Source organism: Myotis daubentonii, chromosome X, assembly GCF_963259705.1.
Source record: "Myotis daubentonii chromosome X, mMyoDau2.1, whole genome shotgun sequence".
Taxonomy (NCBI): Eukaryota; Metazoa; Chordata; class Mammalia; order Chiroptera; family Vespertilionidae; genus Myotis; species Myotis daubentonii.
Genome location: NC_081861.1, coordinates 104,843,835 through 104,915,923, shown reverse-complemented (window position 1 = coordinate 104,915,923; position 72,089 = coordinate 104,843,835). Strand labels below are relative to the sequence as shown.

The following is a 72,089-nucleotide window of genomic DNA, read 5'->3' as shown; positions in this document are numbered from 1 at the left end:
AGTGAGCAGAGTCAGCAGCTAGCCACCCCACCTCCTCAATAGGGGAGACACAGGTCTTGTTACCTCATCAGCAGAGAGTACACAGTCTGCCCCAACCCCTCTGTGAGAAGAGCCACTCAGCAGCTCTGCCTCTTCTGCATGAGAGTGCTCAGCCTAACCCAACCCCTCTGTGAGCATAGTGACCAGCCAGCCCTGCCTCCTCCATCGGAAGGAGAGTGCTCAGCCTGCCCCAAACCCTCTGTGAGCATAGTGACATGCCTTCCCCACCATACAGGTGAGTGATGCACCTGGCCTGACCCCTGTGCCAGAAGAGCAGCACCCGGCCAGGCCCACTAACTGTACTAGGAGAGCAGTGCCCAACCTGACCCTCCTCACTCAACAGCAGAGCACCTGGCCCATTCCACCATCCTGAAAAGGGCATAGCTTGGACACAGGCACCTGCTTCCCCAAACCAGTATGCTTGAAACAGTTCACTTGGACTACTGGCCCCACAGCCTTGATGTGGTGTGCTCAGCCCTGCCACTGTGACCAAATGCCCACTGATGCATGGACCTGTCATTCTGACCAACTGTGTCTTCCCAGTGCCCATGGACAAATAGCCCACTGCCTGACACTGCCCAGTAGATGTGATGCCCCTAGGATGCACAGACCTGCCACAGAAACTGTATGCTCCTAACCCAGTGCTACCAGAAGATCAGATGCACCACTGTGATCCAAGGGGAACAAGTCACCTCTAAACACATGGACCTGCCACTGTGAACCCACCTGCCTCACCTGGCTCCCCAGACTTCTAGACTGCAAAAGGGGGAAAACAAAAAACAATCCCCAAATGAAAGGAAAGGAGGAATCACCTGCAAAGTAAATAAATGATATGGAGGCAAGTAATTTGTCAGATTAAAGAATTCAAAGTAATGATTATAAAAATACTCAAACATCTGAGTGAGAATTACAAGCAACTCAATGACAATTATATGGAGCTGAAGAAGAAATACACCAACATGGATACGAATCAAGAGGAAATTAAGAATGACATAGCTGTAATAAAGAATACCCTGGAAGGATTCAACAGTAGATTAGAAGAAGCTGAGGACTGAATCAGCAAGTTAGAAGACAAGGTAAGGAAAAAAACTCAAGCAGAGCAGCAATGGGAAAAAAAATTAAAAAGCAGGAGAATCTAAAGGAGCTTTGGGACCTGAAACGAAACAACATCTTCATAATAGGGGTACCAGAAGGAGAGGAAATTGAGCAAGAAACAGAAGACTTATTTGAAGAAATAATGACAGAAAACTTCCCTGATGTTGGGAAGAAAAATGTCACATGAGTCCAAGAAGCACAGAGAGTCCCAATCAAGAAGAACCCCAAAAGACCCACACCAAGACACATCATAATTCAAATGGCAAACATTAAAGACAAAGGAAGAATCTTAAAGGCTGCCAGAGAGAGACAGAAAGTTGCCTACAAGGGAACTCCCATTAGACTAATAAGTGATATCTCAACAGAAACACATCAAGCCAGAAGGGAGTGGCATGAAGTATATAAAATAATGAAAAGTAAGGGACTGAATCGAGACTACTCTATCTAGCGAGGCTAGCATTCAAAATTGAAGGTGAAATTAGGAGCTTCACAGACAAAATAAAGCTAATAAAGTCTATTTTGTAGACAATATAATTATAGTAGGAACTTTATTACCACCAAAGCAGCAATGCAAAAAATGCTAAAGGAATTATTGTAAGAAGAAATAGAAAGAGAGGGAGGAACACAGGCATAAAGAATAAAACTGGCAGCAAACAAGTACCTATTCTATAAAATAAAAGGCTAATATGCAAATTGTCCCCTCGACCAGGAGTTCAACCTGGAGTTCAACTGGGTGTTAGACTAGGAGGTGGGGCCAGCTGGCCAACCACCCGTGGCCCCTCTCCTGGCCGGCCCTGCCACTGATCGCCCCCCCCCAATTGAGGGGCACAGCCAGCCTGCCAACCACCCGCAACCCCTCCCCCAGGCTGACCTGGCCCAATTGGCCCCTCAGTGTGGGCCAGCCAGACCCTACCCATGCATGATTTCATGCACCTGGCTTCTAGTTAATAATAACCTTAAATATAAATGAGTTAAATGATCCAATAAAAAGATATAGGGTAGCTGAATAGATAAGAAAACGTGAACCATATATTTGCTGTCTACAAGAGAGCCATCTCAGAACAAAAGACTAAGAGGATGAAAGTGAACGGATGGGGAAAAATTTCCATGCAAATGGGAATGAAAAAAAAAAGCTGGAGTGCCAATACTCATAAATAACAAAATAGACTTCAAAATTAAGGCCATTACAACAGACAATGAAGGCCATTTCATAATACTAAAATGATCAATACAACAAGGGGATATAACCTTGTTAAACATATATGCACCCAATATAGGAACACCCAAATACATTAAAAAACAAACAAACAAACAAAAAATACTTCTGGAGGATTTAAAGGGAGAGATCAACAGCAATATAATTATAGTAGGGAACTTTAACATCCCACTGACATCACTGGATAGATAATCTAGAGAAAAAATCAACAAGGAAACAGTGATCCTAAATGACCTACTAGATCAAATAGATTTAATAGACATTTGTAGAACATTTCACCCCAATGATACAGAATATATATTCTTCTCAAGTGCACATGAGACATTCTCAAAGATAGACCACATATTAGGGCACAAGTAAGTTTCTACATATTCAGGAGGATTGAAATAATATCAAGCATTTTCTCAGTGGCATGAAACCAGAGATCAACTACAATAAAAACATCCCAAAACATTCAAATACATGGAGGCTATATAGCATGTTATCTAATCTAATAAAAGACAAACATGGTAATTAACTGTATCTCCAACACACTTCCCATTGGCTAATCAGGGAGATATGCAAATTAACTGCCATCCAAGATGGCGGCCGGAAGCCAGACAGCTGAAGCGAACAGGAGGCTTGCTTGCTCCAGTGATGGAGGAAGCCAAGGTTCCCCGCCTGCCGCAGCCCAGCTCTGAGCTGCACTCTAAGAAACAATGTTGCAATTATAGAAGCCAAACAAACCCAAATACCGGCTTTCAGCAGTTGAGGCCTCAAGCTGGAGCTGGCCTCAGAGCTAAAGCCCTCTCTCAGCTCCAGTGACAGCCATAAAAGGTAAATAAATCCCAGAATAAAAAAAAAAAGAGAGAAGTTGGGAGCTTCAGTCTCCCGCCAGCCTGAAAACGGCCCTCAGCCCCTCACCCAGACTGGCCAGGCACCCCAGTAGGGACCTCCACCCTGAAGGGGGTGTGACCAGCTGCAAACAGCCATCATCCCCTCACCCAGGCTGGCCAGGCACCCAAGCGGGACCCCCACCCTGATCCGGGACACCCTTCTGGGCAAACCAGCCAGCCCCCATCCATGCACCAGGCCTCTATCCTATATAGTAAAAGGGTGATATGCAAACTGACCCTAACAGCAGAAAGACTGGGAATGACTGGTCACTATGACACACACTGACCTCCAGGGGGCAGATGCTCAATGCAGGAGCTGCCCTCTGGTGGTCAGGGGGCTCTCACATGGGAGGAGCTCTGCTCAGCCACAAGCAAGGCTGATTGCTGCCAGTACAGAGGTGGTGGTGGGAGTCTCTCCTGCCTCCTCAGCAGTGCTAAGGATGTCTGACTGCAGTTTAGGCCTCCTCCCCGCTGGCAAATGGACATCACCTGAGGGCTGCCGGGCTGCCAGAGGGATGTCTGATTGCCATCTTAGGCCCAATCCCCCGGGGAGCAGGCCTAAGCCAGCAGGTGGTCATCCCCTGAGGGGTCCCAGACTGCGAGAGGGTACAGGCCGGGCTGAGGGACCTCCCCACCCGGAGTGCACAAATTTTTGTGCACCAGGCCTCTAGCCTATATTAATAAAAGAGTATTATGCTAATTAGGCCAGGAGACCTTCCAGACGACCATCCGGACGTCCTTCCTGACAAAGCCACAGCACCTGCAAGAGCGAGGACCAGTGGTGCGGGAGAGGTGGCAGCCACAGGAGGAAGGCAGCTCTCACAGGGGCCCCAGAAGCTAAAGGAAGGTTGCCAAGGGAGCGGAGGAAGGCGGCGCCACAACCCCTTTTGCAGAGGCAGTGGAAGAGGGGTCTGTGCTGTCCAGGTCCCAGTGCTGCCCTTCCACAGAGGCAGTCACAGAGCAGCAGCGCGGCAGGGGCCTGGCGTCATGCCTGCACAAAGGCTGGACAGGGTGAGACCTGCTATGCCTCAACCTCTCACAGCCCCTCCCACAGCCAGCTTGGCCCCAGATCGCTCTCACCTAAGAAACTAGGGTGGAGGGCCTGCAGCTACGCCCAGATTTAGGCAGCCAGGGGCAGCCTGGCCCACCCTTGACCCTGCTCCAGGCATCTCCCGGCACCCCAGGGTCAGGGTGGGTGGGCGTCTTGCTCTGCTGGGGGTCCCCAAGGGCCCTGTGGACCCTTCCATCACCCCCCATCTCCACCACAATTCGTAGAGCTCCGGGACCCACAGGAAGGAAGTGAGCAACCTGTCGGTGCTGTAGAAGGGCATGTGGCAGCAGGTTTCGGTGACACCTGGGATGCCTCCTAGCCACTAATGCTTGAGTCTGTTCTGGACCTAGGGCAGCGCTCTCCCCATGAGCAACTTGGAACCTGCCAGTGTCTAACTGCCAGTATCTGGGAGGTGGGAGTGCATCTACCGTCCACCAAAAGGTAGGACCATGGAGCCGTTCACAGTTTCATTGCAAGTGCGGGTCCCTGGCTGAAGGAGTGGAGGCCAGACCAAAACAAAACAACAGAGAGACCTTGCCCACTTGGGCGGGTGCAGCTGCAGTCCATGTGGCCTGGGCAGTGTAGATCCTAAGAAAGAAGAACAAAATAGGAGTGATCTCAATACCACATATCGAGGTGTATTACAAAGCCACTATTCTCAAAACTGCCTGGTATTGGCACAAAAACAGACATATGGACCAATGGAATAGAACAGAGATCCCAGAAGTGGACCACGCCATTATCCTCAATTAATATTTGACAAAGGAGGCAAGAGCATACAATGGATCAAGACAGTCTTCAATAAACGATGCTGGGCACTAACTAGTTTGGCTCAGTAGATAGAGCATCAGCCTGCGGACTGAAAGGTCCCAGGTTCGATTCCAGTCAAAGGCACGTACCTTGGTTGTGGGCACATACCCAGTAAGAGGTGCGCAGGAGGCAGCTGATCGATGTTTCTCTCCCATCAATGTTTCGAACTCTCTATCCCTCTCCCTTCATCTCTGTAAAAAATCAATAAAATATATTTTTAAAAAATAAATGATGTGGGAACATTGGTCAGTTATATGCAAAAAATGAAACTAGATCACCAACATACACCATACACAAAAACAAACTCAAAATGGCAAACGGACTTAAATGTAAGATGGGAAACCATAAAAATCTTAGAACACTCCATAGGCAACAAAATATCAGACATATGTTGTAGGAATATCTTTACTTATATAGCTCCTAGGGCAATGGAGATTAAGGAGAAAATAAACAAATGGAACTACATCAAAATAAAAAGCTTCTGCAGAGCAAAAGAAACCATCAACCAAAAAACAAGACAGCCCACTGCATGGGAGAACATATTTGCTAATGATATTTCAGATAAGGGTTTAATCTCCAACATTTACAGATAACTCATACAACTTAACAAAAGGAAGATAAACAATCCAGTCAAAAAATGGGCAAAGACCTAAATAGACACTTTTCAAAAAAGGACATACAGAAGGCCTAGACTAGAGACGTATGAAAAGATGCTCAAAGTCACTATTCAGCCGAGAGATGCAAATCAAAACAACAATGAGGTACCGTCTCACACCTGTCAGAATGGCTATCATCAAGAAATCAACAAATGAAAAGTGCTGTCGAGGATACAGAGAAAAAGGAACCCTTGTGTACTGCTAATGGGAGTGCAGACTGGTGCAGCCACTGTGAAGAACAGTATGGAGTTACCTCAAAAAAATTAAAAATGGGAGGAGAAACCAAGATGGCGGCATAGGTGAACACCAGAAATTGCTGCCTCCCACAACAAATTCAAAAATATAACTAAAAGACAAAACGGACATCATCCAGAACTACAGGAAGGCTGGCTGAATGGAAATTCTACAACTAGAAAGAAAGATAAAAGCACACTGAGATTTAGAGGAGGTGCGCGACAAGGGGTGGCAACTGAGGACGCGGCTGTCTTTTTTAATCAGGAGGGAGTCACAGGCCCCTGACTGCTCTGAACTCCAGTTCTGGGAAGTCTCGGGGGTCCCGGACTCATACGGGGAGAAACTGGACTGTCTGGCAGCAGGCAGAACTCGGAACTTGAGGGCGGCTTTCTCTCAGAAGTGCTTGCAGCGATTACCGGGACAGAGACTAGGGGGCCTCTTAGGGTAGGGCTGAGGATCAGCCATAGCTGTTTGCTCAGCCCTGTTGATTCCCTAAGACACCACCCCACCCAAGCTGCGGTAGAGGCTTTTCCATATGAATATCCTGGCCCTTTGCAATCTGAAAATTACCCAACAAACTGTAGTTGGGCCAGACAGACCCAGAACTTCCAAGTGAAGGCCCAAGGCCCCACAGCAGCTTGCATTGCTTTGCAGCTGGGCCCCATCTGGGCACCTCCAAACCCCAAACAAGGAAGGGGAATCTAGAGATCTCGTCATAGCTCCTGCTGGGTAGCCTCAGGCAGAGGCTAAATTAGCACCTCCTTAGATCCAAGAGCCAGTGTGCCCAGTGGTCAGAGTGGGACCATCCAGATTACAACTCCTCAGATCCATAAGGGACACAGTCAGGGGGCAGACTCAGCACCAAAGCCCCACTAAAGCAAGTCTTGCCTCATAAAAGTGTCTTTAGCACAGAAGTTCTCCCACTGTAGACACAGCTGATTCTCACAGCCAATTGGCCTGGAGGTCAATTAAGCCCAGTGATACCTACAACAATCAAGGCTTAATTACAAGACTGTGCACAAAGCCCACAAAGGGCTGCACCAAGAGTGTCCCACTCAGGTAATTGGGGAGGCTGAGCCAATGGGCCCTATAGGACACCTAGCACACAAAGCCACTCTACCAACACAGGGAAGCATAAAAAATGAGGAGACAAAGAAACAGGTCACAAATGACAGAAATGGAGGAAAGAAAACTACTGGATATAGAGTTCAAAACCACACTTTTAAGGTTTTTCAAGAATTTTCTAGAAACGGCCAATAAATTTAGTGAGACCCTGAAGGATATGAAAAAAGGCCAACTAGAAATTAAGCATACACTGACTGAAATAAAGAATAATATACAGAGATCCAACAGCAGACAAGAGGATCCCTGGCACCCCTATAATTCATACGTTGGTATGCTTGAAGTTGTCCCAGAGGCTCCTTACAGGACTATCTTCATATTTTTGGATTCTTTTTTCTTTTTGCTTTTCTGGTTAGGTATTTTTTGCTTCTTCGTATTTCAAATCTTTGACTTGATTCTTGGGATCCTCTTGTCTGCTGTTGGATCTCTGTATATTATTCTTTATTTCAGTCAGTGTATGCTTAATTTCTAGTTGGCCTTTTTTCATATCCTCCAGGGTCTCACTAAATTTATTGGCCGTTTCTAGAAAATTCTTGAGTAACCTTATAACCGTGGTTTTGAACTCTATATCCAGTAGTTTGCTTTTCTCCATTTCTGTCATTTGCGATCTGTTTCTTTGTCTCTGCATTTTTTATGCTTCCCTGTGTTGATAGAGTGGCTTTCTGTGCTAGGTGTCCTATAGGGCCCAGTGGCTCAACGTCCCCAATTACCTGAGTGGGACACTCTTGGTGCAGCCCTTTGTGGGCTTTGTGCACAGTCTTGTAATTAAGCCTTGATTGTTGTAGGTATCACTGGGCTTAATTGACCTCCAGAGGCCAATTGGCTGTGAGAATCAGCTGTGTCTACAGTGGGAGAACTTCTGTGCTGAAGACACCCTTCTGGGGCAAGACTTGCTTCAGTGGGGCTTTGGTGCTCACTGAGTCTGCCCCCTGAGTGTGTCCCTTATGGATCTGAGGAGTTGTAATCTGGGTGGTCTAAATCTGACCATTGGGTACACTGGCTCTTGGTTCTAAGGACATGGTAATTTAGCCTCTTCCTGAGGCTACCCAGCAGGAGCTATGAAGAGATCTCTAGATTCCCCTTCCTTGTTTGGGGTTTAGAGGTGCACAGATGAGGCGGCCAGCACAGGCACGGCGATCACACCGTCTTGGGAAACAGAGCTGCTTGAGACTAGGATCCTGGCCTCAGCACCACCCAGTCTGATCTCAGATGCATACCAGGACCCTGCAGCCACTGGGGACAGAGACTTGTGACCACAGCTACAGACCTGCGGACACCAAAAGTTCAGAAACCCCCTCGGCAGATCCATGAGTAACAGAGCCCATCCCCCACTTCCCCGCAGGCTTGTGGGCAGCGCCAGAGTAACTAACTGATAGTCCCACCCCTTGCCAGGGCCTCAGCACTCCAGGAACTTTAGCCTGGAAGTGCGCGAGCACCTTGGAACTGATACCACGTAGGGCCGGGTTCAGGAGTCCTGGGCTGGGAGCAAGCGAGCAAACCCCAGGAACTGATTCTATGCGCATTGCCGGCTTCTGAGCCCTGGGCTGGGAGCAATCGTGCGAACACCGGGAATTTGTCCCGTGTATCACAGGCCCAGGGACCCCGATTCTCTGGGCAGGAGGCAGCACCAAGCACCAGTGACTTGACTGTGTTTCTTTTCACCTGCACCTGAGATCCTGATTTCCTGTGCATTCATACTAAGAGCCAGTGACTCCAATTCCTGGTGCAAGGGCACACAGGGACCCTGATTCTCAAGGCAAGGTCGCGCGAAGCAACACAGACTCTGATACTGGATTCTGGGGAACTCTGACTCCTGGCGCACGCTAGGGGGCTCTGGTTTTCAACACGCTTCAGGGGGGTTTCTGTTTCAGCACAGTGCAGGCAGGGTCCCTGATTCTAAGGGCACGTACAAGGCCACATTGAGCGCTGGCAACACTGACTCTGAGCGAGCCTGGTTCCCACCAACCCACCACAACCACACATCTTAGTGTCAGAGCTCTTCAGTGACACTAGGGTGGTGGGAGGCTCCCACTGCACACGCCCAGGCCCACCCAACTCGGTGTTTGAACCATCTGGAGATAATCAGAATGAAGAGACGACACAACACCCAGAGGAAAGAAAATGAGGATTCACCAAGAAAGGACATTAATGAAGTGGAAGCATGCAACATGACAGAAAAAGAATTCAGAATAATGGTTGTACAATTCATTCACTGGATGGATGAGAAAATCAATAACCTATGCAAGAATCAAGAAGAAATGAAAAGTGATATAGCTACAATCAAAAACACGATGGAAAGTTTCAACAGCAGACTAGAAGAAGCAGAGGACCGAATTAGTGAATTAGAAGATAAGGCAGAGAAACAAGCTCAATCTGAACAGCAACTGGAGAAAAAAATAAAAAGCAGGAGGAGAGTCTAAGGGAGCTTTGGGATAACATGAAATGAAGTAACATATGCATTAATAGGGCTGCAAGAAGGACAAGAAGAGCAGCAAGGATTAGAAAATCTATTTGAAGAAATAATGTCAGAAAACTTCCCAGATATGGGGAAGAAAAAAGTTACACAAGTACAGAGAGTCCCAGGCAAGATGAACCCCAAAAGACCCACACCAAGACACGTCATAATAATGATGGCAAATGTACAAGACAAAGACAGAATCTTAAAGGCTGCAAGAGAGAAACAGAGAGTTACCTACAAAGGATCCCCCATCAGATTATCAAATGATTTCTTAACAGAAACACATCAGGCCAGAAAAGAATGGACAGAAATTTACAAAGTGATGCATAGCAAAGGACTGAATCCAAGAATACTCTATCCAGCAAGGCTATCATTCAAAATTGAAGGGGAAATAAGAAGCTTCACAGACACAAAAAGGCTAAGGGAGTTTATCAGCACCAAGCCAGCAATGCAAGAAATGCTAAAGGGACTGGTGTAAAAAGAAGAACTAAAAAGCCCAGAAAGAAAACAGCCACAAAAAAAAAATAGAAATGGCTACAAACAAGTACCTTTCAATAATAACTTTAAACGTAAATGGACTAAATGGTCCAATCAAAAGACATCGAGTGGCTGAATGGATAAAAAAAACATGACGCGTATATTTGCTGTCTATAAGAGACCCACCTCATTAGAAGGGAATCACACAGACTGAAAGTGAAAGGATGGAAAAATATCTTTCAGGCAAATGGAAATGAAAAAAAAGCTGGGGTAGCAATACTTATATCAGACAAAATAGACCTCAAAGTGAAGGCCATAACAAGAGATAAGGAAGGCCACTTCATAATACTAAAGGGATCAATACAACAAGAGGATATAACATATATGCACCCAATGCAGGAGCACCCACATACATAAGAAAACTCCTGGAAGATATCAGGGGAGAGATCGACAACAATACAATCATAGTAGGGGACTTTAATACACCACTGACATCACTGGATAAATCCGCTAGACAAAAACTCAGCAAAGAAACAGCAATCCTAAATCACTCACTAGATCAGATGGACTTAATTGACATCTTCAGAATACTTCACCCTAAAGCCACAAAATGTACGTTCTTCTCAAGTGCACATGGGACATCTTCAAAAATAGACCTCATATTGGGTCACAAACAAAGTCTCCCCAAATTCAAGAAGATTGAAATCATACCAAGCATCTTCTCAGACCACAAGGCCATAATATTAGAAATAAACTACAACAAAAACAACTCAAAATACTCAAACACTTGGATGCTGAATAGCACGTAATTAAATATTGATTGGGTTACCAATGAGATCAAAGAAGAAATTAAAAACATCCTGGAAACTAATGACAATGAAAACACAACAATCCAAAACCTTTGGGACACAATGAAAGCAGTCCTGAGAGGGAAGTTTATAGCTCTACAGGCCTATCTCAACAAACAAGAAAAAATGGTAGTAAATCATCTAAATCTACAGCTCAAAGAATTAGAGAGCAACAAGAAAAGCCCAGAGTCAGCTGAAGGAAGGAGATAATAAAGATTAGAGCAGAAACAAATGACATAGAGACAAAAAAAAACAATACAGAAAATCAATGAAACCAAGAGCTGGTTCTTTGAAAGGATAAACAAGATTGACAAACCTCTAGCCAGACTCACCAAGAAGCAGAGAGAGAGGACCCAAATAAACAAAATCAGAAACGATAGAGGCGAAATAACAACAGACCCCACAGAAATACAAATGATTGTTAAAAAAATACTATGGACAGCTCTACTCCAACAAACTAGACAACCTGGAGGAAATGGACAAATTCCTAGAAAAATACAACATTCCAAAACTCAATCAGGAAGAATCTAAAAATCTCAACAGGCCAATAACTATGGAAGAAATTGAAGCAGTCATCAAAAAGCTTCCATCAAACAAAAGCCCAGGACCAGACGGCTTCACAGGGGAGTTTTACCAAACATTCAAGGAAGAACTAAAACCTATCCTCCTCAGACTACTACAAAAAATTCAAGAGGAAGGAACACTTCCAAGCTCATTCTATGAAGCCAGCATCACCCTAATACCAAAAAAAGGTAAAGACAACACAATGAAAGAGAATTACAGGCCAATATCCCTCATGAACATAGATGCCAAAATCCTCAACAAAATCTTAGCAAATCAGATCCAGCAGTACATCAGAAAGATCATACACCATGACCAAGTTGGATTTATCCCAGGGATGCAAGGATGGTACAATATCCGCAAATCAATAAACGTGATACATCACATAAACAAATTGAAAGAAAAAAACCACATAGTCATATCAATTGATGTAGAGGTGCACAGATGAGGCCCATCTGTGAAGCAATGCAGGCTGCTGTGAGGCCTTGGGCCTTCTTTTGGATGTTCTGGGTTTTTCTTACCCAGCTGCAGTTTGTTAGGTAATTTTAAATCTCAAAGGGCCAGCCCATTCATATGCAAAAGCCTCTGCTGGCAGCTAGGGTGGGGCAGGGTCTCAGGGAATCAATAGGGCGGAGCAAGCAGCTATGGCTGAGCCTCAGTCCTGCCCTAAGAGGTCCCTCGTCTCAGTGTCCTGGTAATCACTGCAAGCACCTCTGAGAGAAAGCCGCCCTCGAGTTCCGCCCGCTGCCAGACAGTCCAGTTTCTCCCCTGGGAAAGCATATGAGGGAAGCATATGAGTCTGGGTCCCTAGAGACTTGCCCAGAACTGGAGTCAGGGCCATCGGGAGCTTGTGCCTCCCTCTGGATTGCAAAAGACACTGGCGTCCTCTGTTGTCAGCCCCTTTCAGTGCGTGCTCCAGCCTCCGTACCTCTGCACTTTACTTCCGCACCTCCTCTGAGCCTCAGTGTGCTTTTCTCTTTCCTTCTAGTTGTAGAATTTCCACTCAGCCAGCCTTCCTGTGGTTCTGGATGATGTCTGTTTTGTCTTTTAGTTGTATTTTTGAAGTGGTTGTGCGAGGCAGCAATTTCAGGTGTTTCCCTATGCTGCCATCTTGGTTTCTCTGGAAATATCAACATTTTAAGTGTAGCTATATTATGAAGGTTAGACAAGAATTATTGTTTCCCATACTTTCCTAATTTTCTCCAATGTGGTTATATATTTTATTATTTTAAAAAGAATATAGTATTAATATTAATCTCTAATTTCTTAGAACTTAATGACATGTGCCAGAATCTAGGAGAAAGGAGACTAAGTGTGATGAGAAAGTAGCTATTCTCAGTTTCTGACTAAGCATTTTATTGTATGAAAACCCTGAGTCCGGACATCAAGATAAGGGTTTGATATTTGGATTCCTACCACAAGTTCCTGCTTTGCTTTAGCCAAGACACATTTTATAAGAACAACTTAGAGTTGAACCAGCAAAAAGTTAGTGACCTCTGCCCCTGCCATCTTAAAAGTAATAGGTGATCACTACCCTGCTCTCTATCTCCTGCTCACTTGTGACCTAGGGATGATAACTTCCCTTCTAGCTCATTGTGCCCCCATCTACATTTCTGAGATCTATAAGTAATAAATATTGTAACTCTACTTCCTTTATTAAGTGTATTGAAACTGTATCTTCAAACAAAATGGCACTGGGGTTTTCACTTCCCCAAAGTGAGAGCTCAGATTTTGAGGAAGTTATCTGCAAACCCTGTGTGAGTGGCTTGTTTGTGCCTTCTCATTCAAAAGGTCATAATCTGCTTGTTCTTAATTTAATACACTAGCTATGGATTTCCAACACACAAAGAAAGATTAGTTTCAGCTTGCAAATAAACCCTAAAATAGATAACCTACATATATCTATTCAATAGTTAACTATAATTTTTCTACTCTCATTTCAACAATTGTCAAGATTATTTTTATAAATTATGAATAGATTAATTTCGATGTCTTAATTTTTAAAACTTGAATTAGGTTAAATGTCTGACAATTTATATATAATTTTTGAAAGTGTAGTTAACTCACATTTTAAGTGCCTATTATGGTTCAGTTGATTCATATATTGTCTCTTTCAGTTGAAAAAATATTTACTATAAGTTGATAGTCTTCAGTCCATGGAAATATTGCTGAGCTAGAAATAATAAGACCAGGGTTATAATTCCTGCTTGTATGCTCTATATGTAGTACTTAGTTCATTCAACAAAAGTTGATTAAATGCTATGAGTCAGACACAATTTTAGGTGTAAGAGTTTGCACCCTTAAAGAGAACAGACACTTATCTCTGCCCTAGTGGAGCATACATTCTAGTGGGGGCAGGGAATAAATGGTAAACATTTGCCAGACATTTCTTCTGAACCACTTCTAAATCCCCTAAAATTAACATCTTACTCCAGCCAATAGTACAGCAAATAGTTCCATGCAGGTTGTGACCTGCATCAGACAGTGTTTTGCCTCAGGCCTGCACTATATACAGAGTTTGCTGCTCTGAGTAACCTACCTGTACACAGGCATGCATATCTCAGTAGGGTAGGGGAGTTAAAGATTTTAGGCCATCTTTACTAATACTTTTCCTTGTGTTTATTTCATATGACACCTTAAAAAGTTCTAGCAGAATAAAGTGCCAGTTCATTATAGTGATAGTATACTATATTAGAAGTATGACTCCAATATTATATGTTTCACTGCTCAAAACTTTTAAGCTTTACTCCTTTCCACATCAGAAAAAGCTGATGAAGTTTTGTGTGCTCCCTTTTGTTTTCTAGCACCAAGTTCAATTTGTGCAAGTCCTGGTTCATGTGGGAAAATGCTCATACTAGCCCCATCCCCTAACCACATTAAGAATCCCAAGCCAATCTCCTTTTCCTACTTTTTCAGCCATTTTTTGGACCTACTTGGAATCCTCCCCTAATTAATATGCCCAGAAAACCTCATTATTTGAGTAATAAACTTTTTCCTGCCCTCTCTGTGGTATAATCACTCTGGACATCCAAACCAAATATTGGGTAAGGGTTCATTCAGTATCGATGGGGTAACTACAACATAGACAATCTGAAAACTATCCTTCCATTGGCTTTCCTTCCTTTCACATTTCACTCTGTTTCTTTTGTACTCCTGATCACTGGGGTCATATTTCAATACTAGAGACCTGGTGCATGAATTAGTGTACCAGTGGGGACCCCTCAGCCTGGCCTGTGGGATTGAGCTGAACTTGGCTCTACAACATCCCACGAGGGGTCCTAGATTGTGAGAAGGTGCATGCCAAGCCGAGGGACCCTACTGATGCACGATCTGGGCCCGGGAGGGACATAAGAGGTTGGCCAGGCAGGGAGGGACTGTGGGAGAGCTCCAGGGTGTGTCCAGCCCATCTTGCTCAGTCCCAATCGGCCAGACCCCAGCAGCAAGCTAACCTACTGGTCAGAGCGTCTGTCCCTTGGTGGTCAGTGCACGTCATAGCGACTGGTCAACCAGTCGACTGTCTGCTCCCTGGTGGTCAGTGCACGTCATAGCCAGTGGTTGAGCAGCCTTAGCATATCATTAGCATATTATGCTTTGATTGGTTGAATGGACAACCAGACGACCAGACACTTAGCATATTAAGCTTTTATTATATAGGATAAACCACAGTGAAACAACTAGAGCAAAAATTCTAGGGAAGGAGCATATTCAAGGGATAACAAGGATGATGATGTGGCTATTGTCAAATGAACAAGGGTTCAAGTATTAGGACCAACACACAAAGAAAGATTAGTTTCAGCTTGCAAATAAACCCTAAATAGATAACCTAGTAAGAGAAGAGAGAGATGACAGGGGATAAAAGTAAACCATATAGAACTTAAGCTTTTTCTCTAAGTGAGATTATGAGCCTTTGTAAACACTTGAACAGAGTGATGACACAATCTGCTTATGTAATGGTTGGGAGAAGGCAAGTATAGAAGAAGGAAAAGCAGTTGGAAAGCTATTGTGGTAATTCAGGATAGACATGAGGGTAACTTTTACAAGGGAACTCATGATTCACTTTTTTAAAAAATGATGTTCTCTCATGTATTAAAATTCCCATGCAACCTTTTTCTTAAAGATTTTATAGGATTAGCTCTGCTGGTGTGGGTCAGTGGTTGAGCATTGACCAGGAGGTCACAGTTCAATTCCTGGTCAGGGCACATGCCCAAGTTGTGGGCTCCATCCTCAGTAGGCCTTTCAGGAGGCAGCCAATCAATGATTCTCTCATCATTGATGTTTTTATCTCTCTCTCTTTCTCCTTTCCTCACTCTGAAAATCAATAAAAATTTTTTAAGATGTCTGTGGAATTAGAAAAATGAAATAAGACTTATGAAAGCTATATGACGAACTGAAAACTAAAAATAGGTAACTTTCTGGATTTTTTATTTATACTATGTACATTCAAAGTGCTATGATAATATTTACAACACCCAACTTGTAGATAAGGAAGGTAGACCAAGTTGCCCAATTTACAATGCTAGTGAGAAACAGAGCTGGAATTTCCACTTAATTGTCTGGCATCAAAGCTTCTATTCTTAGACACCACACTGTACAGCTTATAATATACTTGAAAATCAGATTTCTTAGTCACAGAAAATGGGATATATGTTCATGGCATTTTGTGTATTTATTGGTTCATTCCTTACCTTTTCCAGCTGTCATTCTTTCAGAGCCTAGGAACTAAACTGTATCTGGCTTATAATAAAGACTAGAGGCCTGGTGCACAAAAATTTGTGCACTCGGGCAGGGTGGGGGGTCCCCTCAGCCCGGCCTGTGCCCTCTCTCAGTCTGGGACCCCTTGGGGGATGAACACCTGCTGGCTGAGGGCTTCTCCCCGGGGGATTGGGCCTAAGATGGCAATCAGACATCCCTCTGGCAGCCCGGCAGCCCTCAGGTGATGTCCACTTGCCAGTGGGGAGCAGACCTAAGCTGCAGTTGGACATCCTTAGCACTGCTGAGGAGGCAGGAGAGGCTCCCACCACCACCTCTGTACTGGCAGCCATCAGCCTGGCTTGTGGTTGAGGAGAGCTCCCCCATGTGGGAACACACTGACCACCAGAGGGCAGCTCCAGCATCTGCCCCCTGGTGGTCAGTGTGTGTCATAGTGACCAGTCATTCCCAGTCTTTCTACTGTTAGGGTCAGTTTGCATATTACCCTTTTACTATATAGGATAGAGGCCTGGTGCACTGGTGGGGGCCAGCTGGTTTGCCCTGAATGGTGTCCCGGATCAGGATGGGTTTCCCGCTTGGGTGCCTGGCCAGCCTGGATGAGGGGCTGATGGCTGTTTTCAGGCTGCCCGCACCCCCTTTAGGGTGGGGGTCCCCACTGGGGTGACTGGCCAGCCTGGATGAGGGGCTGATGGCTGTTTTCAGGCTGCCCGCACCCCCTTTAGGGTGGGGGTCCCCACTGGGGTGACTGGCCAGCCTGGATGAGGGGCTGATGGCTGTTTTCAGGCTGCCCGCACCCCCTTTAGGGTGGGGCTCCTCTCTGGGGTGCCTGTCCAGCCTAGATGAGGGGCTGATTGCTGTTTTCAGACTGCCCGTACCCCCTTTAGGGTGGGGGTCCCCACTGGGGTGCCTGGCCAGCCTGGATGAGGGGCTGATGGCTGTTTTCAGGCTGCCCGCATTCCCTTCAGGGTGGGGGTCCCCACTGGGGTGCCTGGCCAGCCTGGATGAGGGGCTGAGGGCTGTTTTCAGGCAGGCCAAGCCTGCAACTGAAGCTCCCAGTCTCTCCTTTTTTTCTTTTTTCTTTTTTTTATTCTGGGATTTATTTACCTTCTGTAATTGAAACTTTGTTGTGGCTTCAGCTCCGAGGCCTGCTGGCTGAAAGCAGGTTTCTAGGGTTTCTTTAGCTTCTATAATTGCAACATTGTTGCTTAGACTGGAGCTCAGGGCCCAGCTGCAGCAGGCAGGGAACCTTGGCTTCCTCCATCACTGGAGCAAGCAAGCCTCCTGTTCGCTTCAGCTGCCTGGCTGTCGGCCGCCATCTTGGTTGGCAGTTAATTTGCATATCACCCTGATTAGCCAATGGAAAGCATAGCGGAGGTATGGTTAATTACCATGTTTGTCTATTATTAGATAGGATGTTTTGGTTTTTTTTGTTTTTTTTTGTTTGTTTTTATATATATATATTTTTATTGCTTAAAGTATTACAAAGGGTATTACATATGTATCCATTTTATCCCCCCGCCCTAGACAGTCCCCTAGCCTCCCCTATCACCCAGTGTCTTATGTCCATTGGTTATGCTTATATGCATGCATACAAGTCCTTTAGTTGATCTCTTACCCCCCTACCTCCTGCCCCCCAACCCTCCCCGGCCTTCCCGCTGCAGTTTGACAATCTGTTTGAGGCAGCTCTGCCTCTGTATCTATTATTGTTCAAAAGTTTATAATGGTCTCTATTGTCCATGAATGAGTGAGATCATGTGGTATTTTTCCTTTATTGACTGGTTTATTTCACTTAGCATAATGCTCTCCAGTTAGATAGGATGTTTTGATTAACAGATAAATCTAGTTTAATTCATAGCTACAGTGGGGCCTTGATTTATCAGTGTCCCAACTAACGAGTTTTTTGAGATACCAGCTGTCTCTCGGCCGATTTTTTGCATTGAGTTGATAGAGTAATTTGAGTTAACGAGCTCCTTAATGAGCTCTGTCTCGGAACAAATTAAACTCGTAAGTCAAGGCCCCACTGTATTCATAATAATATAGTATCAAAATATAAATATATTACTTATAATGATACGCATTTCTCTTCCTGAAATGTTAAAACTATGACAAGTGTTTATATTTGCAGAGTGTTAAAATTTACACTACCCATGCATTATTTTATCCCCAGGAAAAATAACTCTGGTAGTGTATAGGACAAAAATGATTGTGCTTTTTTTTATTCAATTGAACTATCAGTATCCTTGTTCATTTAATTTATTAAATGTTAATTTTTTACTATGAGCCAGTCCAAATTTCTCCAGTTTCAAAATCAAATTCTCTCATAAGAGTTTTGCTTCCCCCTCCATGTCTCTTACAAGCAAAGGTTTCTGTATGTATATAAGAGACAGGAACTAAATTGTTAAATGTTATCTTGCATAAAATATATGCTTATTGTAAACAATAAAGAACTTAAAAAAACAAAAAACCATTTTTATTATTATATGGATTGTTACTATAAACTAAGAGTTATAAATAAGCAATTTACATTTAATATACAATTGTATGCTTAAAAACAACTAATTACAATAAACTTGTTGTAATTTAAAATTAATATTCACATTATTCAGAAAATATATTGATAAGAAAGTAAGGAGCCAGAAACACCAATCAGAAAGAATATATGCAACCCTATGTTCATAGCAGCCTTATTTATAACTAGAGGCCTAGTGCACGAATCCCTTGGCCTGGCCTGTGCTTTCTCACAATCTGGGACCCTGCAGGGGATGTCAGAGAGCCAGTTTCAGTCCAATCTCCGCAGGTCAGGCCGAGGGAACCCTAGTATGCATCTAAGATCTTTGGTTAATCTCTTCCCAATCTCCCCCTCCCCCTTCCCTCTGAGATTCATCAGTCTATTCCATGTTTCCAAGCCTGTGCATTGAGTGTCTGCCCCCTGGTGGTTAGTGTGCATCATAGCTACTGGTCTAACGGTTGAACAGTCAAATGGTCACTTAAGCTTTTATATATATATAGATGGCGAAGATCTGGAAACAGCCCAAGTGCCCATCAGTAGATATGGATTAAAAAACTTTGATACAGCTCTTGGGCTGACATCTTGGCAAGGCAGCAGCGTATCTCTGTTCTGCGAGTCCTGCAATGCCACCCAAGGACGACAAGAAGAAGAAAGGTTCTGGAAATTTGGCCAAGAAAGACAAAGACCCCTTGAACAAGTCAGGCAGCAAGGCCAAAAAGAAGAAATGGTTCAAAGGCAAAGTTCAGGACAGGCTCAATAACCTGGTCTTATTTGACAAAGCCACATATGACAAGCTCTGTAAGGCAGTTCCCAACTACAAGCTTATAACCCCAGCTGTAGTCTCTGAGAGACTAAATATTTGCAGCTCCTTGGCCAGGGAAGCCCTTTAGGAGCTCCTTAGTAAAGGACTTATAAAACTAGTATCAAAGCATGGAGGTCAAGTGAATTACACCAGAAACACCAAAGGTGGGGATGCCCTAGCTGCTGGAGAAGATGCATGAACAGCAGCTCTCACCGGCTGTACATTTTGAAAAATAAAACTTTATTTAAAAAAAAAACTTTCATACATTTACAAAATGGAATACTATGCAGCTATAAAAAAGGATATCTTCCTTTGAGACAACATGGAGGAAACTGGAGAGTATTATGCTAAGCAAAACAAGCCAGTTAGAGAAAGATAAATATCACATTATCTTGCTTATATGTGGAATCTAATGAATAAAATAAACTGATGAACAAAAAAGATTCAGAACCATTGAAGCATGGCATATTTCAGAGGGAAGGGGGGATGGGAAGAGATTAAACAATGAACTTATATGCATATATGTATAACCCATGGACAGGCAATAGTGCGGGGAAGAACTGGGGAGGGAGCAGTGGCAGAGTAAAGGGGGTCAATGTGGGGGGGGGGAAGGAGGATTTCTGTAATTTTCAACAATAAAGATAATTTTTTAAAAGCCTATACTGCTAATGTAATTTAAAATAAAATTAATTGGATGCCAAATGAACGTAACTAAGAATTCTTCTTTTTATATAACTTTTTTTAGATTTTATTTTGCATTAACACCCTTTTTGTCCTGCTAGATTTTCTTTCTCAATTTATTTCTAAACATATTTGAATTACAGTTTACATTCAATATTATTTTGTATTAGTTTCAGGTATAAAGCATAGTAGTAAGACAATCATATACTTTACAAAATGCCCTCCCCCACCCCAATATTTCCAGTACCCACCTGGCACCATATATAGTTATTACAATACTAGGGGCCCAGTGCACGAATTCATGCACCTTGACAGGAACTGTGGGCTGCGAGGCTGTGGTGGGCACAGGGGCGGGTCTTGGCCTATCCTCCACACCCTTGCCTGGCCCCTCTCCCTGCAGCCCCAAGTCCCTGGTCTGCCGTCAGCCCTGATCTCGCCACCGCCACTCCCACGCACTGACAGCACTGGCCCTGCTCACACCCGCTGACGGCACGGAGTGATTGGTGCCAGCACCAGAAGCAGGTGCAAGTGGGGCCAGTGCCATCAGCATTAGTGGGTGCGAGTGGCAGCTGCTGCCCCAATTGCCCCTCAGGAGCAGGGGGAGGTGCAGAAGCCCCGAGGGGCAATCAGGGCCCACAGCTGCCGCTTGCACCCACTGACGGCACCGAGCGATTGGGGCCAGCACTAGGTGCAGGTAGTGGGTGCAAGTGGCAGCTGTTGTTGGCAGTGGGTGTGAGCAGGGCCAGCACCAGCAGCAGGTGTGAGCACCAAGTGGAACCCCGGCCTGCAGGAGCAAAGATATTTCAGTAACCACTAGAGGCTCGCCCCAATGACAGCAACCAGCACTCCACCTTGGTCTGGTGCCCCCACTCACCTGCTCCACCATCCTGCCAAGGCCAATGTCCACCATGTTCCGCGCGCATCCCCTGGTGGTCAGCGCTTGTCATAGCAACCAGTTGTTTGGTTGTTCGGTTGTTCTGCCATTCAATTTGCATATTAGGGATATATATATATATATATATATATATATATATTAGGGATATATATATATATATATATATATATATATATATATATATATATAGAGAGAGAGAGAGAGAGAGAGAGAGAGAGAGATTATGGACCTATTTTCTGTGCTATACTTTACATACTCATGACTATTTTGTAATTACCAATCTGTACCTCTCAAACTTTCACTTTTCCACTCAGTGCATCAAATTCTTCCCTCTAGCAACCATCAGTCTGTTCTCTATACCTGTGAGTCTGTTTCTGTTTTGTTTGTTAATGTATACTGTTCTTTATATTTCACATGAATGTGAAATTATATGCTATTTTTCTTTCTCTGAATGACTTATTTAACTTAGCATAATACCCTCTAGGTCCATCCATGTAGTCCAAATGGTAAAATTGCTTTATTTTTTATGGCCAAGAAATAGGCTGTCCTATATATGTACCACTGCTTTTTATCCACTTATGGGCACTTGGGTTGCTTTTATATCTTGACTATTGTAGATAATGCTGCAATGAACATAGAGATGCATATATTCTTTTGAATTAGTATTTTGTGTTTCTTCAGATATATAGCCAGAAGTAGAATCGATGTGTCATAAGGCAGTGCGATTGCAAATTTTATGAGTAAACTCTAAACTGTTTTCCACAGTGACTGCACTAATCTGCATTCTCGGCAATAATGCAAGAGGGTTCCTTTTCTCCACATCCTCCTCAACACTTGTCATTTCTGGATTTATTGGTGATAGTCATTCTGACAAGCGTGAGGTGATATATCATTCTGGTTTTAATTTGAATTTCTCTGATGATTAGTGTTGAGCATTTTTTCATATGTCTAGTAGCTATCTATATGTCCTTTTTGAGGAGTGTCTATTCAGGTCCTTTGCCCATTTTATAATTGGATTGTTTGTTTTTTCAGGTATTGAGTGGTATGTGTACTTTAAAAATATGGATATTAAACCCCTATCAGATGTATCATTGGAGAATATATTCTTCCAATCAGTGGGTTTTCTTTTCATTTTGTTAATAGTTTCCATTGCTATGCAAAAACAGTTTAATTTGATGTAGTCCTATTCATTTTTTTTTCTTTCATTTCCTTTGTATGAGGATATATATCAGAAAATGTATTATTACAAGAAATGTCTGAAATTTTACTATGTTTTTTTCTAAGAGTTTTATTTTTGCTTGCAGTTTTACTTTGAAGTATTTAATTTGAGTTCATTATTGTTCATGTTTTAAGAAGGTGGTCTAGTTTCATTTTTTGCATGTATCTGTCCATTTAGCTCATTTACTAAATACACTGTCTTGAACTGATCATATGTTCTTGCCTACTTTGTCAACTATTAATTGACTTTTTAGGTGTAGGAACATTCACCACTATCAGCATTATAGTTTACTTCTTGGGTGGTCCCCTTGCTTTATTAGAATTGAGGGTAAATCTGAAGGGATAACCACTAGGAATCAGATTGTGATGGAGAAGAGGGGAGGAGCAACCAGTACTTGATTGACAGACTGAGTTCCTACTTAGAGCACCTAAGTAGAATTCCCAACCAGTGGCTTTGCATATCTGCATAGCCAATACAGTGGCATAGTCTGACCAGGAAACTTGGCAGGGTGCAGGTTTGCCTAAATTAGGCCCTCAAACAAAAGGCCTTGGCAGCCCTGGAGCCTAGTCTACCACTCCATCAAGGCGTGGGAGCTAATTCAAAACCTTGGCCACTGCTATGTCTAGCTCCTGGTCCCATCCAACCAGAAAGCCTGGCCAGAGCATCTAGGAAGCTGCTTAGTCCAGCAGCATTTAAGTGGAGAATCCAGCAAGCAGCACTGCTGATCTGCAGAGCAAAGAATGTGCCCCTGTTTGGTCAGGAAACTTGAGGGCAGTGATTCACTAGCTTTGGAGCTATTTTTGCTTCTCCAGCCAGACAAGGGAGCTAATTAATAATGCTGACAATTGTTGAGTGTAGCTCCTGGCCCTACCCAACCAAGAAGACTGGGCAGAGCACCTGGAAAACACCTTAGCTTTCCCTGTCTAAAGAGCCAAGATGCCATCTCTTTCTGTCCAGAGAGCATGGTGCATAGTTCTGCCTAATTAACTTACCAAACATGAGGAGTGTCAACCCTGGTCTCTATTCTGCAACCTCACACAGGCAGGGAAGGTAATGGGTAGGTAGGTTTACTGCTGAATAATGCCTCCAACCCTGCCTAAGCAAAAATTTTGGTAGCTCACCCTGCAGCCCTGATGACAGTAGCATTTGAGTGGATTCCAGCCCAGAAGCTCTGTATATGAAGATCTAAGCCAGAGGGCCTCTCTCTATAGTTCTAATTTGATCCACACAAAAAAGAGCATTTCTGACCCTGCGGTCTGTTCTTAAGCCCCAATTAGGCAGGGAGCTAATTTATAGCTCAATCTAAAGCTTAATATAGCCTTCAGGCCATCCAGACAAAAATGCCTAACCAGAGACTCTCTGTAGCCCAAGCAGCCAAAGGACAGGAAAAGAAAAAAAAAAAAAAAAGCCTGCCCTAGATGTTATAGCCCACCCCATGCTCAGGAGCCCTGCCTGCCACACCCTTCATTTTGACCTTTTCAGATGAAACAAAAGCAGAGGCCAGGGCTAAGGGTTTGAACAGTCCTAGGAGAATCAGTGACTGAATTGAGGGAGGGGCCTTTTGCCCTATTATCCTGGGAAACTGGTACATTCCCAGCAAAGGAGAGCTGATTGAAACTCCAGGTTTCCAGCAGATCCCACTGGATTGCATACAAGAATCTCTGACCAGCCAAGGGCAGAGTAATATTTTGGGCCACTTGCAGAGGAGTTTCTCTGTGACAGGGAAACACACCAACTACATTCCCTGAAATCTGAACAGCACCTCCCCCACCTAAAGCCCTTTCAGAAACAAACTTCTGAGTGATTAAGATTGACAGCTGGCTAACAGGCAAAGTCAGGCAGAGGCAGAGCCCTGAGAACCAGGGGAAGTTTACTGGCCCAGTCCTGGGCCCTATGCTACTAAAAAACCTACTTTAGAGGGCAGATCGCCCCTCCTGCTGGCAGCCAAGTCTTGTGGAGATAGACACAAACTGTGGATCACTTGGAGCTTCAAGCAGGTTGCTGAAAGCCAGAGGAGGACAGTTCCTGACACTGGTTAGCACCTAAGTACCTCCTGGGAAGCACAGAATTGGCAGATAAAACAGTCAGCAACAATCATCAGAAGTGTAGGATACATTTGTTTATCTTCTCCTTAGTTTCCTTTGCCTTAGGAGATGTATCTGTAAACACATTGCTATGAGAGATGTCTGAGATTTTGCTGCCTATAGTTTCTTCTAGGATTTTTATGGTTTCATGACTTACATTTAAGTCTTTTATCCATTTTTAGTTTATTCTTGTGTATGGTGTAAGTTGGTGGTCTAGTTTCATTTTTTTGCATGTATCTGTCCAATTTTCCCAACATCATTGATTGAAGAGACTCTCTTGATTCCATTGTATGCTCTTGCCTCCTTTGTCAAATATTAACTGAGCATAATGGCTTGGGTCAATTTCTTGGGTCTCTGTTGTGTTCCATTGATCTACATACCTATTCTTGTGCCAGTACCAGGCTGTTTTGATTACAGTGGCTTTGTAGTATAACTTGAAATCTGGTATTGTGATTCTTCCAACTTTGTTTTTCTTTCTCAAGCTTGCTGCAGCTATTCAGGGTCTTTTTTGATTCCATATAAATTTTTGGAGTATTTGTTCTAGCTCTGTGAAATATGCCACTGGTATTTTAATAGGGATTGCATTGAGCCTGTATGTAGACTGCCTTGGTTAGTATAGACATTTTAATGATGTTGAATCTACTAATCCATGAACATGGTAAATTCTTCCACTTGTTTATATCTTCTTCTATCTCTTTTTTCAAAGTCCTGTCATTTCCTGAGTACAAAATCAAAAGCTTCTGCATAGCAAAAGAAACTATCAACAAAATGTAAAGGGAGCCCACTCTATGGGAGAACATATTTGGCAATGATACATATAATAAAGGGTTACTATCCAAATATATAAGGAACTCATACAACTTAATAAAAGATAAACATTCCAATTAAAAAATGGGCAAATGACCTAAATAGACACTTCTCCAAAGAGGACATACAGATGGCCAAGAGACATATGAAAAAATGCACAAAGTCACTGATCACCAGAGAGATGCAAATTAAAATAACAATGAGGTATAACCTCAGACCTGTCAGAGTGGCTACCATCAACAAACTAACCAATGAAATGGGCTGGCAAGGATGTGGAGAAAATGGAACCCTAGTACACTGCTGGTGTGAATGCAGACTGGTGCAACCATTATGGAAAATAGTGTGGAGTTTCCTCAAAAAATCAAATATGGAACTACCATTTGACCCAGTGAACCCACCTCTAGGAATATATCCTAATAATCCCAAAACAATAATTAGAAAGAATGTATGCACCCCTATGTTCATAGCAGCACAATTTACAATAGCTAAGATCTGGAAACAGCCCAAGTGCCCATCAGTAGATAAGTGGATAAAAAAGCTGTGGTATATTTATACCATGGAATACTATGCAGTAGTGAAAAAGAAGGATCTTTTACCCTTTGAGACAGCATGGAGGGACCTGGAGAGTATCATGCTAAGTGAAATAAGTCAGTCAGAGAAAGACAAGTATCACATGATTGCACTCATATGTGGAATCTAAGTAACAAAATAAACTGATGAATGGAGTAGATCCAGAGACATAGAAGCATACAAGAAACTGTGGAATTTCAGAGGGAAGGTGGGGGAGGTGGGTGGGTAGGAGATAATCAACCAAAGACCTTGTAGGGATATATGCATAACCCAGGGACACAGACAATAGGGTGCTGAAGGCCTGGGGCTGGGGGGCGGCGACAGGCTGGAAGGGGTCAATGCGGGGAAAAGGGGCACTTATGTAATACTTTCAACAATAAAGAATTATTTTAAAAAATGAAGAATAGGATACAAAGGGAGATCCCTTAGAGCACAAAACTCAGCTAATGGAACTCCACGTTTCCTCCCTCTTTTTTCATTTTTTTCTTCTCCTATTTTTTTTAAAAGTTTCTTCTTCCTTTCTTTTTATTTATCTTATTTATCTGCCTTATTGATCTGTTATTATTCTAGCCTCTATTGTTTCATTCATCTATCAAATTTTCCTCTTTCTTTTTCCTACTCAATCTTATTTTTCCCCTTTCTCTTTTTCTCTTTCTCTCTTTTCCTTTTCCCCTGCTATCTCATCTTTTTTTTTAGTTTTCTTATTTTTGGTCTATCTGCTTTCTCCTACATTGTACTTTTCAATTGTTTTGGCATTTGTTTTTTTCTCCTTTATTGTAAATTGTTTTAACTTCCCCTATTCCCCTAATTCTTTATTCTTTCTTTATTTCACATCTGCACCTATATATACACCTTTTTTCCCCCTCCTTTAAAAAAAAAGTTCTCTTTTTTTTCTTCTATTTCTATCTTTTCCTTTTCCTGTGCTATCTCAACTTCTTTCCTTTTTTATTCTGGATGTATCTGCTTTCTCCTTTATTTTCCTTTTCAAAATATTTTTGGCTTGATTTCTTCCACCTTTATTTTAAATCATTTTTCCTTCCCCTATTCCCCTAATTCTTTATTCTAAATTTCTTTATTTCAAATCTACACCTACATATTCCTTCCCCCTTCCTTTTTTTGTTTGTATGGTTGTTGTTGTTTTTTATTTGGTTGATGGTATTATTATTTTTCATCTCATATTTTTTCTTTCTTTTTTTCTATCATTCTTGCTCTCTTTCCTGTTTCCTAATTCTCTCTTCTCTGGGAGTTGTTTTTGCTTGGTAGTAGGGGTCTTGTGTATGTTTTAATTTTGCTTCTTTTGTTTCACTTTTTGTTGTGTTGTATTTCGTTCTCTTCTGTCAGCACCTCTACAACAACTCACAAGAGGGGGTCGGAGGTGAGCCACATAGTATGCCAGCTGAGAGAAGATTCCAACCATGAACAGACAATAATATTCAGTACCCAGCTACAACAAGAGAACCCAAAATAATTATAACAAGCTAATTCACCAGCTCAGTAAATCTGAGAGACTGCCCCACTGGGTCCTACAAAACATCTACTTACATAAGATCACCCTACAAATCTGGGAGGCATAGCAGTTTGACGTAATACATAGAAACAAATACAAAGGGGCAGAAAAAAAAGTGGGGAGACAAAGAAACAAACCCCAAATGAAAGAATTGTGGAAGGCCACAGCAAAGAAAAAGAAAGGCTTTTTTTCCGGTCCTTGCATTTCTAATTGCCCATCATGCCTAAGATTACATGGAGCCCACACACCACTTCAACTGTCAAAAAGAGAAACCTCAACATTAAAAGGCTAAGAATTCACAGTAAGAAAACCCTGATTTCTTCAGGTTGTCTTGAGCAGGAAATTAAGGAATTATGTTAGAAATCCGTATGACCAATGTCTTTTAATGTCTCAAATGTTTTACCTGCTATCCCACGAAAAGAACACATTAATTAATTAGGTGCCTGGAAATGAGGTTGAAAGTCTCTCTTGATTTTTGGCCAAAAATTTTCATGAAACAAAATTATAAGTCTACATGTCTACCCTCATATTGATATTGCTTTCTATTCTGTCTTCCAAGCCTTACACCATAACCAGAGTAATGAACATAGGACAGTGGTTAAGAATATTTTCTTTGGAGCCAGAAAAATTTAGATTCTAGTGTTTGATCCATAACTTCCTACCTTTGAGACTTTGAGACATTCATTTAAGATCTCTGATCCTCAGTTTCATGTATACAATGAAGATTATAATAGTATTCCTTACAGAATTAAATGAGATAATCCATTGTAAATATGTAATAAATTGCAGATATAATTGCATAATTTAAAGTACATAAACTTTCTCTATTCATAGAGACAATGAAAAAAATCATTATGAAAGCAGAGCATACTAAAAATCACATGAAATGCAGTTTCAACCTGATGGTTGATTGAAGCCCTAATGGAAACAAAATGGTGAAAATAGGTCATATATAAATCTTTACAAAAATAAATCATTTTTATTTATTTTTCTCCATTGAAAAGGCAATATGTATTTATCATGGATAATTTGGAAAGAACACGAAAAGATTACTTACTAGTTCCTAAACATTTTTTAATATAAACCCACAATTCCCACTTTTCTCCACTAGATGACAGTACTGAGTCAAATGGAATGATGATTTTTCTACTGTATTTCCTACACTGCAGTATGCATACAGCTTTTCTATTATTTAGTCAATTCTGAGGAGAGGGAGAGAGAGAGAGAGAGAGAGAGAGAGAGAGAGAGAGAGAGAGAGAGAGAAAAGAAGAAGAAGAAGAAGAAGAAGAAGAAGAAGAAGAAGAAGGAGGAGGAGGAGGAGGAGGAGGAGGAGGAGGAGGAGGAGGAGGAGGAGGAGGAGGAGGAGAAGGGGGGGAGGAGGGAGGGAAGAGGAGGGAGGGAGGAGGGAGAGGGGAGAGAGGGAGAGCAAGTGAGCATATAACACATGCATAGCTTTAAGGTACAATCAAATAAGTGAATCTGCAGAATTTGAAGCAGCAAAACAGAAAACGAAATGGCTGGTTAATATAGATTGGAAGAAGAATAAAAATATTTTGGGCAATATATTTGTGGACTTTCAATTGAGCACACAGCAACAAAAATTAAAATCTCAAAAATTTTTCAAAAACCTATTGAATTTATATTTCAAATATATGTTTTAAAATAAATTACTGTATAATAAGAATTTAATAATCCAACATATTTTCATCATTTGGCTGCCAGATGCTCAGAGCAAAATTGAACAACAATTACTATTCCCATTCTTTTTTTCTATATATTTTTGTGATATATCTTTTAAGCTTTTTTGTAACTTTAATGTTTGTATATTTAATTTTAAGCCATCTTTAATTATTATTATGCTTGTGGTAGAAATTATAGGTTTAATATTACTATAACAATTATTTATAAAAATAAGAAAAAGGATTACTAAGTAAAATAAGTCAGACCTTAAATGTCACTTTTCTGAGGTAATGTGTTGCTTGTATTTTAAAATGTGCCTTCTTATTTTCTACTCATTAAACTAATTATTATTTTTTCAAATCAATAATACCTAGTATCTTTTATGAATTTGTGGTAACAATGATATGTTACTGTTAGCACTATAAATATGTACAATTTTACAATTTTTTTCAATATGATAATATGCATTAAGAGCCATTAAATGTTCTTTAATGATGTACCTAAGGTAGAATAAAGACTTGTGGAAGTTTAGACAAGATATACAGTATAAAGTCCAAAAAGGTAGCCGACAAAGTGGAAATTGTATAAAGAAAAAATGTGGAAAGTAATTTAGTTCCAAATTCTGGTCCTATCAAGAGCAAAATGAATAGTTTTGTATCAGAGTGGATTCCAATTTACTAAATAGGGTCCAGTCATGAGATATGATAAGTGACAGACAATAACACAGTGGGATATGAATATATCCTGGCTATGGAAGGATTCCCAATGTCCCAATGAGAAATCTTTCCAACTAATTAATAGCATGCAAGATGAGAAATAGAATTCCCTCAGTCAAGGAAAGCATCGACACAGGCTAGTATCAGGAAACCCTAAAGGGTTGAACTCCTAAGAAAGTTTCATGTTTGAGAAGGAAATTAGAATGCTCAACAAGGCAAACTAAGTAGTTGGATTTAAAATAAGCCCCAGCCCTAACAGGTTTGGCTCAGTGGATAGAGCGTCGGCCTGCAGACTGAAAGGTCCCAGATTCGATTCCGGTCAAGGGTATGTACCTTGGTTGCAGGCACATCCCCAGTAGGAGGTGTGCAGGAGGCAGTTGATTGATGTTTATCTCTCATCGATGCTTCTAACTCTCTATCCCTCTCCCTTCCTTCTTAAATAAATAAATAAATAAATAAAATAAAATAAACCCCAATCCTATGGACTGAAGAAATACTGAAGATGGGTTATGCTGTGATTTGGTTGCTGATCGAGTGACTGTGACTCAGCTCTTACCAATTTAGAGCCTGTATGGCAGCATAACAATGTTTGGCCCTACCAAATATTAAAGCGGAGGCTAGTTAGATGTTTTCTGACTCCATTATAGTAGACAGACACTGATAAGTCTGTCAGGCAAGTGAGGTATTTAAGTAAAGAAAGCCATTAGGATATTAGATAAGTTTAAAAAATGGGGAATGATTTAAAGAAGGCAATGTCTTTTGACCCTTTGGTCCATTCCTGTGAATATTCCCCAAGGAAATAATCCAAAGGCAGAAAAACAAGGAAAAGAAAAAGGAGGAAGAGGAGGAATAGCAGAATGAAAAGAGTCCAAAAGGTAAACCAAAAAACAGTTTGCACAAAGAAAATTAGAGAATTGATTACTGTGGACCCTGACAAAGAAGATTAATTTATGTGAACCCCAAGAAGGAATTTATCTATTGAGATGGACTCTGTATGGAAAACCAGGGGCCCACATTTTATTAATAATAAGAGTCCAATGGTCACTTGCTGACAGGGGTTCCTCACCACATACTTTGCATACCCGAAAAAACCTCAGACTGATTGCTTGGCATCCCATACTGTGCCCTGCTTGTTTATACCATCTGAGTTAACCACTGTAGAAAAGCATTGGTTTCTTCTTTCAACCAATGGACTGAGACCTGTCCCATCCAATCAGAATGACACAAATTATATCCTAATTTTTATCTATACTTACCAATCAGAACTGAATGATTTAGCACAATCGGAACCATGCAATTTGGAAACCTCATTTACATGAATTGACCAGAATGAGAATTGTGGGTGGGAAAATTCTCTATAAATGTGCCTTGTTCTTTGTCACAGTAAAGCACAGTTTAAGTTTCTACCTGAATCTGTGTCTCCTGGTCTGCAGCTCTTTTGTCTCAAAGAAATATTTTTATTTCTTATTAAAGTTTAAAATTGATTTTGGTCAATACCACAATAGTAAAATGAGAAACAAACTTAAATAATCAGAAAAGGAGAAGTTACTGATCAGAAATAATTTTTCATCAACTCAACATACTGCTATGGAATCATAAAAAATAAGTTTAAAAACAGTATAAATATAGAAAAGTACGGAATATGTTAAGTGGGAAAATATATTGTTAAATCATATGTTCACTGTGGCTGTTGCAACATTAAAATGAGTGGATGTGGTCAAATATTTAGGGAAAATAAACACTGAATGTGTGGTCAAGTGAACATTTGGTAAGTAAATTAGTATAGATTAACCATCTCAACAGAAACTAGGAGCTATTCTCCAAGATAATAAAAAAATGACCCTAAAATGACCCTGAAGGCCCAAAGTGCAAAAGAAATGGTTTCTGAATCTCAGAATTCTAGGTATTGAGAATGCTGGAATAAAGACCACCTAAAATCCAATCCTCCAAGGAAGGAAGGAAGGAAGGAAGGAAGGAAAGAAGGAAGGAAGGAAGGAAGGAAGGAAGGAAGGAAGGAAGAAAGAAAGAAAGAAAGAAAGAAAGAAAGAAAGAAAGAAAGAAAGAAAGAAAGAAAGAAAGAAAGAAAGAAAGGAAGAAAGAAAGAAAGAAAGAAAGGAAGAGAGAGAGAGAGAGAGAAAGAAAGAAAGAAAGAAAGAAAGAAAGAAAGAAAGAAAGAAAGAAAGAAAGAAAGAAAGAAAGAAAGAAAATCTTTATTGTTGAAAGTATTACATATGTCCTCTTTTTCCCCACATTGACCTCTTTTAGCCCACCCCCAGCCCCACCCCAGACCTTCACCACTATATTATCTGTGTCCATGGGTTATATGCAAATATGCATACAAGTTCTCAGTTGATCTGAATATTTATTCTCAGGGGGGGGAATATTATAAGAACAATAGGTCCATAAGGAAAATTTTTCTCACTAGTTGGGTGATAAAACATCACAGTACCCAATTGAAGGTTTGTTCCTCAAGAACTTTTAAAATAATAATACAATAAAATAACTGTTTTGGATATATGATTTAGACCATCAGAAGTTTGAAAACAATATACTAGAAAGTATTACCTCCTAACATCATTTTTCTTTTTGATATAATTATTTTAGAATGGAACCCAAGTAAATAACACTAATGCCTGGCATAAATGAGCCCCCTTGATATCATCACTGTACTCTCAAGGTACAAGTACAAAGGAATAGTCATAATTGAAAAAATAATGATTAAACAGTAGCAAACCAAATAACTAAAATTAGGAGTTCACAGTATAAAGTGGCATTAAAATTGTGGCCTCCTGTTCTGACCACATGGCTTAGTTGGTTGGAACATCTTCCTGTACACAAAAAGGTTGCAGGTTTGACTCCCATTCAGGGCATATACTTAGGTTGTGTTTTTGATCCCCTGTTGGAGCACATATGGGAGGCAGCCAATTGGTGTTTCCCTCTTACATTGATGTTTCTCTCTCTCTCTTCCTCTCTATCAAATCAATAAACATATCCTCAGGTGAGGATTAAAAAAAAATCGTGGTCTCCTCATTGCAATAAACTGAATTAGACTATATTCAAAGTATAAAGAACAGTAAATATGCTAAGTAAATAAGCTTATAAACTGCACCTACCTTTTAGAGTCACACTCACTTTAACAGGATCTGGTATATCCCATGAAATAAAGTATTAAGAATTCTGAGAAGACCCATTATACATTATTTTATGAAGAATAAATGACTCTGTATCCCTCTTTATCTTTCAGTATTAGATCTCAAAATTTCTCATCCATGTCCCCAAACGCTTCAGGAGAAAATATGAAGCTGACTTGAATTGTTTTCTAATGTAAACCTCTCTGATAAAGGGGCACCCTTTTGTATCACTTCCTTCCTTCCTCCTCCAACATTTGTTGTTCATAGATACAGATGTAAAGGGAAACAAAATGACCTTCAGTGAGTCACTTACCCTTTCTTGCTCTATGTTACCTTATCTTTACAATGAAGGAATTGATCTAGATCAGAAGTTACTTACCAAATATATATATATATATATATATATTGCGACCTAGATAATATTTCCAAGCCCAAACCTCAAAGTGAGATTTGGCATTTCTGGGTTGAAGGCCAAGAAAATTATCTCAGCGAAGATTTTCAGGTGGTTTTGATTGAGACTCAAAGTTGAGAAATAGCCTGGAAGAGATCTAGCATTCTATAAACATATTATTTATCTGTAGGCCATATAAAATATTTTTCAGCCTTTTTTAAAAAATCTTTTTTTCAGTTTAAGGGTCTTCACACTGGCTAGTTCATTCATTGCTCAACATCAGCCAGCTATCAGATTTCATTCTGGTCCATCCAGATCCTTACATGTAAAATGTAATGAGATTTATCATTTGTCTGAACATGAGCACCTCCTCCTTTGTCTCAACATTAGCACCATTGAAGAAGCTGTCCCATATATATTTAAATATTAAAGAGTAGTTTCAATGTTCTGCAGTGGCAAAAGAGTAGAAAGTAAATATATTTTGCTTATCTGCTTATTCAAACAAAGAATGGCGGTTTGACTCATTTTTAATTGATTTCCTTTCCTCTTGCAAAAATGCACTCACAGTAATTTATCATCCTTTCTATTGTATGAACACTCTAATCACTTTGATTATTTCCTCACCACTGCCCAGTAAGCAACTAAACCAGTGAGAAATTATCACATCTAATGTTGTTATTTCTTTTTGAGAAGTTATAAATACTAGAATAAATTTGAAAAATACATGGTGTGTCAACCCTAAATCTTTTTTAAATTTTCTTTTTAAAATTTGATTTCAGAGAGGAAGAAAAAGGGAGAGCAAGATAGACATATCAATGATGAGTGAGACACACTGATCGTCTGCCTCCTGCATACCCCCAATGGGGATCAAGCCCGCAAACCAGGCATGTGTCATGACTGGGAATAGAACCACAACCTCTTGGTTCATAGGTCAATCAATGCTCAACCACCTAGCCATACCGGCCAGGCTCAACCTTAAATATTAGTGGATCTGGGGTAGGGAGTGAGAAATGTGAGTGACTCTCAGTGGTTAGATGCCAGAATCAGCAGTTTATGTCATCATTTTAGATGAGAATTTAAAAGCAACCATAAGACCTCATGCCATTATACAGGAGTCCATGCCAGTTCTGGCACACCTGCCACAAGGTAAAATTTATTATGGCTGCTATCGGTGATAGCAATGATGATGGTGATGATGAGATTCTGGTTCCAGCATATAGAAGCCTGGTGCTTTGACTGAAGAATAAGAAAGCAAATTTGACTTTGAATCAGAAGACCTGGGTAACAGTACCAGTTGGTCATTCACTAATTGCTTGGACAATTTATTTTCCTCTCCTTGAGAATAATATTTTTAATCTATGATGTGTAAGTTCGGTATTAAATCCATAATTTTCCAACTATTATAAAGAACACCTGAAGTGTTGCCTTAATGTGGGAAAAGGGTCAAAATCCTTCCTCTTTTAATCACAATAACTCTCAAAATAACTCTTGTATACATTGAGCTATTACATAAGTGCTCGTGCGCGCGCGCGCGCGTGTGTGTGTGTGTGTGTGTGTGTGTTTAAGAGACAGAGAAAGAGGTGTATTTAGTTCTGTGGCTTTTTAAGGATGATAATCTATATTATCTCTATGGAATTTTATATCTATAACGTCCTACAATTCTATAATATCTAAGCTTAGAAAGTAAAGACCTAAAAACTCATAATAAATCCTCCCTTATTTTTCTTCTATTATAGTTTTGCTATTGTTGTCATATACTTCTGAAATACTTCCACTCACATTTTTCTGAGTCTCTCATAAGAGATTTCCTAAGGAAGGAGCACTAGCTCCTATTGTATAAAATGGCTCTGTTGCCCTCACAGGACTGACTTTAGACCTAAGTAGTTCAGGATTGCCTAGGTAGTGGGATTTTAAGGAACTGGGATAGAAAGCTCAAACCCTCATCCCACAGGTAGCTGGATGAATCTTAATGCCTTTTTCCAAAGAATGCAAACTGTTGTGCCACACTGGAAAGTTAGGCTTATAATTCATACACCTTTAGAAGAAGAAATACTGACATATTCACACCTCTATGATTTATAACATTATTATTATCATTACTATTATTATTTCAATAATGAGGAGGCCAGAGAAACAAATTTTACCAACTACACAGTCCTGCCACCACACTTGCTTTTGTTCTAAATAAATGTTATATTTTTAAATTTTATTTTTCAATTACAGTTTACATTCAATATTGTTTTATATTAGTTTCAGGTGTACAACATAGTGGCTAGACAATCATATAATTTATAAAGTGTTCCCCCCAATATTTCTAGTACCCACCTGGCACCATATCTAGTTACTACAAAATTATTGACTATATTTCCTATGCTGTACTTTATATCCACGGGAGTATGTTGTGACTACCAATCACACTTTTTTGACAGCATACAGTCACCTCTCTCTTTCAAGTAGTATCCTAATCTCTGCCAATATTATATTCCCTTAGAAAAACAAACTACTGTAGCTACAGAATTTGCTGCTGAAACCTACCCTTTAGTGACTCTTCCATAAAAGTTTCCACCAGCCACACACTCTTCAGTTTAATAGGAAATAATGCACATTATTTTTAAAAGTTTCTGTTTCTGCCCTAACCGATGAGCCTCAATTGGTTGGAGTGTTGTCCCAAAAACTGAAAGGTCTAAGGTTTGATTCCAGGTCAGGGCACATACCCAGATTTTGGATTCAGTCACTGGTCAAAGCACATGCAGGAGGCAACCCATCCATGTTCACTCTCAAGTCAGTGTTTCTCTCTCTCCCTTCCTTTCGCAAATCAATAAAAAAATAAATTTTCTGTTTCTCTCACTCAGTGATAACAATATGATTTATCTTTAAGGGGCATTTACCTTAAATTTCCCTCATCAGGAATAGAAATTTAAATCATAATGCTATAAACATTCTCAAACACTTAGGAAAAATTAGATAATTTTTTTTTTATTCTAAGCTAACAAACTATAAACAGACTCATAGATACGGAGAACAGACTGACAGCTGATAGAGGGGAAGGGGTGGAGAGATGGGTGAAAAAAAGTGAAGGAACTAAGGAAAAAAAGACAAAACTTATAGACACAGACAACTATATGGTGATTCCCAGAGGGAAAGGGGTTGGGGGGGAGGGAGAAAAGTGGGGATAAATGGTGATGGAAGGAGATGACTTTGGGTGGTGAGCACATAATACAATACACAGATGGTGTATTATAGAACTGTACAACTGAAACTTATATACTTTTATTAACCAATGTTACCCCAACAAATTCTATAAAAAGCTTTAAATTTTTTTTGAGATAATGTATCCCTGTAGAACACAAAGTGTTCCCTCCCAGTAGTAAACACTAACAGCATGTGTGGACTCTCCTCTTTTCATTTCTTTTTTTTAATGTATATTTTATTGATTTTTTACAGAGAGGGATAGAGAGTTAGAAACATGGATGAGAGAGAAACATTGATCAGCTGCCTCCTGCACACCTCCTACTGGGGATGTGCCCGCCTTCACATTCTATTCCACTACTCTCTCTCCACCTTCATCATTCACCCTGCTTTTTAAATCATCCTAGAAAAAGCAAAGGATAATGTTTAAAAGTAAGGCCAGATTAAATACAGGATGCCAAGGCAAATTTGAATTTCAGATAAATGAATATTTTTAGCATAAGTGTGTTCCAAAAATTGCATGGGGATATATCTATAATAAAACTAACTTGCTGTTGTCCAGAAATTCAAATTTAACTAGGTATTCTGGATTTCTATTTGCTAAATTTGGCAACCCTTAGGGCAGGAATGGGGAATGTCTGGCCCACAGGCCATATAAGGCCCACGGAATCATTTGGTCAGGTCCTGACAAGGCATTAGGGCTCAATTTGGTCAGCAGGTAACAGACAATAATTATACGTTAACTTCAGAGTTAATTAGATGTTTGACCAAATATAGCAGACTAATTTTTTAAACATAATTACATGGCCGGCAAATGATATTGTAAATATCCAAATGACCCTTGGCAGAGAAAAGGTTTCTCACTCCTGCCCTAGGGCACTGGTCAGCATGTGAGCCACATGCAGCTCTTTGGCCCCTTAAGTGTGGCTCTTCCACAAAATACCACGTACAGGCGTGCACATACAGTGCGATTGAAACTTCGTGGCCCATGCGCAGAAGTTGGTTTTCGGCCTGGGCGAGTCTATTTTGAGGAAGTGGCATTAGAAGTGGGAGGTGTCAGTTGGTTGGACGACGGGAGAGGCCGTGCAGACGGGTGGCGGATACGCAGCGCGCGCGGTAGGCGCGCGTGATTCATGCAGGAGTTGAGTGAGTCAGTCAGTCAGCAGTCTCATTGTGCAGTGGTTAGTGCTAGTCCCTTCCCGCAAATCGCGCGCAAGTGACAAAAGTATCTACTCGAAGCATGAAGTTACCTGTATTTTTCCAACCAACTGCAAATCCTACCGGTATTTTTGTCATCAATTTAAGAATTGTAATTCTTTTGTGTTTGTGGCTTTATTATTATAAAATGAAACATTTTTTTAGGTGCCCTGTTTGAGATGGCTACAAAGAAGAAGCAAAGAAAAACGGAAGATGAAAACAGTGAATTTAAAGTTGCATTTAGAGTTGAATGTACCTATCTATATAGTTTAAGTTTAAAAAATTTGGTTCTCAAAGGAAATTTCAATCATATTGTTGATATTTGGCTCTGTTGACTAATGAGTTTGCTGACCACTGCCCTAGGGTAACAGCAAAAGTTCTGATGTCAGAATGACTTCATTTGAATACTGATTATTACTCTGAGTAACTATATGATCTTGAGTAAAACATTTTAACATCTCTGAACTTTAACTTTCTTTGTCTAAAATTGGGATAATAATATTACCTATCTGATATTGTGTAAATAATTAAATGAGTAAAGATTAGTAGAGTGTTTATCATATAATAGATACTAAAAATGGTAGCTATTCATATTACAGAATGACAATGACTAATAATAGCATTCTACCTATAGGTAGATGGGCATTTAGTAGGTAATAAAATCTTCAGTTACATGGATAAATCTCTATAATAGACACTTAAGAAACTTCACATATATAGCCAATCTTCTCAGGACATGGACCTATTTTTATTTTACTTTATTATTTTATTTTATTTTATTTTATTTTATTTTATTTTATTTATCCTCACCTGAGGATAGTTTTTCCATTGACTTTAAGAGAAAGTGGAAGGGAGGGAGGGGGATGGGAGAGAGAGAGAGAGAGAGAGAGAGAGAGAGAGAGAGAGAGAGAGAAACGATGGGAGACACAATGATTGGTTGCCTCCTGCACCCACTACAACCAGAGCTAGGGATGGAACCTGCAACCCAGGTACTTGCCCTTGACTGGGAATCAAACCTGACACCCTTCGGTGCACAGGCCAACTCTCTATCAACTGACCCACACTAACCAGGGCATGGACCTATTTTGTAGTTAAGCTTTACAGTATAACTCATCAGTGTCTGAAACAGAAATCACTCTTTTGTTATGAAACACAATGCAATATCAGTAGCTTTTAGGTCTGAGACAACATATAAAACAGGAATAATATAGAGTATTCAGGGTAATCAAGGTACAACACCCATAATGAGGTCCTCTCTTTAGTGTTTCAAGTACCTCAATTTGGTCAACAGGTAATAGGCCCTAATTCTATAAGTTAGTATGCACCTGGGTAATCTATCAAGAAGCAAATGGCCTTAGAGAAGAATGCAGCAATAAATATTCAGAGGAAAGCAAGAGAGAATAAAAAAAAGAGACAATGAGGAAGGTGCAATCACATATTTGTTGTTCATGAATACATCTTCATTTACTTAGTAGCTGCAATAAAAGCAGGGCTAAAGTCTAGGAATAATAGTATTACTTAACAGGGTTTTGGAATTGGAATCTCAATACTGAAGCAGAAAAAAGCAGAAGTGATGGTCAAAATATTTAACAGCTCTAATGAATAAGAAGTGTCCTGGGTAAGACTGGAGTTGGGTACTAAAGCCTCTTTGTCTGTTCAGTTGCTGGATGATAAGAAGATACAAGGTTCCCAAAGAAGGAGTCAGAATGACCAGGATACCCATGGTGAGAGGACTTGCAAGGTTGGGGATAGTAGCTTCATACCAATTGGCATGGAGATATTTCAGCATGTTTAGTAATCAGTAGAGGTATGCTGGAATGGCAACCAAATAGCGGTCCTAGATACAAGACTCAGACTAGATTATTAACAAGCTAAGCAGGCAGAACTATTAACATGCTCATAACTTTCAAGGCTCTAAAATTAGATTGTGATGATTTACTTTTGCTCTTTGATTCTAAATAAGCGGGACTGTAATCTCAGTGAAAAGCAGTAACTGCATCAATTTTGTTCACCATTTATCCCAATCACCTATCACAATGCTCAATAAATATTTGTTTAATGAATAAGTAGCCAGTCAGTTCATCCTAGTACCTGGAGTGTCCTGAGGATACATCTATTAGAGGATAGAAAACTCTGAAAATTCATTCTGATATTGAATTGGCCTTGGAGGTATGCTAAGAGTATAGGCTCAAGTTGGTCCTATATTAGTTGAACCCTTAGATATCAATTCCTAAGCCTCACCTAAGGAAAAGAATACAAGGGTGCTCTACAATTAAATAGTTTCTAAAGTGGTGCTGAACCCTCAAAGGAGACGGGCAGAACCACACAAGTCATCAGAGTCCTGAGCTGTTCCTTAAACTTTTTCATCTACACAAATTCTACTTGGTAGATGTAGGTCCAGTTTACAACTGTAGAGATAAATAAATTTCAGGAAATAGCTTACCTATGAACTTCAGTCACTGTCAGATGAAACCAAGGTCTTATGACAATTTAGGTCTCATGGTAAAGCGGCTCTATTCATTTTGGGAAGTAAAAACCAGAACTACATTGCAATTCTGTAATCTACAAATTTCTCATCTTTAAAAAAAATAGCAGAACAATTCAAAGAATTAGCTGCCTATAACAATAATTCAGTATTTGTAATTGATGTCAACATACTGTAATTTGATTTTCATCATTTTAGAAATATGTGCTTTTTTATTTTTTTATTATTTTTAAGGGATTCAGAATTTATTTATTTATTGAAATGCAATGGTGTATCTTTTTTTCCATTTTATAGATATGTTCTTAAATATAATTATTTGAAGGCTATTTCATAAAATTGTGACAAATGATGCTATACCATTACACTATAATAATTATGAAACCAACAGGAAATAATAACATTTTAATAAATTTTTACTAGACCTCGAGGAAAGGAATACAACAACATGATTAGAGAAGAAAAGTCCTAAATTCCCAATAAGCATTTTTTCCAAAAGACAGTTATCTTGATTTTAACTTATGAGAACATTTTTTGCCCTCATTTATTTATTTTTGCTTTCAAATATAATTTTATTTATCATGGATTTTCACACATACATAACTGTGTATGTGTAAAAATCCACGTGATCACTAATGCACAAATCTTATTAATATATAATGCAATCATAATAATTCTACAACAAATAAATACAATCTTATTTTACAAGCAAAAGAGCATGCCGATCATTTTACTATATCTAGGAGAAGCGTACTAGTAAGCTGCTAAGTGTAGAGTTTTGTTTCCAAGTCTGCAATAAAACAACATTATTTTGGGTATGTCTTGTTACTTAATTTACTTAGTTTAGATTTCAAAATCACTATAACATCCTGCTGACTTTTATCCTTAACCAAGATCTTGATGGAGGATAATCTGAGAAGTGTCAAAAATTGCCAAGAGAGCCTCTTCATTTCTAGATGGTGGTTCTCTATGTACTTTGTCCTATTTACCTGTATGTTTTCTTTCCTCTCAAACCTTAAAACCACCATGCACACATAAAGATATAAAAAAAGTTGATGCCTGCCTCGGGAAAGTTAGAAAGCACCAGGTTTCTTCCCCACGCCCCCGTCAGGGGCGAGCGCAAACTCAGTCCCCCACTACTACAAATTATGCAGTCAAGTTTCCCACATTTGGGGAAATCGCAGGGGTCAGCACATCTAGAGTGCAATGGATAAGCCTCGCCCTGGGAAAACCACCTTCTTGATCATGGCATCTCCCCTGCCAGGTAAGTATAGAAAGCACCAGGTTTCAATTGCAAATTTCAATGTCAAATTCTATATTTTCCTTAAGCCTTTCTTCCATACTTTTCCAATGCCATTTAAATCCAACTTTAGTTTGAAGAATTTCCTTTAGGCTATTCTTACTGTCAGTGTCAAAATACCTGTATGTATGTTAAAAATAAAACAAAGAATAAGCATAATCCATAAGATTTTAAATATTTTTGTGGCAAATAAATGGTTCTGTAAGCTATCATTTCTAGTGATCCTTTCAGTAGCTGAAAGCAATAATACTTTCCTCATCTCAATTTTGTACCACTTTTGTGGTAAATAAAGCTGATGAGCAAGAGTGAGGCAATCAATTTGGGGTGCCAGTGGCAATTAAATAAATAAGCCATACAGAATTTACAAACACGAATGTGACAACCATTAAAGATGTCAAAATAATTAACAAACATGGTCATACAGCTTAATTATTAAAATTGTCTCATAAAATAATACAGATATACCATTGATGAAATCATTTCTGTTTTCTATTTATTGATTTTAGTGAGAGAGAGGAATGGAGAGAGAGAGAGAGAGAAAGATTTGTGCCCCGACTGGGAATCGAACCCACATCCTTGGCGTATGAAGGATGGTGCTCTAACCAACTGAGCTACCCTGCCAAGGCCAAATAATTTCTCAACAAATGTAATAACCACAGCCCAAAGGAGGCCTGATGTGACATGATAAAGCAGAGAAAACTATTGTTACTCCAATCTCTTAAATCAGTGCAAGGAACCTATAATTGGTTTTTATATTACATGTGATACAAATTCCCTACTTCTCTGTTTTGATATTTGTAGGTTAGGAGTGCTGAATTCAGAACTGTTTCCATGGGAAATGTTATAGAAATTACATCTTGAAAAAGAATGTAGGAGAGCTTCCCGGGCTTTCGAAGCCTCTACGTTCTGCTCTTGAGAGATTTGAAGGCTAAACTGATTTACATTATTCATTAGCAAATTAGAAGCCATAAGGTTGGTTATAGAGAGGCACTTAGTGAGATTTTCTTCCAAAAATTGTTTGTAGAGTTCATCCAGCTTGTTTTCCATATACTTATTAAGCATAGAATTAGAGCGAGGCTGCTTATGAAACAACATACTTTTTTCTCGAATTTCATCTCCATTCAAAAGTTTTGAGGCAGATAGTTTCTCTAGAGGCTCAACGATGGGAGAATGGCCCAATGGTATATCTACTGAAAGTAAAAGGGGACCATTAAAAGCATCATCACGTATGTGTTCCACAAAGCAGCCTGAATCATACATGTTGCCCACATGGTCTCCTCCAATCTGTAGGTCAGGATAATTCTGGCAAATACTTGTACATGACCAAGATCGGTATAAATCCAGTTGTCTTTCATCACATTGTTCTCTGTTTGGAATGGGCAGCGCAACAGACAGATTTCCTGGAAAGGATGCACTTTTGCATTTTGGTACAGTTATTTCATCTACAAATTTTATTTTATTTGTATCATTAATTTGCTTTGTTAACCTTTCTTTCTCAACCTTTTGTTGATTTTCTATTTTATCAGGAGAAAGTGAATTGTCTTCTATATCTAAGAGCTGCTTTTTCCAGGTTTCCTTTTCATCATTTGAGGTCTTCTTACATGTAGGTGGTTTACAAAATGTTGTATATTTCTGTTCCTTGTATAGGAGTTCAAGTAGGAAGGCTTCTCCAAGCATTTTATTAGTCAAGATTTCTAAACAGAAGAGTGCAGTATATTCCTGAAATTATAAAAGAACCCATTAAGGCAACATATATTAAAATGTCAAAGATGTTTCTTCTACATGAAACACAAAGGATTTAGGGAGGTAGTGTTACTCAAAAGACAGAGAATAGGACCAGGAATAAGGAGATTTGGGTTCCAATTAGGCCATTAACATTTTTAATTTAAATTCTTTGTTGTTTAAAGTATTACATATGTCTCCTTCCTCCCGCCTCCCCATTGACCTCTCGCAGGCTGCTCCCACCCCGCAGCACATGCCCTCAAGCCCCTACTGTCTGTGTCCATTGGTTATGCTGATATGCATGCATACAAGTCCTTTGGTTTATCTCTTACCCTCCCACCCTCCCCTAACTTTTTAATATTAGGTAATTTATTTGTCATTCCTGGGTCTCAATTTTCCTATTAATTAAATGGTGATAACACTCTCCTGCTTTATTAACAGAATTATTGTCAGGATATTATATGATGTACATGCAAGCGTTTTAAAAAGTACAAACTTATGCATCATCTTTATTTCATCTTTTTTTCTGCAAATGACCGGATCTTCTAGAGCAGCGGTTCTCAACCTGTGGGTCGCGACCACTTTGGTGGTCGAACGACCCTTTCACAGGGGTGGCCTAAGACCATCCTGCATATCAGATATTTACATTACGATTCATAACAGTAGCAACATTACAGTTATGAAGTAGCAATGGAAATAATTTTATGGTTGGGTCACAACATGAGGAACTTATGTATTTAAAGGGTCAGAAGGTTGAGAAACACTGTTCTAGAGCTAAAGAGTCATACAACCAAACACGTATGGTGGGTACATTGCTTGCAACCTGGGGTCAGAGTTGCAGCCTGAAGGAAGTGTGTAAAAAGAATGAAGGCTGTGGGTTTTAATCCACAGGTAGCTGGACATAAGGCCAATAGTTTCCAAAAACACTGAGAATTCAAAAGCATCACTTGGTATCCCATATTGATAACAAGCCATGATAGTGACTATGTATTAAACTATTGAGAGAGAAAGAGAGAATGAGTGACTAAATCACATTAAACCATTTGATGCTGTCTTAACTGACAGGTTAGTAACAGCACAGTTATGTCTAGGTCCTATGCATAGTTTAGTCATAGAGGGAAGTTACAGCAAACTAGGCCAGCACAGTATTTCCGTCTTGTCTAATTAATCAATTTCAGCCTCCCCTCTTGTTCCTTGGACAAAAAGAAAGAGTAAAAAGAAGAAAAGTAGAGATTGAAAGGAGAAACAAAGTAATGGAATTATATCAATCACTTTTTTATCTTGAAGAAGCAGAAAAAGGCCAGCTTATATATTTATATTCATTCCAGAACCTGTTCAATGTTTTATAATGTAATGTTCCATAAAAATAAATAGATCAGACAATCAAAAAGTACAAACTTATACAAATGTTTAATTATATATGTATATATATTCAGTTGTCACAAATGATTTCTTTAAAGTTATTAATGCACCTAACCCTTTCTTTTTCAAAAATAATTTTTGATGTTGACACTGTTGTAGATGTCCTGCTTTGTCTCTTCAAATAGTCAACTTAAAATCAAGCCTGCTATTAAGACCTTGGTCTTAGTTTAACTGTGTTTTAATTACTATAATTTAAATCACACAGTTAAAAAAACTTACTATGCCTAAAAATGTGTACAAGAAATGAATATTTAATTATACATAGTTTAAACTCATGAATACTTTCAGGTTTAAAATATAAATATAGCCACTTACTTTTCAATAATCTAACTTGAAATAGAAATTCGTAGCGATGGAAAGTGGAAAAGAGATTGTCAGGGGCTGGTGGTAGAGGGGAACAGGGAATTAGTGTTTAATGGGCAGAGTTTTAGTTTTGCAAGATGAAAAATTTCTGGAATCATAGTGGTAATTGTTGTACAACAACATGAAAGTACTTAATGCCCTTGAATTGTACACTTAAAAACAGCTAAAATAATAAATAAACAAACAAATAAATAAATAAATAAATAAATGTTTTGCCAAATTCACTACCATCCTTTTTTCTTTTTCTTTTGTCTTTCCCTTTCTTTTGACCTCCTCTCTCTCCCTTCACCTTCCCTCAGTCCCTCTCTCCTTTCCTTCCCCCCTTTCTCCCTTCTTTTTGACTTAAATCTTATTTCTCAAAGCATTTAATTCAGTCTTTTGCATGGTTTGGTATGCAATTTTAAGAATCTAAATTTTTTCTATACATTCTACAAGTGTGAGAAAAGACAAAGGAGACTTGGTTCAAGACACAATTTTCTTTTATAGGACTATAGTGTCTACTATAAATGTTTCCAGGAAATGTATTACTCTCATTTAAATGGGTTTTTTTTTTGGAAAAAAATCAAACAATACAACACAAAATATGTAAGAATTTAGATTTACCTTTTTCAAATATCAAGATACTTAAAGATTCAGTCTTCTGAGATTCCAACACTCCAAACACAGGAAAAGTTCCTTTTGGCTTCTTTGTTTCTTAGCTTTTGGTTTACACCTCGGAAAGATAAGTTCAAACACACAAAATGAAATGGTTCTGCTTTCCATTCATGCCCTAGGACTGAACCAAACTAACAGGAAACTGATGTGGGCTGATCTCATATATGGTATGGTGATGAAGAACACACAAAACAAAAGAGGATCTTGAAAGTTTTTATTCAAGATGCAAATGAAATGACTATGGGAAATGTTAACAGCAATAGTTTTTTGTTGTTGTTGTTCAAGCAAAGACAGAGACAAGGTTATTTAAACAATTTTAAGTTAAAACAAAAACAGTGTGGAAACCACCATATTTTGTAACAATAATTTAAAATAACTCAAATGGCCATCAAGAAGATAATGGTTAGATAAATTATGATACATCTATTCCATTAAATACAAAACTAAGGATTTTTAATAATGGAATGATAATAAGCATCTATTAAATAATTACTACAAAACACATCTATACTAATAAAAGGGTAATATGCTAATTAGACCGGACATCTTCCAGACAAAGCCACAGTGGCGGGGCCTGAGGCAGAGGCAGTTAGAGGCAATTAGGCCAGCAGGGGAGAGCAGTTAAAGGTGACCAGGCCAGCAGGGGAGGGCAGTTAGGGGCAACCAAGCCAACAGGGGAGGTCAGTTAGGGGCAATCAGGCTGGCAGGCAGAGGTGGTTAGGGGTTATCAGGCAGGCAGACAGAGGCAGTTAGGGGTGATCAGGCATGCAGGCAGAGGCAGTTAGGGGCAATCAGGTAGGCAGGCAGGTGAGCGGTTAGGAGCCAGCAGTCCCAGATTGGAGTGGGTGCAGGCCGTGCTGAGGGATCATCCCACCCCCCGTCCCCCCATGCATGAATTTTATGTACCGGGCCTCTAGTAATTCAATAATAGAGAAAAAAACAGAAGCTATTATCTCCATGTAACAAAAGAAACAAATACAAAGAAATGTTTTATACTTGTTGAAGACCAGAAAGTGAGGAAATGGTGGAACTATTACGTGCACCAGGCAATTGAATTCAGAACCCATGCTCTTAATTACTACACTGTATTACTTTCATGTGTACTGATGGAATGTGAGTTGTAGACAACATATACAGTATGATTGCATCATATATTGAACATGTAATATGTGCCAGGCACTTTTCTACATATTTCACATGTACTAACTATATAATCTTCATAACATCTCTATGAAACAGATATTATAATTGCCATTTTACATACAAGGAAACTGAAGAACAGAGAAGTTAGATAAGATGCCCAATACCACACAGTTGTAAGTGGTATAGAGTCTGGGTTTGTACCCAGTAAGCCTGGCATCAAAGACTGTGCTTAACTTTCCTGCTATAACTGACTTTTTCTCCCTCTTAATTGAACTAATATATGTAATTATGTTTGTGGAAAAGGGTATAAATCAAACTGCTAATAATGGTTTATTCTGGTAGTAGGTGGCACATAGAAGGTTAATGGGTAATATTACTTTTTACTTCCAATATTTCTGTGGTTTGAATACTTCTACAAGGACCATGTATTCATGTATTATTTGCACAATTGAAAAATAATTCACATACATAAAGGACAAGAAAAATTATTATATCTTCTTTAGAAATCATTTTCTCGATCTTACAAGTGTCTGCCACATTCGTTAGAATGATTTTAAACCCAGATACAAACTGCCAAAGTATACTGAGAAGCATAAACAAAATTTCTACATAGTTGATACTTTGGGCTACAATTATTAATAAAGCTTTTTTTTTTAGCCAATAATTATTTTATCCACTGAGCCAAACCGGTTAGGGCTATTTTAGCCAATAATTATTTTAAAGTAATTATCACAAATGTCCCGTAGAATAGATTTATTCTAAATTTGTTTTTTTCATTTTTATATTTTTTAATTATGGGTGTGCCATCCTATATAATAAAAGCCTAATATGCAAATTGACTGAACAGTGGAACTACCTGTGGAATGACTGGTCACTATGATGCACACTGACCACCAGGGGGCAGATGCTCAATGAAGGAGCTTCCCTGAACCTGCAGGCCCCAGGCCAGCCAAGGCGGGTCCAGTGGGGGCCCCGATACCCCCACCAGTCGTCTCCCACAGATCGGCCCTGATTGCCAGCCAGGCCTAGGGACCCTACCCAGGCATGAATTTTATGCATCAGGCCACTAGTTGGTTAATAAAATTATCTAAGTCATACCAATAAATGTATGTTAGGTTGTCAAAGAAATCATCTTATAATAAACTAGAGGTCCGGTGCACAAAAATTTGTGCACTCGGGGGGGGGGGTCCCTCAGCACGGCCTGTGACCTCTCGCAGTCTGGGACCCCTAGGGAGATAATGACCTGCTGGCAGAGGGCAGGCCCAATCCCTAGGTACAGCCCCTGGTTGGGCTCAGATCAGGGCCGATTGGGGAGTGGGGCGCCACCCCCTGTCATGCACAGAGCAGGGCGGATTGGGAGGTTGCAATGCCACCCTCAGTCACGCTCAGGGTAGGCCCGATTGGGGGGTTGGGGCACCGCCCCGTCACACTCAAGGCAGGGTCGATGGGGAGGTTGTGGCGCCACCCCCTGTCATACACAGAGAAGGGCCAATCAGGGGGTTGGGGCTCTGCCCCCTGTCACGCACAGAGCAGGGCCCATCAGGGGAGTTGGGGCTCCGTACCCTGTTATGCACAGAGCAGGTCCCATCAGGGGGTTGGGGAGCTCCCCCCTGTTATGCACAGAGCAGGGCAGATCAGGGGGGTGGGGCGCCACCCTCTATCACCCACAGAGCAGGGCCAATCAGGGGGTTGGGGCACCGCCACTGTCACACTCAGGGCAGGGCTGATGGGGAGGTTATGGCTCTACCCCATCACACACAGAGCAGGGCCCGTGGGGGCGGCGGGGTTGGGGTGCCGCACCATGTCACACACAGAGCAAGGACGATCAGGGGGTTGGGGCACCGCATCCTGTCACAGAGAGCCGCAGGGTGATCAGGGGGTTTGGGCGCTGCCCCCTGTCACTCTGATCCCGTTGCCAGGAGGCCTCACGGCTCCGCTGATCCCGGTGCTGGGAGGCATATTACCCTTTTACTATATAGGATAGAGGCCTAGTGCACGGGTGGGGGCCGGCTGGTTTGCCCTGAAGGGTGTCCTAGATCAGGGTGGGGGTCCCCACTGGGGTTCCTGGCCAGCCTAGGTGAGGGGATGATGGCTGTTTGCAGCTGGTCACACACCCTTCAGGGTGGGGGTCCCCACTGGGGTGCCTGGCCAGTCTGGATGAGGGTCTGAGGGATGTTTGCAGCTGGTCACACACCCTTCAGGGTGGGGGTCCCCACTGGGGTTCCTGGCCAGTCTGGATGAGGGTCTGAGGGATGTTTTCAGGCTGGCGGGTGACTGAAGCTCCCAACTGCTCCTTTTTTTCTTTTTTTCTTTTTTATTCTGGGCCAGCTTTAGCTCTGGCTCCAGCTCTGAGGCCTCTGCTGATGAAAGCAGGTATCTCGTTTGTTTGGGTTCTATTGTCGAAACACTGTATCAACTACAGCTCTGAGATCCCGGAGGGCTGAAAGCAGATTTCTAGGGTTTTGTTTAGCTTCTATATTTGTAACTATGTTTCAAACTGCAAGCTCAGAGGCCGGCAAGGTTGGCGGGGAACGTTGGTTTCCTCCGTCACTGAAGCAAGCAAGCCTCATGTTAACTTCAAGCTGCGGGGCTGCTGGCCGCCATCTTGGCTGGCAGTTAATTTGCATATCTCACTGTTTAGCCAATGGGAAGGGTAGCAGATGTATGCTAATTACCATGTTTCTCTTTTATTAGATAAGATAGTGTATTAATTTAGCTTAAAACCAAGGGAATGGCTCACAGTGAAATACAAAAATGTCTCAATCCCACACAGGTTGTCAGAAAGATAATAAAAACAATTGTAAAAAAATAAGTTTTCTACTATTGCCACCACAGAGGACTATTAAAAGAATATGGATATCTCAATTTGTTCCTAAGTAACCTAGACTCCTTCATCAGTTGTACCCTATCTCCTTTGCCTCCATCACTCCTATATCCAGTTGATCCAAATTCTACTAGTCCCCTGTCCCTGCCTTTCTCTTGGATTGCTGCAGCTGCTTTTAAGCTTGTCCCCTGTCAAATTCATTAGACATGTTAGATTGATTCATCTTTCACACAAACTTGTTAAATCTTTCAATGACTTCTAATCATTCATTGATTAATAATAAAAATAATTTATTGAGTGGCTTTAAGTGAAAGATGCTCTTAGGCAACATCTGTACTTATATAATCTTAACAGCAAATCTGCAAGTTAGATTTTGCACATTTATACAGGACCAAAAAAAAAAACCATTAAAAAATACAAAAAATCAAAATCTAAAATGAAATCTGAAAGTCTATGTACTTTATCCTGTTTACTTTTCCAGCTTTTATTCCTACACTTTCTCCCAAATATCCAATTACCATGTGGCTTCATGGTTCCTACCTAAAATTCCTTTATTCTTTTTTTTAAATATATTTTATTGATTTTTTACAGAGAGGAAGGGAGAGGGATAGAGAGTTAGAAACATCGATGAGAGAGAAACATCAATCAGCTGCTTCCTGCACACCCCCTTCTGGGGATGTGCCTGCAACCAAGATACATGCCCTTGACCGGAATCAAACCTGGGACCTTTCAGTCCGCAGGCCGATGCTCTATCACAGAGCCAAACCGGTCAGGGCAAATTCCTTTATTCTAATTATTTCCTGGTAGACTGATGTTCTTCATGTTTCTTTCTTTCTTTTTTTTATTGTTTAAAGTATTACATATGTCTCCTTTTTCGCAGGTTGAACCCACCCCTTCATTCCCAGCCCCCTGGACAAGCTTCCACTGCCCCATTGTCCATTTCCATTGGTTTTGCTAATATACATGCATAGAAGTCCTTTGGTTGATCTCTAACTCCCCTCTCCCACCTTCTCTCTGAGGTTGGACAGTTTGTTCAGTTTAACCTTGTCTCTGGATCTATTTTTGTTCATCAGGTTTATGTTGTTCATTATATCCCTTATATGAGTGAGATCATGTGATATTTATCTTTATTTGACTGGCTTATTTCATTTAGCAAAATGTTCTTCACTTCCATCTATGCTGTTGCAAATGGTAAAAGTTCATACTTTTTCATAGCAGCATAGTATTCAATTGTGTAGATGTACCACAGTTTTTTTGTCCACTCATCTGCTGATGGGACTTAGACTGTTTCCAAATCTTAGCTATTGTAAATTGTGCTGCTATGAACATCGGGGTGCATATATACTTTCTGGTTAGTGTTTCTGATTTCTTGGGATATAGTCCTAGAAGTGGGATTAGAGGGTCAAATGGGAGTTCCATTTTTAACTTTTTGAGGAAACACCATACTGTTTTCCACAGTGGCTGCACCAGTCTGCATTACCATAGACTTCTGGGTGTTAATTTTGTATTCTACTAAGTTGTGGAATTCATTTATTAAGTCTAATAGTTTTTTGATAGAGTCATTGGGATTTTTATGTACAATATCATGTCATCTGCAAATAATGACAGTGTTAATTCTTCTTTTCCAATTTATATACCTTTTATTTATTTTTCTTGTCTAATCACTATGGCTAGCACTTCCAGTACTATGTATAACAGGAATCATGAAAGTGGGCATCCCTGCCTTGTTACTGTTCTTAGGGGAAATGGATTTAGTTTTTGCCCATTGTATATGATGTTGCCTGTAGGTTTGTCATAGAAGGCTTTTATTATATTGAGGTATGATCCCTCTATTCCCACTTTACTGAGAGTTTTTGTCAAGAAAGGGTTTGGATTTTGTCAAATGCTTTTTCTGCACTGATTCATATGATTATGTGATTTTTATCTCTAATTTTGTTTATGTGATGTATCACATTTATTGATTTGAGAATATTGTACCATCCTCATAACCCTAGAATAAATTCTACTTGGTCATGGCATATGATCTTTCAAATGTAATGCTGGATCTGATTTGCTAGAATTTTATTGAGGATTTTAGCATCTATGTTCATCAAGGATATTGGCCTGTAGTTCTCTTTCTTTATGATGTTGTTATCTGATTTTGGAATTAGGGTAATGTTGGCTTCATAAAAAGAGCTTGGAAGTGTACTTTCCTCTTGAATTTTTTGAAATAGTCTGAGAAGGTTTTAGTTCTTCTTTGAATGTTTGGTAAAACTCCCCTGTAAATCAGTCCGGACAAGGGCCTTTGTTTGCTGGAATATTTTGATTACTGCTTCAATTTCTTTTGTAGTTATCAGCCTATTCAGGGTTTTGGTTTTTTTTATTCTTCCTGATTGAGTTTTGGAAGCTTGTATTTTTCTAAGAGTATGTCCATTTTGTTTAGGTTGTTCAGTTGGTTATTATAGAGTTGTTCATGGTATTATTTGATAATCCTTTCTATTTCAGTGTGGTTAGTTGTTACTTCACCTCTTTCATTTCTGATTTTTCTAATTTGGGTCCTCTCTCTTTACTTCCTGGTGAGCCTGGCTAGAGGTTCATCAATCTTTTTTACCCTTTCAAAGAACCAGCTCTTGGTTTTATTGATCTTTTCTATTATCTGTTTTAGTCTCTATGTCATTTATTTCTGCTCTGATCTTTATTATTTCCTTCCTTCTGCTTACTCTGAGATTTTCTTATTGCTCTCTTTCTAATTCTTTGAGTTGTACACTTAGATAATTTATTACCATTTTTTCTTATTTTTTGAGGTAGGCCTTTAGAGCTATGAACTTCACTCTTAAGACTGCTTTCACTGTGTCCCAAAGATTTTGTATTGTTGTGTTTTCATTGTCATTTGTTACCAGGATGCTTTTTATTTCTTCTTTGGTCTCTTTGGTAACCCGATAATTGTTTAATAGCATTATATTTAGCCTCCAAGTGTTTGATATTTTTCATTGTTTTTATTGTAGTTGATATCTAATTTCATGTCATTGTGATCTGAGAAGATGCTTGATATGATATCTATCTGCTTGAATTTGAAGAGACTTTGCCTATACAGAATATGTGGTCTGTCTTTGAAACTGTCCAGTGTGCACTTGAGAAGAATGTATAATCTGTAGCTTTGGGGTGAAATGTTCTGAAAATGTCAATTAATTCCATCTGATCTAGTGAGTCATTTAAGATTGCTATTTCTTTGTGGATTTTTTGTTTAGAGGATTTATCCAGTGGTGTCAATACAGTATTAAAGTCCCCTACTATGACTATATTTCTGTTGATATTTCCCTTGATGTCTTCCAAAAGTTTTTTTGTTTGTTTGTTTGTTTTTATGTATTTGGGTGCTCCTATATTGGGTGCATATATGTTTACCATAGTTATATCTTCTTGTTGAATTGCTCCCTTTAATATTATGAAGTGGCCTTTTTTATCTCTTGTTATGGCCTTCACTTTGAGGTCTAATTTGTCCGATATATGTATTGCTACCCCAGCTTTTTTTTCATTTCCAATCGCCTGAAAAAAAAATTTTTTCCATCGCTTCACTATCAGTCTGTTTGAGTCCTTTATTCTGTGGTGGGTCTCTTGTAGTCTATAGATATCTGGGTCATGTTTTTTTTTCCTATTCAGCTACCCTGTATCTTTTGATTGGAGCATTAATCCATTTATGTTTATGGGTATTATTGATAGGTACTTGTTTGTCACCATTTTTTTCTTTATGCATGTGTTCCTTCTTCCCTTCCTATCCTTTCTATAGCAGTCCCTTTAGCATTTCTTGTATTTGCTGGCTTGTTGGTAATAAACTCCCTTAGCCTATTTTTGTCTGTGAACTTCCTGATTTCACCTTCAATTTTGAATGATAGCATTGATGGGCATAGTATTCTTGGATTTAGTCCCTTTCTTTGCATCACTTTATATATTTCATTCTATTCTCTTCTGGCCTGATATGTTTCTAGTGAGAAATCAGTTGATAGTCTAATGGAGGATCCCTTATAGGTAAATTTCTGTCTCTCTCTTGCGACCTTTAAGATTTGTATTTTGTCATTGATGCTTGCCAATTAAATTATGATGTGTCTTGGTGTCAGTCTTTTTGGGTTCATCTTGTTTGGGACTCTGTGAGCTTCCTGGACTTGTGTGAGGTTTTCTTACCAATATCAGGGAAGTTTTCTGTCATTATTTCTTCAAACAGGTTTTCTATTCCTTGATCAGTTTCCTGTACTCCTGGTACCCCTATTTCACAGCTGTTGTTTCATTTTGAGTTGTCCCAAAACTCCCTTAGGCTCTCCTCCTGCTTTTTAAGTTTTTTGTTTTCTAGTTGCTGCTCTGCTTGGGTGTTTTTTCCTACCTTGGTTTTTAGCTCACTGAAGTGGTCTTCAGCTTATTGTTGTCTACTGTTGATGCTTTCTATTGTGTTCTTTATTGCAGCTATGTCATTCTTCATTTCCTCCTGGTTCTTCATTTCCTTTTGATACCTACACATGTTGAATTTGTCTTCCATCCTGTTCAGCCACCTTATGACCATTGCTCTGAATTCTTTCTCTGACATATTGCTTGCCTCCATTTTATTTACTTCCTTTTCTGGTGATTCCTCCTTTTCTTTTGTATGTGGGTTGTTTCTTTGTCTCTCCATTTTCACTTTTCTCAGGGTGTCTGGTTATGTGGCTCACTCTTTACCACATTGACCAAAATGCACAAAATACAACTTGACAAGACACAACACAGAGGGAATGAAACAGGAATATATTCATGTCACCGATAACCCCAAATAAAGATGACCACCAGAAAAAAAGAATTTTAATTTAGAAAAAAGAGTGCGAAAATGATATTTAGAAAAGGAAAAAAAGGTAAGAGAGAAAGGAAAATGAAAAGGAAAATGTAAGTATATGGGGGAAAAACTCCACAAAACAAACAAATTAACCCAAAAATGGAAGCAAGAATCACCCAGAAAAAATGGGGGAGGAAGACTGAATCTGAAGAGGCAGAGAGTATTTCCAGAAGGTAAGATACAGGAATTGAATGAATGGATGAATGGCCATGATTCAATATAGAGGTGGTAGAAAGAGAATGAGCACATAGGAAGAAAAGTAAAAAACAAAATACTCAATAAAAATAATTAATTTTAAAAATAATTTAAATATATATATGAAAAACTTTTCCCCTTTCTTTAATTTATCTATCTATATATTTATCTATTTTTTGAAAAGGAGAATATAGTACAGAGCAAATAGGCCTGAATTTGGTGAGTGAAACTAATTAAACTATTAGTAGAAGAAGAGAGCAAATGAGGAGAGGAAAGCCAAAAGGTTAAAATCAAATACAAAAAAGCAGACAAACAAACAATCGAACAAACAACAACAGGAAAAGAAAGAAAAAACTGGCTATTGCAGAAAGAGAAAAGGGAAGGGTGCATGGACTTGGAGTGGGGGAGAGGAAATTAGATATATGAGTTAGCCAACAGAGACTACTATAATAGTAATTCATCAATAAATCAGATAAAGAAGATTAATTTTTAACAAGGAATAAAAGAAAGGAGAGAGAAAAACTAAAGCAGGAACATGTGATGAAAAGCAGGCTGAAAAGGGGAGAAGTGAAGAAGAAAAGGTGGACTAAAGGAAAAAATGAGATAAAGTAAAATAATGATAAAAATAAATAGAATGTAGAACAGTAATCCAAAAGAAATAATAGGTTAAATACTACTACTACTACCAATAACAATAATAAATAAATAAATAAATAAATAAATAAATAAATAAATAAATCAAAATAAAATAGAAAAAAATTTAATTTAAGTAAAAGATAAAAAACAAAAAAGTGAGTAGTGAAGTGTTGTTCTCTTCAGCTGAGTTTTAATGTCCAGTGGGGGCTGATTTAAGACCCCTCTCTACTCTTCTGTCTGCCATGTCTCAGTTTCCTGTTAGGTAGTCAGCCCCACGTTAAAGTTTCCAGTGATCCACAGATCCTCTGTATGGGTCTCCACAGCCTTGGTTTCAGGCAGGTGGGTCAAACTGCCCGCTTTGTTTTTCTGCCTGCTTTCAGGCATATTTACACAAGTGTCTATTTCTCACATGGCTCTAGGTGGCGGTGTTGCTGTATTAGTTTCCGGGACCAAATGGCCCCTAACCCAGTCCCTGAGGGCTCCCTGGGTGTCTTCTGAATCCTTGTTTCCCTACTGATCTCAAGGCTGGGTGCGGCTGCACTGCTAGGAGGGACCTGGTGTTCAGGAGAAAAATGGCTGTTTAGGGTTGGAGAGACTGAACTGTCGCAGAGCTGGCTTCCTGCTCATCTCTCCCTATTGTGCTCCCCAGTTTCCACAAAAACCACCTTCCCTTACACTTCAGCCTTGGTGAGTGATTGTAATTGAAAGATCCTATGCACTGGGTTTAGCGAGTAAAAGCAAGGAAAATATAAAGACAGCAAACGCGCCACTGTGCGTCTTTCTCCCCTTGGCACTGCCGGCTGGTGCAGAATTTCTGGCTGCCTTTCTGGGCACAGCTTCCCACGGCTGTGGGCTTAGATCTAGAGTCCCCCACTGCCAGCAGTCCTGTGGACCCCCTTCCACAGTCGAGTGTTACGGGTGTCCCCACGGGGTGCGGACTTGGTGCAGCACAGTTTCCTTCTGATCCTCTCTAGTCCCTGTTGCACATGTCTTTCTCTCCAGCCCAGGTCCTGGATCCTACTGCTCTCCAGGCATCCCCCATCCTTTTCAGCCATGGATTGTCTCACCAGCTGTGTTTAATTCGCCAATTCTAGGTGAATATTATTCAATTTAGCTGTTTCTTCTATCTGCTCCATGAGAAGGCGCAGTACACTTCCGCCTATTTGGTCACACCACCTTTTCTCCCCCTGGAAAAACATTTTAGGCACCCGTGGCCAGGGTGGCTGGAGTCTCGGTGTTAGTGGTTTCATAGCTGAGGCAGCAGGTCCCTGGCCAGTGTGGCTTTAGGGTCCCAGGTAGTGTCCGAGGTTTCCCTGGGTGGAGGTGAGGCTGGGCTTCCAGTCACAGCTTCTCGCCCCTTCAAGATAGCACAGTCTCTGTGGCAGAGCTGGCTGCCCTGGGAGAGATTGCAGTGGTAGCAGAGGCTGCCCGGCTAGGGGAGCCTGGTCCACTAGTTCCCAAAGTCCTGTGGAATATAACTGTCCCTCACTCACACACACAGACACGCCCCACATGTCCATGCACTCCCCTTTTTCTCCCTCCCTCCCTCCCTCACTCTCTTCTTCACTGCTGTCCTGTCGGCTGCCATCTTGGATCCTTCAGGTTTCCTTTTAACTCTCAGTTCTTCAGGAATGGATGCCTTTGACCCACCTAGCCTAGTTAAAATTTCTCTACATTTCATTTACATTTTCTTAGTAGTTATCACTCTGTGAGTCCCTTGAAGGTAAATAAATGTGTGTGTTTTTAACTCATATTGCTGTGTATGTTAACAAGCAGCATGCAGACACTTATTATCAACAGTTATAATTATTATAATTTTATAAACTACCTGCACATGTCAAACTATGTGCCTAACACTTTTATATACTCAATTCATTTAATCTTACTCATGTCGATGCTGTCAGGTAAGCATCAATAGAGAAACTGATCATTTAACAATAGAGAAACTGATATTCATAAAATATTAATTTGCCCTAAATCCATAACTATTAAGTTGTATAACCATGGAATCCAAATTTCCTAACATGGTGATGGCAAAACTTTTGAGCTCGGCGTGTCAGCATTTTGAAAAACCCTAACTTAACTCTGGTCCCGTGTCACATATAGAAATTTTTTGATATTTGCAACCATAGTAAAACACTTATATTTTTGATATTTATTTTATATATTTAAATGCCATTTAACAAAGAAAAATCAACCAAAAAATGAGTTCGCGTGTCACCTCTGACATGTGAGTCATAGGTTCGCCATCACTGGCCTAACACAAAAGCTGGTGCTATATTTCTTTAACCCTTCACTTTTAATTTCCATTGCCAATTTTTGACAAACCCCCTAAATCTTGTAAATACTACTTATCACTATTTTAAACTTCTGGAGAATGTTAAAACTTAAAAATAAAAACTGAAATAATGAGTTATAAATGTATTGAAGAGGAAGCTGATATTAAAATGTGAAGTCATCTTTTTACACAGGGAAGAGAGGAAGTGCTAAGAGAGTCATGGACTATTGCACCCACAATTACGCAAACCAAAAGGTCAACTCCCAGAAGTAAAGAGTGCCCTACAAACCACATCCTCAGGAGTGGAGGGATACTGCAGAGAGAAAGGGGACACCTCCCTGGGTTAAGAGAAAAAGTAACAAAGGTTGCTGTGGTGGTCCAGTCCTGTCTAGCACAGCATTGAAACCATTTGCTCTGTCCCCACAAGACTAGGTAACACAAGTTTTATCTATTTTCTTCACTCATCACATTGTATTTTGGCCATTTTCTCCCTCAGGCATCCTTCATTTACAGCTGCAACTGCCAAGCACTAAAGCCAGTGTTCACCACCATTCCCTAGCAGGGAGAAGGAAAAATGAGCAGCAGTAATGCAGAGACCATTTGCTCTCCCTGCCCCTCCTCCTCTGGGCCTAGCAGATGAGGAGAGAAAAGTGGGTTTAACTGGAGTTTATGACTCATGGGAATTCAGTCTCTCCCCCCAGACGGGTGGAGGCTCCTGCCTCCTTGTCACCAGGCCCTTGCATTCTCAAAATGAGGCTTACTTATGCCACAAGGGCACTAGTTTCCCAGACAATCCTGAACGTGGTTGCCTCCTCCCTTAGCAGCGACCCTGAAGAAGAGCCTTGCCAGGCTTCTGAGTTCACATAACATACCTGAGCCTTAAGCAAAGGTGAAGTGGCTAACTCTGATTTACTTTTGTGAAGTAGCCTCAGAGTGGAAACAATGAGCTCCATTATAGTCTACTAGAGGCCTGGTGCATGAAATTCATGCATGGGTAAGGTCTCTAGGCCTGGCCAGTAATCAAGGCTGATCTGTGGGGCAACCGGCGGGGTTATCAGGGGTCTCCCACTGGCACCTGCCTTGGCTGGTCTGGGCCCTGTGGGCTGAGGGCAGCTCCTGCACTGAGTGTTTGCCCCCTGGTGGTCAGTGTGCATCATAGTTACCAGTCATTCTGCTGTTCGGTCTATTTGCATATTAGGCTTTTATTATATAGGACTAGAGGCCCAGTTCATAAAATTCATGCATGAGAGGGGGGTGTTGCTCAGCCCGGCCTGCACCATGGCTTTGTCTGGAAGGATGTCCAGTCTAATTAGCATATTACCCTTTTATTAGTATAAACTAGAGGCCCAGTGCACAAAAATTTGTCCACTCGGGGGGGGGGGGTGAGGGGGGTCCCTCAGTCCGGCCTGTGCCCTCTCGAAGTCTGGGACCCCTCGGGAGATAGCGACCTGTTGGCTTAAGCCTGTTCCCGGGTGGCAGAGGGCAGGCCTAATCCCTAGGTGCAGCCCCTGGTCAGGCTCAGAGCAGGGCCGATTGGGGAGTTGGGGCGCTGCCCCCTGTCATGCACACAGCAGGGCGGATTGGGAGGTTGTGATGCCACCCTCAGTCAGGGTAGGGCCATTTGAGGGGTTGGGGCATCGCCCCCTGTCACACTCAAGGCAGGGTCAGGGTTGATGGGGAGGTTGCGGCGCCACCCCCTGTCATGCACAGAGCAGGGCCAATCAGGGGGTTGGGGCGCTGCTCCCTGTCATGCACAGAGCAGGGCAGATCAGGGGGTTGGGGTGCCACCACTGTCACACTCAGGGCAGGGCCGATGGGGAGGTTATGGCTCTACCCCATCACACACAGAGCAGGGCATGTGGGGGGAAAGGGGTTGGGGCACCGCCCTCTATCACCCACAGAGCAGGGCCGATCAGGGGGTTGGGGCACCGCCACTCTCACACTCAGGGCAGGGCCTATGGGGAGGTTATGGCTCTACCCCGTCACACACAGAGCAGGGCCCATGGGGGGGGGGGGGGTTGGGGCGCCGCACGCTGTCACACACAGAGCTGCAGGACGATCAGGGGGTTGCGGAGCTCCCCCTTATCAGGCACAGAGCAGGGCTGATCTGGTGGTTGGGGTGCCTTCCCCTGTCACGAACAGCAAGGCGGATAGGGAGGTTGTGGCCCCGCCCCCTGTCACACACAGAGCCGCAGGGTGATCAGGGGGTTGGGGAGCTCCCCCCTATCAGGCACAGAGCAGGGCCGATCAGGGGGCTGGGGCGCCGCCCCCTGTCACACACAGAGCAGGGCAGATAGGGAGGTTGTGGCCCCGCCCCCTGTCACACACAGAGCTGCAGGGCGATCAGGGGGTTTGGGCACTGCCCCCTGTCATGCTGATCCCAGTGCTGGGAGGCCTCGCGGCTCCTCTGATCCTGGTGCTGGGAGGCATATTACCCTTTTACTATATAGGATAGAGGCCTGGTGCATGGGTGGGGGCCGGCTGGTCTGCCCTGAAGTGGGTCCCGGATCAGAGTGGGGGTCCCCTTAGGGGGCGGAGCTGGCCTTGGAGAGGGGCTGGGGCAGTTTTCAGGGTGGCCAAGACCCCATTGGGATGGGGAGGCCTCTTCTTGGTGTGGGGCCAGCCTAAGCAAGGGGCTGAGGGCCGTTTGCAGGCTGATCACACCTCCATCAGGGTGAGGGTCCTCACTGGGGGGCATGGCCTGCTGGGTGAGGGGCTGAGGGTTGTTTGGGGGTGGTTTTCAGGCCATCCAAGCCCCCAGCTTTGTCCAGAAGGACGTCCGGAAGGTCTCCCAGTCTAATTAACATATCACTCTTTTATTAGTATTCAGTGGTTCTCAATCTTCCTAATGCCGCGACCCTTTAATACAGTTCCTCATGTTGTGGTGATCCCCAACCATAAAATTATTTTCGTTGCTACTTCATAACTGTAATTTTGCTACTGTTATGAATCATAATGTAAATATCTGATATGCAGGATGTATTTTCAGGGGTCACGACCCTCAGGTTGAGAACCGCTGGCTAGATTTTTCTAGCATGTCAGGGTCTAGAGAGGTGAGTGGAAAGAGCCTCAGTGGGTAAAAATGCTAGAGTGAAGATATTCTATTTGGGAACTTTAGGACTGTGCTAAAACATTGATTCTCTTCTTGCCATTCATTCTTCAGCTCCCTCCTCTCTAGGTTTTCAGGGGTGGAGAAGAGAGAATATGATTAATGCCCTCATATAGATTGTGCTTTGGGGACTGATTGATTTTGGGAGGTTTCTGTGTCCTGAGCTTAACCATCTTAATGACTTATAATAATTTTTTGATTGTTTCAAATGGAAGTGATAAAGAACTCTGTTTATAATGGGAGATGAAAGAGACAAACAACCCTGGTTAGTATGGGTGAGAAAAAATGGCCAAAACCTTCAGAATACTGGGTAACTCCCAAAAGAAACTGATTAATTTTAAAGAAGAAAGTGTATTTGCATAGATCAGATATTTCTTAATTAGATTTTATAGTAATTATTTTGACCATGATATAAGAAGTATTATAGAAAAGTGTTTTCCAACAGCAATCTATTGCCAGCTTACATGTGTCATTTTAAAGTTTCTATTAGCCACTTAAAAAAGAGATACAATTAATTTATTTCATTTAACACAAAACATACAAAATGTTATCATTGGAGCATATGATCATTATAAAAATGAAGATGTTATATATTCTTTTTTTACACCAAGTGCTCAAATTCCAATAGGTATTTTGTCCTTATAGCACATCTTATTTTGGATTAGCCACACTTCAAGTGCTCAATAGTTACATGTGGCTAGTGTTTAACGTATTAGATAGCTCAGTTATAGAAGGACCATTATACTAGTATAGTTAAGGACCTCATTTGGCAAAATTTTTGATAAAACATGAAAATTAAAGGATTTGAAATTGATTATAAATGATTGGCTAACATTTATCACATTATTGCCATGTGTCACATACAATGATAGCTACAAGGAGGAATCAGAATTAATATCAGCCTAAAAAGAGTGCATTACTTTTGCATAAAGCCCGGTCAGGCAGATTAGGGATTTCACATGGATACTCTGAAGTAACAAGAAGCAGTTTGTAAAAGAAACTATGGGCCATTTGACGAGTTTTTTAATGTTGTGATTTATATTTTTGAATATGGTACTAAGAGTCTGTAAGAGGGAATTATTTGGAATCAGTAAGGACTACAATGGATACAGCAGAAGACTCAATCAACTGTTGATCTTTTTCTCAAACTGTAATAAAAAAATAATCTGGAAAACTTGTTAAAACATTCCTGGAACCCACTCCCAGAGAATCTGACTCTGCAGTTTTGGAGAGGGGTAAAGGTGATGCTACTTAGTGTTCTTATAAACCACAGTCAAACTAACACTGGTCTAAGCAACTCTTCTTTTCTTAATGGGTTCCTCTGAAGAGGTTTTGAAAAAAACACTACAAAAATTTGACTTAAGTCACATGCACCATGCTTGTGCAATTTTAAAAACTAGTAAGACTCAGAAAGTGGAAATGTTTCATTTTGAAATTTCAGAAATTTCTCAGCTCTCTGTTAGATATAGGCAGGAGTTTCTTAGCATGACTGGATTACATTTTCAAGTAATAAAACATAAAGACTACTGCACTTTTGCAGAAATCTCTTTAAATACAATAGAATAAGCTGGGGTTTGTATTTGTCAAATTGCTTTGACACATGTGAGCTCTAGTATTAAAGGTTTCATGAGAGAAAATTGCCCAAGACTGTTATGTGAAAATGTGGAAACCTCAAACTTTAAGACTTATGTAATAGTTATTTAAAAAATGTAGTTAAAATATGTTTTAAAGATAACCAACTCTGACAATTTTACATTAACAGTTTCAGGAAAAAAAGACAACAGGGGGAAATGCAGTCTATTAACAGAGAATACACATCTAACATTTCATAGAAGATATAGCAAGAAGTGGCCACCTTTATCCACTAACATGTTTTTAATCTTAATCCCCTGGTCACCAGTAGTGTATTTATTTTTTCATTGTATGGATTTTATCTCTATACTAGAGGCCTGTTGCATGAAATTCATGCACTGGGGGCGAGGGAGTGTTCCTCAGCCCAGTCTGCATCCTCTCCAATCTGGGACCCCATGGAGGATGTCTGATGGCAGTCGGACATCCCTCTCACAATCTGGGACTGCTGGCTCCCAACCGCTTGCCTGCCTGATTGCCCCTAACTGCTTCTACCTTCCAGCCTGATCACCCCCTAACCACACCCCTGCCAGCCTGATCGACGCCTAACTGTTCCCCTGCCGGCCCAATCGCCCTCCACTGCCCACCCTTGCCAGCCCAGTTGGCCCCAACTGCCCTCCCCTGCAGGCCTGGTCGCCCCCAACTGCCCTACCCTACTGGCCTGGTCTTCCCTATCTGCCCTCCCCTGCTGGCCTGATTGCCCTCAACTGCCTTCCCCTGCTGGCCATCTTGTGGCTGTGGGTGCCACCATCTTTGAGGGTGTGGCAATCAATTAGCATATCCCCGCCTTATTGGCCGTGGGCCCCACTATGTTTGAGGGTGGGGCAGTAAATTAGCATATTCCCTCCTTATTGGCTGTGGGCGCCGCCATCTTTGTGATGCCGTGAGAGTCACTTAGCATATTCGCTCTTTATTAGATAGGATGTAGGCATAGTCTCTTATTGTGCTTTACAACATGTACTATGTTTCCCTCAAATGTATTTATTATATAAATATATTTTTATTAAGTTTATTGGGGTGACATTGGTCAACATGATCACATAGGTTTCAGGTGTGAGTTTATATGTTATAAGATCTGTATATTGCACCATGTGCCCACAACCCAAATTCAAATCATCTCCTCATATAAGGACCCCCTTCTTCTCCCACCCCCTTCCCTCTGGTAACCAAGCACACTGCGATTTGTGTTCATGAGTTTCAGATCCCACATGTGAGTGAAATCATATGGTTTTTAGCTTTTTCTGAGTGACTTATTTCACTTAGTAAAATATTCTCAAGGTCCATCCATTTTTTTGCAAATGGCACTATTTCATCTTTTCTTATAGCTGAGTAGCATTCCATTGTGTATATGTACCATACCATCTTTATCTAGTCCTCTGTTGCAGGACACTCTTTTCCCCCATTCTTGGCCACCATTAATAATGCTGCAACGAACATAAGGGTATATATATATATATATATATTTTGAACACACCTGTGTTGAGTGTTTTGAGGTTACACCAAGGAGGGGGATTGCTGAGTCATATGGCAGCAATATTCTTAATTTGCTGAGGAATCACCAGACTGTTTTTCCATAGTGGTTATGACAGTCTACATTCCCACCAGCAGTGAATGAAGGTTACCTTTTCTCTCAAGTTCTTCAACATTTTTATTGCTTGTCTTGTTGATAGTGGCCACTCTAACAGGTGTGAGGTGGCATGTCATTGTAGTTTTAATTCGCATTTCTTTAATTGCTAGTGAGGTTGAACATCTTTTCATATATCTATTGGCTATTCATATGTCTTGTTAGGAAAGATGTATTTTCAAGTCCTCTGCCAACTTTTTGATTGGGTTGTTTGTTTGCTGTTGAGTTTTATGACTTCTTTATATACTTTGGAAATTAAATTTTTGTCTAAGCTACTATTTGGAAATATCATCTCCAATCTGGATGGTCACCTCTTGGTTTTGTTGTCAGTTTCTTTTCCAGTGCAGAAGCATTTTGTTTGATGTAGTGCCATTCATTTACTTTTCACTTTACTTGCCTTTGGGGTCAAGTTCATAAAATGTTCTCTAGGAACAGGGTCCATAAGTTTGGTACCTATATTTTCTTCTATGTAAGTTATTATTTCAGGTCTTACATTTAGGTCTTTGGTCCATTTTAAATTAAATTTTTTACATGTGGACAAACTATAAACCAGTTTCATTTGTTTGCATGTGGCTTTCCAATTGTCCCAGCAAAACTTATTGAAGAGACTATCTGTACTCCATTGTATGTTTCTGGGTCATTTGTCAAAAATTATCTATCCATATGCATGTGGCTTTATAGCTGGGCTCTGTTTTCTGTTCCATTGACTTGTATCTGTTTCTCTGCCAATATCATGCTGTTTTGATTATCATAACTCTGTAGTATAATTTGAAGTCAGGTAGTGTGATACCTCCAGCTTCATTCCTTTTTTGATGTTTTGTTGTTAGTATATAGGAAGGCAATGGGTTTTTGCACATTGCTTTTGGATCCTGCAGGTTGACTGTATTTGTGTATTGCTTCTAATAGTTTTTTTTAGTGGAGTCTTCAGGGTTTTCTCTATACATAATGTTATCCACAAAAAGTGACAGTTTGATGTCTTTTGTCCCAATTTAGATGCCTTTTCTTTTTCTTGCCTTATTGCTCTGGCTAGGTCTTCCAGCACTATCTAATCTAATAAAAGAGAAACATGCAAATTGACCACACCTCCACTATGCCCCAAGCCATGCCCACCAGCCAATCAGAGCGAATATGCAAATTAACCCAACCAAGATGGAGGCTGGCAGCCACGGAGCTGGAGCAAGCAAGAGGCTTGGTTGCCCCTGCGATGGAGGAAGCCAAGCTTCCTGCCTGCCCCGGCTGGCTGTGGCCTCCATTCAAGGCAACAAAGTTTCAATTATAGAAGCTAAATAAATTCCAGATACCTGCTTCCAGCCAGCCTCCACTGGGAGCTTGGGTAGCTGGGGGCCATGGCCAGCCTGCAAGCAGTCATCAGCTCCTCACCCAGTCTGGCCAAGCACCCCAGCAGGACCCACCACCTTGAAGGGGGTGTGACCAGCCTAAAAATGGCCCTCAGCCCCTCACCCAGGCTGCCCAGGCACCTCAGGGGGGACCCCCACCCTGAAGGGGCTGTGGCCAGTATGAAAATGGCCCTCAGCCCTCACCCAGGCTGGCCAGGCACCCCAGCGGGACTCCCACCTTGATCTGGAACACCCTTCAGGGAAAACCAGCCAGCCCCCACCCATGCACCAGGCCTCTATCCTATATAATAAAAGGGTAATATGCAAATTGATCCTAACAACAGAACGACTGGGAATGACTGGTCACTATGACGCACACTGACCACCAGGGGGCAGATGCTCAATGCAGGAGCTGCCCCCTGGTGGTCAGTGCTCTCCCACAGGGAGAGCTCTGCTCAGCCACAAGCCAGGCTAACGCCTGCCAGTACAGCGGTGGTGGTGGGAGACTCTCCCGCCTCCTCAGCAGCACTAAGGATGTCTGAATGCAGCTTAGTCCTGCTCCCCGCTGGCAAGTGGACATCCCCCAAGGGCTCCTGGGCTGCCAGAGGGATTTCTGACTGCCAGCTTAGGCCTCATACCCCCGGGGAGCAGGCCTAAGCCAGCAGGTGGTCATCCCCTGAGGGGTCCAAGACTGCAAGAGGGCACAGGCCGGGCTGAGGGACCCCCCTGAGTGCACAAATTTTTGTGCATTGGGCCTCTCATCTATAATAATAAAAGCATAATATGATAATTAGACCAGACATCCTTCCAGACAACCTTCTGGACAAAGCTGGGGCTGTGAGGGGAGCCCAGGTCCGGGTGCCAGAGGGAAGCCGGTGCCAACAGCTGGGGGAAGGAAGGCCTACACTTGCATGAATTTTGTACATCGGGACTCTAGTGTTAAATAAGAGTAGTGGCAGTGGATATCCTTGTCTTTTCCTGATCTTAGAGGAAAGCTTTCAGTTTTTCACAATTGAGTATGTTATTAGCTGAGGGTTTATTATAGATGACCTGTACTATGTTTAAGTACTTTCCTTCTATTCCTATATTATTGAGTGTTTTAATCATAAATGGATGTTGTAGCTTATCAAATGCCTTTTCTGCATCTATTGATAATATCATATGTTTTATCATCCTTTTGTTTTTATTTTTTTATTTTTTAAGTCTTTATCATTGAAAGTATTACATAAGTCCTCCTATTCCCCCCATTAACCTCTTCCAGCCCACACCTGTCCTCCCCATGACCAGGCTCTAATCATCCCAATGTCTGTGTCCATGGGTTATGCATATATGCATAAAAGTTCATTGGTTGATTTCTTCCCCCTTACACTCACCTGCCTTCCCTCTGAGGTTTGACAATCTCTTCATGCTTCTTTGCCTCTGGTTCTATTTTTGATCATAACTTTATTTGGTTCATTAGATTCCACATATGAATGAGATAATGTGATACTTATCTTTTTCTGACTGGCTTATTTCACTCAGCATAATACTTTCCAGGTCCATCCATGCTGTTGCAAAATGGTAAGAGTTCTCTCCTTTTTATTGCTGCATAGTATTCAATTGTGTAAATGTACCATAGGTTTTTATCCACTCACCTGTTGCTGGGCACTTAGGCTGTTTCCAAGTCTTAGCTATTGTAAATTGAGCTATTATGAGCATAGGGGTGCATATATTCTTTCTGATGAGTGTTTCAGGTTTCTTAGGATATATTCCTAGAAGTGGGATAAGTGGGTCAAATGGAGTTCCATTTTTAAATTTTTATGAAACTTCATATTGTTTTCCAGAGTGACTGCACCAGTCTGCATTCCCACCAACAGTGTACTAGGATTCCCTTTTCGCCAGCACATGTTGGTTCATTTGTTGATGATAGCCATTGAGGTGGTATCTCATTGTCTTTTTTATTTGCATCCCTTGGATGACTAGTGACTTTGGGCATTTTTTCATATGTCTCTTGGATTTCTGTATGTCCACTTTGGAGAAGTGTCTATTTAGGTACTTTGCCCATTTTTTAATTGTATTGTTTGTCTTCCTTTCGTTAAGTAGTATGAGTTCCCTATATATTTTGGAGATTAAACCCTTACCATATATAGCATTGCCAAATATGTTCTCCCATATAGTATTATTTTGTTTATGGTTTCTTTTGCAGTGCAGAAGCTTTTTATTTTTATGTAGTCCCATTTTTTTCTCTCCTTAATTTCCATTCTCCTAGGAGGTGTATCAGAAAATATATTGCTATGAGAGATGTGTGAGAACTTGGTGCCAATGGTTTCTTCTATGATTTTTATGGTTTCACAACTCCCATTTAAGTATTTTATCCATTTTGAGTTTATTCTTGTGTATGCTGTAGGTTGGTGGTCTAGTTTCATGTACCTGTCCAATTTTTCTAACACCATTTATTGAAGAGACTGTATCTGCTCCAATGTATGCTCTTGCCTCCTTTGTCAAATATTAATTGAGCATAATGGCTTGGGTCGATTTCTGGGTTGTCTGTTCTGTTCCATTGATTTATATGCCTCTTCTTGTACCAGTACCAGGCTGTTTTGAGTACATTGGTTTTGTAGTATAACTTGATATTTTGTACTGAGATTCCACCAAATTGGTTCTTTTTTCTCAAAATTGCTGCAGCTATTTGGCGTCTTTTTGAGTTCCATATAAATTTTTGAAGTATTTTTTCTAGATCTGTAAAATATGCCATTGGTATTTTGATAGAGATTGGATTGAATCTATAGATTGCTTTGGGTAGTATGGACATTTTGATGATGATGATTCTAACAATCCATGAACATGGTGTATTGTTCCACTTGTTTATATCTTTCTCTATCTCATTTCAACATCCTATTGTTTTCAGAGTACAGGTCTTTTACCTCCTTGGGTAAGTTTATTCCTAAGTATCTTAATTTTTTTTTGGCAATGTAAATGGGATTATTTTTAGTTTCTTTTTCTGAAAGTTCACTATTGGTGTATAAAAATGCTATGGATTTGGGGTGTTAATTTTTAATCCTGCTATGTTTCCAAATTCATTTATTAAATCTAATAGTTTTTTTGATGGAATCTTTAGTGTTTTCTCAGTACAGTATCATATTGTCTATGAATAATGAGAGTTTAACTTCATCCTGTCCAATTTGGATTCCTTTTATTTCTTCTTCTTGTCTGATCACTATGGCAAGGACTTCCAGAACTATGTTGAACAAGAGTGGAGAAAGAAGGCATTCCAGATATTTTGAATATTTGGTAAAACTCCCTTGTGAATGTGTCTGGACCAGGGCTTTCTTTTTCTGGGAGTTTTTTTTTTTTTTGCTTTTGTTGTTGTTTTTTTGTTGTTTGTTTGTTTGTTTTACTGCTTCAATTTCATCAGCCTATTCAGGTTTTCTGATTCTTCCTGATTGAGTTTTGAATGGTTGTATTTTTCTAGGAATATGTCCATTTCATCAAGGTTGTCCTGTTTTTTTGGAATAAAGTCATTTTTAGTATTTTATTACAATCTTTTGTATTTCTGTGGGGTCAGTTGTTACTTCACTTCTTTCATTTCTGATTTTATTTATTTGGGTCCTCTCTTTTTGTTTTCTGGTGGGCTCAGCTAGAAGTTAATCTTGTTTATGCTTTTGAAGAACCACCTCTTGGTTTTATTGATCTTTTGTAGTTTTTTGTTGTTGTTTTTTTGTCTCTGTTTCATTTATTTCCACTCTGATCTTTACTATTTCCTTCCTTCTACTTGTTCTGGGCTTTTTTGGTTGTTCACTTTCCAATTCTTTAAGTTGTAGTGTTAGATAACTTATTACCAGTTTTTCTTTTTTCTTTCTTTCCTTTTTATTATGTAGGCCTGTAGTGCTGTGTACTTCCCTCTCAGGACTTCTTTCACTGTGTCCCATAGATTTTGGATTGTTGTGTGTTCATTTACAGTTGTCTCCAGAATATTATTTAGTTCTTCTTTGATCTCTTTGGTAACCCATTCATTATTTAATAGTGTGCTATTTAGCCTCCATGTATTGGATTAATTTTATTTTTATTATGGCTGATTTCTAATTTCATGCCATTGTGGTCTGAGTAGATGCTTGATATAATTTCAGTCTTTTTGAATTTATAGAGACTTAGCTTGTGTCCTAACATGTGGTCAATCTTTGAAAATGTCTCATGTGCACTTGAGAAGAATGTATATTCAATAGCTTTGGGGTGAAATGTTCTGAAGATGTCAATTAATTCCATGTGTTCTAAAGTGTCATTTAGGTTAGCAGTTTCCTTGTTGATTTTTTGTCTAGAAGATTTATCCAGTGATGTATGTGGGGCATTAAAGTCCCCTACTGTGATTGTGTTGCTGTGGACCTCTCTCTTCATATCCTCCAAAAGTTGTGTTTTTTTTAATATATCTATTTACATGCTCCTGTATTGGGTGCATATATGTTTACCAGAGTTACAGCCTCTTGTATTGATCACTTTAGTATTATGAAGTATCTCTTGTTATGGCCTTCACTTTGAGGTCTATTTTGTCAGATGTATTACTAGCCCAGATTTTTTTTTTTCATTTCCATTTGTCTGAAAAATATTTCTTCATCCCTTCACTTACAGTCTGTTCAAGTCCTGTGTTCTAATCTAGGTCTCTTGTAGACAGCATATAAAGGGCTCATGTTTTCTTATGCATTCAGCTACCCTATGTCTTTTATTTTTTTGGAGCATTTAATACATTTATGTGTAAGGTTATTACTGATAGGTGTTTATTTGTTGCATTTTTATTCTCAATGCCTGTGTTCCTTCTACCCTTTCTATTTCTTTTTATTACAACAGTCCCTTTAGTATTTCTTGCATTGCTTGCTTGGTGGTAATAAATTCCCTTAGCCTTTTTTTTTTTTTTTTTTTTTTTTTTTTTTACTATGAAGCACCTGATTTCATCATCAATTTTTAATGATAGCTTTGCAGGATAGAGTGTTCTTGGATTCAGTCTCTTGTTTTGAATCACTTTGTATACTTCATTCCATTCCCTTCTGGCCTGGTGTGTTTCTGTTGAGCAATCAGCTAATATTCTAATGTAAGATCCCTTCTAAATAACTTTTTGTCTCTCTCTGTGCTTCTTGGACTTGTGTGACATTTTTCTTCCCCAAGTTAGAGAATTTTTCTCCCATTATTTCTTCAAACAGGTTTTCTATTTCTTGCTCAGCTTCCTTTCCTTCTGGCACCCCTATTATGTGGGTGTTGTTTTATTTCATGTTGTCCCAATGCTCCCTTAGTTTTGTTTCATGTTGTCCCAACGCTCCCTTACACACTCCTCCTGCTTTTTAATTTTTTTCCAGTTGCTGCTTTGCATGTGTTTTTTTCTACCTTGTCTTCTAACTCACTGATTTTGTCCTCAGCTTCTCCTAGTCTATTGTTGAAACCTTTCAGCTATGTTATTTTTAATTTCTTCCTGATTCTTAAACCTATTGGTGAATTTCTCATCCAGACGTTTGAGCATACTTATAATCATTGCTCTGAATTCTTTGACAGATCCCTTGCCTCCTTTTCATCTCATTCCTTTACTTGTGATTCCTCCTTTTTCTTTATTTGAGGGTAGTTTTTTTGTCTCCCCATTTTTGCTATTCCTTTGTAATTGTATTTATATATTAGATCAAACTGTAATGCCTCCCAGATTTTCTGAATTGGTCTTATGTAGTAGATGTTTTGTGGGACACAGTGGTGCAGTCTCTCAGGTCTCCTGGACTCGGTGTTCTAGAGAGGTGCCCTACTTGAGGTATTTGGGTTCTCCTGATATAGTTGGGTCTTAAATGTTATTGTCCCATTTGTGGATGGAGTTTCCTCTCAAGTTGTCTGATTATGTGGCTCGCTCCCTACCATGTTGTGTCAGCCATTGTGTGGATGCTGACTGAATAGCACAAAATACATCATGACAAGACATGACAAAAAGGGAACAGAACATGAATGTACACAAGACACCTATAACCCCAATAAAACTGACCACCAGAGAAAAGAGAATTAGGAAAGAGAAAAGACAGCAAGAATGATAGAGAAAACAGGTGTGAGATGGTACCTCATTGCTGTTTTGATTTGCATCTCTCGGATGATTAGTGACTTTGAGCATGTTTTCATATGTCTCTTGGCTTTCTGGATGTCCTCTTTTGAAAGGTGTCTATTTAGGTCATTTGCCCATTTTTTGATTGGATTGTTTATCTTTCTTTTGTTAAGTTGTATGAGTTCCCTATAAATTTTGGAGATTAGGCCCTTATCAGATATGTCATTGGCAAATATGTTTTCCCACACAGTGGGTTTTCTCGTTGTTTTGTTGATGGTTTCTTTTGCTGTGCAGAAGCTTTTTATTTTGATGTAGTCCCATTTGTTCATTTTTTCTTTAGTTTCAAGTGCCCTAGGAGCTGTATCAGTGAAGAAATTGCTTCGGCATATGTCTGAGATTTTGTTGCCTTTGGATTCTTCTAGAATTTTTATGGTTTCCTGTCGTACACCTGTCAGACTGGCTATCATCAACAAATCAACAAACGACAAGTGCTGGAGAGGATGTGGAGAAAAAGGAACACTTGTGCACTGCTGGTGGGAATGCAGACTGGTGCAGCCACTATGGAAGACAGTATGGAGTTTCCTTAAAAAACTGAAAATGGAACTCCCATTTGACCCTGTGATCCCACTTCTAGGAATATATCCCAAGAAACCAGAAACACCAATCAGAAAGGATATATGCACCCCTATGTTCATAGCAGCACAATTCACCATAGCTAAGATCTGGAAACAGCCTAAGTGCCCATCAGTAGATGAATGGATTAGAAAACTGTGGTACATCTACACGATGGAATACTATGCTGCTGTAAAAAGGAAGGAACTCTTACCATTTGCAACGTCATGGATGGAACTGGAGAGCATTATGCTAAGTGAAATAAGCCAGTCAATAAAGGAAAAATACCACATGATCTCACTCATTCATGGACAATAGAGACCATTATAAACTTTTGAACAATAATAGATACAGAGGCAGA

The 72,089-nt window shown here is 40.4% G+C and overlaps 1 protein-coding gene, 1 non-coding gene and 1 pseudogene across 2 annotated transcripts; 1 reads left to right on the top strand and 2 right to left on the bottom strand.

The window, feature by feature from the left end:
- The first annotated feature begins 19,246 nt into the window (after positions 1–19,246).
- On the top strand, positions 19,247–19,705 carry LOC132224309 (small ribosomal subunit protein eS25-like; annotated as a pseudogene).
- A 21,408-nt stretch (positions 19,706–41,113) lies between these two features.
- On the bottom strand, positions 41,114–45,580 carry LOC132223974 (TLR adapter interacting with SLC15A4 on the lysosome-like). Its single transcript, XM_059679022.1, has 2 exons — positions 45,423–45,580; positions 41,114–43,031 (listed from the first exon to the last, which is right to left on the bottom strand). The coding sequence occupies exon 2, from the start codon at positions 42,987–42,989 to the stop codon at positions 42,063–42,065; it is 927 nt and encodes a 308-aa protein (XP_059535005.1). The 5' UTR covers positions 42,990–43,031; positions 45,423–45,580; the 3' UTR covers positions 41,114–42,062.
- On the bottom strand, positions 41,121–41,284 carry LOC132225441 (U1 spliceosomal RNA). Its single transcript, XR_009450940.1, has one exon. It is a non-coding gene; the product is annotated as a U1 spliceosomal RNA (small nuclear RNA).
- Positions 45,581–72,089: the final 26,509 nt, after the last annotated feature.

What these genes read in the sequence shown, in the direction of transcription:
- LOC132223974 (XM_059679022.1), bottom strand. Translation starts at nt 42,989, where the DNA reads ATGCTTGGAGAAGCCTTCCTACTTGAACTCCTATACAAGGAACAGAAA.